The sequence below is a fragment of the Zalophus californianus genome, chromosome 13 (assembly GCF_009762305.2).
Source record: "Zalophus californianus isolate mZalCal1 chromosome 13, mZalCal1.pri.v2, whole genome shotgun sequence".
NCBI classification, from domain to species: Eukaryota; Metazoa; Chordata; class Mammalia; order Carnivora; family Otariidae; genus Zalophus; species Zalophus californianus.
The window spans coordinates 58,077,899-58,149,987 of NC_045607.1; the positions used below are offsets into that span (position 1 = coordinate 58,077,899).

At 36.1% G+C, this 72,089-nt stretch overlaps 1 non-coding gene across 1 annotated transcript; it reads right to left on the reverse strand.

The window, feature by feature from the left end:
• Positions 1 to 25,230: 25,230 nt before the first annotated feature.
• LOC113935248 lies at positions 25,231 to 25,333 on the reverse strand. Its single transcript, XR_003523987.1, has one exon. It is a non-coding gene; the product is annotated as a U6 spliceosomal RNA (small nuclear RNA).
• Between the last annotated feature and the right edge of the window lie 46,756 nt (positions 25,334 to 72,089).

The window sequence follows — 72,089 nt, forward strand, 5'->3', positions numbered from 1 at the left end:
CCTATTATACCCCAGTCAGCTACATGGCTGCCTGTTCTATATTATGAAGAGTTTAGAAGTCTGTAATAGAATATGCCATTTTTACTCTAGTTTCTTCTACATAATACCTTTTTTAAGAATAGCCTGCAAAGTTTTCCCATAATTAAGACCCTATAATTATCATTAATTGTATCCTAATTTGATGCTGACATTTGTCCTGCATATGGATTAAAATCAGAATGTAAAACAGACATTTTGAAAAACGGAAAGGCACAAACTGAAAATCTCTTTGATACAGTGAGTTTGAATAGGTATCAATGCAATATATAATGTCCAGCAACTACTTTTTTCATTTAAATCTTAAAAAATATTTTTAAGGCATTACAGCTCTATTTTTGCAAGTACTGTGCCTATTTTTTTCTAAACTGCATTTTCTGTAAGTAGTCACAGTAGAAAAACTGAGTATATGTAATTATTTCCATGTCGTCACACAACACATTTTGATTGCCATCAAAGAATTATACTATCCTGAACTTAATGCTAATAGGCAGATATTTTGATATAAACTACAGTCATATCCTCAAATATGTACAATCTTTCATTGTACCACCTGGAAATCCTTAAGTGTACGCTGGTTTTTAATGATGATGATAAACTTAACTCTCTAAGGAATTTTCTGAAATATAAGAAGAAAATACAATATAGTCATTATAGCTTGGTAATTTTCTTTTTTTTTAAAGATTTTATTTATTTGAGAGAGAGAGAGCACATGAGAGGGAGGAGGGTTAGAGGGAGAAGCAGACTCCCTGCTGAGCAGGGAGCCCGAAGCGGGACTCGATCCAGGGACTCCAGGATCATGACCTGAGCCAAAGGCAGTTGCTTAACCAATGAGCCACCCAGGCACCTTATAGCATGGTAATTTTCAATTAGAATGTTTATTTCCAAAAACTGGGCATCCAGCTGTAAAATACAGCATAATTCTATAATGACAAAAATCCACAAGAAATAAATATCTGCCTTATCAAAGTAATTAAGTTTTTATTTATTTATAGAAATACCCAACATTATTTTAACCAACTTTAAGATTTGAAATTCCCATAAAGACATACACATTAAAACAGTCCTACCCATTTTTATCCTGAAAAGACTTATATTTTAACTTCAATCTTAAAACTATAAGAAACATGTTTTTCTCATGTTTCAATTTATTATACTGACACCTTGTTTCTTTTTTGGTGTTTTTCAGATCTGGGGCACTTCCTAATACTACGTCAAACATGCATAGATATGTATGAGCTTCCAATCACCCAAGCAGCTCTTGAATTCTTATCTTTTCAATAAACCTTAAAGAAAATCCTTCAGCAAATGCTTTTGACAGTTTCCTAAAGAGGATATGTTTCTCTTTTGGCATGGTCATCAGTTTTGGAATTACTGGGTTAAGTCTATATTTCTGCTGGACTGCAAGCTCCAAAAGGACAGAGACTATACCTTTGTTATTCACAGATATGTCCACAATACCTAGATTATACCATAACATGATAGAGGCACGATAAGTTAAATAAGTTTTAAGTATAACTCATCTGCATAGAGTTTGCCAAGTGTGGAATTGACAGTAAATTGAGGATTTTATGATTTTGTGAATGTATTGTCTTTAGATAATTAATCATTACTTTAGATCACTAATGCAAACAAGAATATAAGACATATTCTCTCTAGTTATTCAAATATTTCTTCTTGCCAAATGACTGACTTCAATTCTAGTCTTTTACAGTGACAAACCCAATAAAAGTTGAGGAAAATAGTGCACAGAGAAGAATGAGCCTCCTTGGATCTTACCACTGTCTGTCCCCTGTTAGGATTCCTCCATCAGTGTTTGCATTCTGAGCAGCTGATTTCTTTTGAAAGTCTTTGTTGTGATGATCAGCTATTATTTATGCTTACTTCTGTTGTTCATTGAGATGTTTAAGCTACACAATATGAGTACAAGAATTATTCTGCATAATTTTTTAAACCTTTATATAATCTACTTTGCAAGTCTGGAAATCAAGAAATAAATGAGCATAAATGTAGTCTATAAATAGCTTATGAAATGCTTGTTTTAGCAGGTCCTTTTAAATTTATTTAAATTGAGGTACTATGCATTCATAATTCCTTAATGAATTCTAATGACATTGGAAAATCATAGTGATAGTCATACACTGAAATGGATATTGTCTCTAGTGAGTTAGTTTACCCAGGAGTGCATATGTATGTGCCCTAGTTACTATCCCTTCACAACCTAGTATTTATTAAAAATCAACAAATTAGCAGGTTATACTTTGCCCTTGTTGTCTCCAATACAGTAATTCAATTTATTTACTTAACTAATGTATCCAATCTGTTACAAGGGCTTATAACATATAAAAAGGTATTTAAAACAATTAGCTCTGGGAAAACATAGCATGCACATCATTTATCTTGACTTAACAAGAAGGTTTTGATATATCAAGGGGTCCTAGTAATATAGGGTAACAAAGTGTTAGTGTGGGATCACTAACATATTAGTTAACAGCATCCTGTTATCTACATTAAATTCCTGTCACTCATAGATAGAAAAACTAGTGCTTATAGGAAATAAACAAGTAAGTACATAAACAAAATAAAATCTATCACTACATGATCAGACTCAACCACTAAGAGAAGGTACATATTTAACTCTTTGGCTGATGTTACTTATCATTTGTTTGATATCTAGTACTCCTAGCAAGTTACATGGCTTATTAAATTTAAGGTGAAAGGTTTTGGGAAAATCAAAAAGATGAATAGTTACAGATGGTTTTGAATCCATTTTTGTACCTAATACAAATAAGATTCTATGCCCAAAAAAGGTATTTGAATAAATGACTGCTTCATTAAGTACACAAAGTCACTACATTACTGTGAATATTTAAGTCATTACATTTTTAAAAGTGCCTTGATATATTTTTATATATGAGCTCTAAATATCCACATTCCATTTACTATCTACAGGCCATCAGTTATGTCTCCAACTCTATCCACTGTTACTTTCTGGAAATGGAAAGTCTAAAATTCATTGCTCTATGGTAAATTTGAAAGAAAGGTGATATCCTATTCAAGAAAATTATTGATATTTGCTTTTATGTTGCTTTTTAAGATTTTTACTCTAGTTGTCTACAATATTTATATTAAGGTGACCAGATTATAGAAGCATGAAGAGCTACAAATATCCTAGAACATCCCCATATAACTGAAAAGGATAATCTTACAAAATAAGAACCCTGGTCTCTAAGCCCTAAGAAATGTTGTGCAAAAAAAGTATTATCAAAAGCAATGACAAATAGCTACATAAAGCCAAGCCTTGCATAAAAATAGGCATCATCCATCATTACAGTGAGCTACTGAACACCTATTGAGTTCCTGATAAGGAGTACTATAACAATTAAGTAATCTTACTTCCACCAGGGCTCCATTACATAGAAGCTAATTGCTAAAATTCTGGATTAACTGGGGAATGGGGAAGATTAATTCATTAAAATATATTGAACACCTACTATGCAGCCTTCAGTGTGCTACAGAAACCAAGACAAGAGATCAGGCTATAATCTATAATCAAAATATGTACTCATGGTCTAAAACACACATGTGATCTCTTTTATACACTTCTGGGAACAGTAAGAGTGCCTAAAACTTCTCTAGAAATCTATGGTCATACACTAGAGATGTGCCCTAAATGATGTGCTCTCTGTGGAATCTGTTTCCAACTCAGGATTCTCCAAAGAAGAAAAATCAGTTGGCCCTCAAAAATAGAGAGACTGTGGGAGACTTTACATATTTAAGAAACATCCAAGCTTCCTAGAAAACAAGAGGGTTGAGGGGAAATTAGAGATCATCTGGTTTATTCCTCCAGAATTATTTGACCAAAAAAAGGTGTCTAATAAATTTATAAATCTAGCTAGTTAATGGTAGACCAGAACAAGTGTAGACCTTCAGATTCCCAATTCAGAGCTCCTTCTACCACAATATAACCTTCAATTGTTTACCAAGAATCTTATATGTAAAATTGGCCAATGTTAAATATAAGGTCAGGAAAATCATAAGATGGCATTGTGGGTTTGGTAATTAACAAATATGAACAATTTTTAGAACTAGTTCTTAAGCCCTGGAGAGATCTTCCCCAACAATACAGTTAACAAGCATTTTCGACATTCTTTGAATCCCTTAATGACCCCAGAAATGTTACTTCTAAAAGACCATATTATGAAAGCTTATAATGATGACTATAAAGATTAAAAAGTACAGAATAAATAGGAATATAGTTTTTATACGACAGACTTTTAACTGAAGTTATCTTAATTTGTTTTCTGATGCTTCTGACAATGACTTAAAATCAACCTACAAATATGCTACAATGAAGTATCAGTAAGAGTTCTATCTTCATTTGCCACATTGTTCTTCTCACAATACTTACAGGGTAGGCATGTCTGTTTTATTACTCTGTCACTTTTCTTTGATCCAAGAACAGTGATATTGTGAATGATTTGGCTGGTAGTTGCTATATATGCTAATAGAACTTATGTTTTCATAGTTATTCTCTAGATTACTATAGATCTTATTAACTGCTCTGAAGAACATTTCAAAAAAGTATGGTTTGCAACTTATATTTTCTCTATGCCTAAAAAAAAATCATTAATTATGAGAAGGCATTCTTTATGTAATATTCAACCATGAAGAGAGAGAAAAAAATCTTTTAGTTTATCTCCTCCTTTGATTTAAAAAAATAAAAATCTCAATATTTGCAAATCATACAGATTTAATTTCATGGAGAAGAGGGAAAAATAGGATTGACTTAATTCAGATTCTCTATTTCCTAATGAGAAACTATAATGAAGGTAACCCATTAGCAGTTTTGGAGGTTTAGATACAACTCATTAATCTAGATGCATAGAAATGTAAACCCCAAAGAAGCAAATTTATAGTGTAAGTCTTAGGGAATTTGTAATGCCATCTCCATCATCTAGATCACAAAATATAACAGCAATAATTAAGTAAGTATGGCACAGGGAGATGGTGGACTAGGAGGACCTTGAGCTTCCCCTGTCCCACATTTTCAACTAGATATCATCCATATCCAAGTCAATAAACCAGAGAGTTATCTGATGACTGCTAGAACAAACTCCACAACTAAATATAATAGAGAAGAAACTGCATCTGAAATGTTGGCAAGGTAAGAAAGGCGGAGGGAGGCTGCCAGGAAACAGGGAACTGCATGCACAGAGAGGGGAGAGAAACAGGTTACATCACCACGGAGCTCACATAAGGAAGACTAATCCCCATAATGTTTGGCTTTAAAAACCATAGAGGCTGACTTCCATGAGTTTGTATAGCCTGTGGGACTTAAAACCTGGAGCTTTAAAAGTCAGCTGACTCATTCCTGGGGAAACCTGGAGGGGGGGAATGATAGCTGTGTCACCACCCTTAAAGAGACAGCAGCCTGCATGGAAAGGAAACATAAACCACAGTTTACATGCTGGGGGCAAACACGAGAAAGATCTGTTCATGCTGATTTTGGAGCATGTTGGAGGACTTCTATGAAAATGCGGGAACTGGCAGGTGCCATTTCCCTCCCCTGCCCCTCAGCATAAACACAGACACCTGTGGGGGCCAGGGCTGCACAGACACTACCTAACCTGCTAACAGTGCATCATACCCACAAGTTCTCCTAAGGACTCACCCACTCCAAGCCTGCTGGCCTAGGTCTTGGGCTCAGGGCAAATACTATTAAGGCTGCATGGCACTTTGCCAAGTGCACAGTTGCTACAGGGTCCACAAACATCTCCTAAACCATGCTCAGCCTTGTGGTCCCAGCCACCATCACACACCCAGCCAGTTCCCACAGGAACCAGAGCTGCCCCCAGGTCTCACTTCCCTAGCTAGGCTCCCACAGGTGCCTTTGCATGCACACTCAATTGCATGCCCCCACTTGCCTTCACATGCTGCACCCAGCCTCGTGCCCCTGGCCACCTAGGCATGCAGCCCCCGGCTACCACAGTGCTTCAAGGGATCCTGCATGGCACTAGTAGTCCAGTGAAAATTTTGCTAATATCACCACCTTGCTCCCAACTACCCCAGCAGCCACGTTCTTACTTAAAGTTGGCCTGCCTGGGTCCCACTAATACCACAGAGAGCAAGCACAGCCCATAACAGGCAGAGGATCAGTGCAGATGACTGCACTGAAAGAAAAGTGATTCGGACACAATAGCAGAGTGTAAGCAACACACAAGATACTCACCTGAAGGTCCAGGTTCTGGTGAATAGGAAACACTGCAGGGAACTCCAGAATCTCTTTGTAAAATCACTACTGTCAAGAGCAGAAGACACAACATGTTCTTTTTCTTTTTATTTTTTAAGATTTATCTATTCATTTCAGAGAGAGAGAGAGAGCACTAGCTAATGGAGCAGAGGAAGAGAGGGAATCCCAAACAGACTCCACACTTAGCACAGAGCCCAACACAGAGCTTAACCCCATGACCCCAATATCATGACCTGAGCCAAATCCAAGTCAGACACCCGACCAACTGTGCCACCCAAGTGCCCGACAACAGATTTTCTTAACACAGAGAAACAGACACAGAGAGGTAGACAAAATGAGGAGACAGAGAACTTTATCCCAAATGAAAGAACAGCACAGCTAGAGACCTAAATGAGACAGATATATGTAATATGCCTGATAAAGAATTTAAAGCAATGATCATAAGGATACTCACTGGACTTAAGAAAAAAAAAAGTGGAAGGCATGAGTGAAACCCTTAACACAGAGATAAAGAATAACATAGCAGAGATAAAGGGCTCAATAAGTGAAATGCAAAACACACCTGATGGAAAGAACACCAGGCTGGAAGAAGCAGAGGAACAAGTTAGTGACCTAGAAGAGAGAGTAATGAAAAGTAATTAAGCTGAACAAAAGAGAGAAAAGAATTCTGAAAACTGAAAAGAGACTTAAGTAACTCAGTGATTCCATCAAATATAATAATATTTGTATTATAGGAGTTCCAGAAGAAAAGAAAAGAGAGTGGGGAGGAAAGGAGAAAAGAATGGACTCAAACTTACACAAGTATCAACTTAATGTGGACTGCTACATGCAGGACAGTTTGTATACAAACCTAATAGTAACCATATATCAAATACCAGTAATAAATATGCAAAGTATAAAGAAAAAGAAATCCAAATATGTCATTAAAGAACAATGAACAAAACATGAAGGAGATAAAGACAAGATCAGAAAAAAATCTTCAGGAAAAACCGCAAAACAAGTGATAAAATGGCAATAAATATATATCTATCAATAATTACTTTAAATGTAAATAGAGTAAATGCTCCAATCAAAAGACATAGAGTGACAAAATGGATTTAAAAAACAAGATCCTGGGGAGCCGTGTTGGCTCAGATGGTTAAGCATATGCCTTCAGCTCAGGTCATGATCCCAGGGTCTTGAGATCAAGCCCCGTGTCGGGCTCCCAGCTCAGCAGGGAGTCTGCTTCTCCCTCTACCTCTCCCCTTGCTTGTGCTCTCTCTGTCTCTCACTCAAATGAATAAATAAAATCTTAAAAAAAAAAACACTATCCATCTATGTGCTGCCTACAAGAGGATCAATTTAGACCTAAAGAAACCTGCAGGTTGAAAGTGAGGGGACAGAGAAACACTTACCATACAAATGGATATGTAAAGAAAGCCAGAGTAATAACAGTTATATTGGACAAAATAGTCTTTAAAACAAAGACTGTAACAAGAGACAAAGAAGGACCCTATATAATAATAAGGGATGGGGGCAGACCAACTAGAATGGTAAGTATTTATGCACTCAACATGGAAGAGCCCAAATACATAAAACAGTTAATTAAAAAAACATAAAGGAATCAATCAATAATAATAAATTACAGAGAGGACTTTAAAACTCAACTTACATTGATGGATAGATCATCTAAACAGAATATCGAAAAGGAAACAATGGCTTTGAATGACACACTGGAACACATGGATTTAACAGATATATTCAGAATATTCCATCCTGAAACAACAGTATACATATTCTTTTCAAGGGCACATGGAATATTCTCCAGAACAGATCACATAATAGAACACAAAACAAACCTCAACAAATTCAAGAATATTGAAATCATACCATGCATATTTTCTGACTACAATGCTATAAAACTAGAAGTCAACCACAAGAAAAAATATGGAAAAACCAAATACATGGAGGTTAAATAACATGTTACTAAAAAAAATGAATGGATTAAAAAGAAAACCAAAGGAGCAATAAAAAAGTACATGGAAGCAAATGAAAATGAAAGCACATCCAAAACCTCTGGAATGCAGCAAAAGTAGTTCTAAGAAGGAAGCTTAGAGACCTACCTCAAGAAGCAAGAAAAATCTTAATCTAATTTTATGTCTAAAGAAGCTAGAAAAAGAACAATGAACAAAAACTAAATCCATCCATCAGAAGGAAGTTAATAATAAAGACCAGAACAAAAATAAAAGACATAGAAACTAGAAAAAACAATAGAACTGATCAATGAAACCAGGAGCTGGTTCTTTGAAAAATAATCAATAAAACTGATAAACCTCTCTCCACTCTTATCAAGAAAAAAAAGAGAAAGGACTCAAATAAATAAAATCACAAATGAGGGGAGAAATAACAACCAACACCACAAAAATACAAACAATCATAAAAGAATATTATGAAAAACTATATGCCAACAAATTGAACAACATAAAAGAAATGAATAAAGTCCTAGAATTATGTAAACTGATAAAACTGAAACAGGAGGAAATAGAAAATTTGAACGGGCCAATAACCAGCAAACAAATTGAGTCAGTAACCAAAAAACTCCCAAAAAGTTAAAGTCCAGGACCAGATGGCCTCACAAGTGAATTCTAGCAAATATTTAGGATAGAGTTAATACCTTTTCTTTTCTCAGACTATTCCAAAATATAGGAAAGGAAGGAAAACTTCTAAATTCATTCTATGAAACTGGCGTCATCCTGATACCAAAACCAGATAAAGACAACACAAAAAGAAGAACTACAGGCCAATATCCCTGATGAACATAGATGCAAAAATTCTCAATAAAATCCTAGCAAACCCAATTCAACAGAAGGAGAAATGAAGAAAACAATCTCACTTAGCATAATACCCTCCAATTCTATGTTGTTGCAAATGGTGGGTATTCATCATTTCTGATGGCTGAGTAATAATCACTCATATGTGGAACATAAGGAATAGAGCAGAGTATCACAGGGGAAGGGAGGGAAAACTGAATGGGAAGAAATCAGAGAGGAAGACAAACCATGAGAGTCTCTGGACTACGGGAAACAAACTGAGGGTTACAGAAGGGAGGGGGTGGGGTGATGGGGTAACTAGATAATGGATATTAAGGAGGGCACATTTTGGGATGAGCACTGGGTGTAATAGGCAACTAATGAATCATTGAACACTACATCAAAAACTTATCATGTACTATATTCTGGCTAACTGAACATATAAAAAAAAGAAGAAAACAATCTCATTTAAAATTGCACCAAAAATAATAAGATACCCAGGGAAAAAAACCTAACCAAAGAGATGAAAGATGTGTACTCTGCCAACTATAAAATACTGATGAAAGAAATTGAAGACAACAGAGAGAAATGGAAAGACATCCCATGCTTATCAATTGGAAGAACAAATATTGTTACAATGTCTATAATACCCAAAGAAATCAAACATTTAATGCTATACCTATTAAAATACCAACAACACTTTTCACAGAATTAGAACAAATAATCCTAAAATTTGTATGGAACTACAAAGGACCCTGAGAGCCAAAGGATCTCGAAAAAGTAAAGCAAAGCTAGAGCATCACAATTCCCAGCTCCAAGATATCTTTCAAAGCTGTAATAATGAAAACAGTATGGTACTGGCACAAAATTAGACACATAGATCAATATAACAGGATAGAAAACACGTAAATAAATTCACAATTATATAGTCAATTTTCCATGAAGCAGGAAAGAATATCCAAATGCAAAAAAAGACACTCTCTTCAACAAATAGTGTTGGGAAAACTGGACAGTAACATGCAAAAGAAAGAAACTGGACCACTTTCTTACACCATACACAAAAATAAATTCAAAATGAATGAAAGACCTAAATATAAGACCTAAAATCATAAAAATCCTAGAAGAGAACAGAGGAAGTAACATATATATATATATATATATATATATATATATATATATATAGTATATGAATATTATTCAACCATAAAGAATAATGAAATGCTAAGTGAAATAAGCCAGTCAGTGAAAGACAAATACTAAATGATCTCACGCATATGTGGAATTTAAGAAACAAAACAGGAGCAAGATGGTGGAAGAGTAAGAACCCTAAATTTTGTCTGGTCCCAGGAATTCAGCTAGATAGGGATGAAATCATTCTGAACACCTACGAACTCAACAGGAGATTGAAGAAAAGAATAGCAGCAACTCTCTGAACAGAAAAGCAACCACTTTCTGGAAGGTAGGACGTGCTGAGAAGTGAATCCGAGGCAATATTTGGGAAGATAGATGGTGGGGAAGGGGGCCTCCATCAGCTGGTACTGGCAAATGATAGAGCAGCAGAACACAAAATTGAAAAATTTAGAAGTCTGCTCCACCGAGGGATGTCATGCCAGTGGCTATGCAGGGGGTGGAACATTCGCAGGGACAGTGTGTTCTCAGGACCCTTGGGGTCACAGAAACTCTGGGGGTGCCTGATGTGGCAGAGCTCCCAGGTATCAGAGCAGGGAAGCCCGCTGCAGAGACAGAGCCGAGGAGTGGGCTCTCAGCTTGGGCTTGCCATAAACCGTGATCCACAGCACAGTCGGGACACTGCTCCTCCAGCAAGGACCCAACAAGTGGCAGAGCCAGGGAGACTCCCCTTCCTCTCCCAGGAGGAGAAGCACGGGAGTACACCCCAGGGATCTGCTGGGTTTGGAGACTCCAGACGGGGTCCTGTGCCAGAGATAGAAATGCTCAGTCACAGGCCGGGTGAGCACGGAGTGTGGCCAGAGACCGGCGAGATGGGAGTGAATGACTGCTTTTCTCTGGGGGCTCACTGAGGAGTGGGGCCTGAGTTCTTGGCTCCTCCAGGGCTGGAGACTGGGAGGACGCCATTTTCACTCTCGTCCTCCAAAGCTGTACCAAAAGCTTGGAGGGAACAAAATCTCCTGAGAGCAAACCCGAGCAGATTATTTAGACCAGACCCAGCAAGGGAGGGGCAATTCCACCTCTGGCAACGACATCTGGGGACCACAGCAACAGGCCCCTCTCCCAGAAGATCAGCAAGAACAGCCAGCCAAGACCAAGTTTACCTATCAATGAGAACAGCAGAACTACAGTGCTAGAGGAATACGGCACATCAAATTCATGTTTTTTTTCCCATGATTCTTTAGTCTTTCAAAGTTAATTTTTTAAATTTTCTTTTATTCATTTTCTTTTTTTTGAAATTTTCTTTTTCCTTTTTCAACCAACATCTTATCAACACTTTTTTTTAAAAAATCTCTTTTATTTTTCATTTTTAGAGTAATATTCTATCCCTTCACTGTATTTAACCTTATTTTTGCTGTATATATATATAATATATATATAATTGTTCTTTTTTTAAAATTTTGGGATACAGGGGCGCCTGGGTGGCTCAGTTGTTAAGTGCCTTTGGCTCAGATCATGATCCCAGGGTCCTGGGATAGAGCCCTGCATTGGGTTCCCTGTTCCACAGGAAGCCTGCTTCTCCCTCTCCAACTCCGTCTGCTTGTGTTCCCTCTCTCGCTGTCTCTTTCAGTCAAATAAATAAATAAAATCTTTTTAAAAAATTTTAAAAAGTAATAAAATTTGGGATACTGTTTCTTCTAACAGACCAAAATATAACCAAAATCTCTAGTGTATGGCTTTTTTCTAGTTTCCTGCTGATCACATTCTCTCCCTTTTTTTTTTTAAATCCTCTTTTTTCTTTTTTCAACCAACTTATTATCTTATCAATTCCTTTTATAAAATCTTTTAAAATTTCATCTTTACAGTCATATTCCATCCCTTCATCGTATTTACCCTTATTTTTGTACATATATAAGTTTTTCTTCTTTAAAATGTTGGGAGGCACTTTCTTCTAACAGACCAAAATACACCCAAAATCCAATGTGTGGTCCTGATCTATGCACCAGCCTGATCATATTTGATCATATTCTGTTTTTGTTTGTTTGTTTGTTTGTTTTTATATCTTTTTCTTTTTCCTTTTCTTTTTTCTTTCTTTCCCTTTCTTCCCCCAGTTTCAGGTCTCTTCTGATTTGTTTAGTATATATTACTCTGGGGTCATTGTTACCCTGCTAGCATTTTGTTCTCTCATTCATCTATTCTTCTCTGGACAAAATGACAAGATAGAAAACAATCACCTCAAAAAAAAAAAAAAAAGTACAATAGGTACTACCGATTGCCAGAGACCTAATCAATATGGACATTAGTAAGATGTCGGAATAGAGTTCAGAATGAACAATTTAAAGATACTAGCTGGGTTTGAAAAAAAGCATGGAAGATACTGGAGAAACCCATTCTGGAGAAATAAAAGAATTAAAATCTAAACATGTTGAAATCAAAGAGGTTATTAATGAGATGCAATAAAAAATGGAGGCTCTAACTGCTAGGATAAATGAGGCAGAAGAAAGAATTAGTGATGTAGAAGACCAAATGATGGAAAATAATGAAGTTGAGAAAAAGAGAGATAAACTACTGGATCACGAGGGCAGAATTCGAGAGATAAGTGATACAATAAGATGAAACAACATTAGAATAATTGGGATCCCAGAAGAAGAAGAAAGGGGGGGGGCAGACGGTATCTTGGAGCAAATTATAGCAGAGATCTTTCCTATGTGGGGGAAGGAAACAGGCATCAAAATCCCAGAGGCACAGAGAAACCCACTCAAAATCAATAAAAATAGATCAACACCCCAACATCTAATAGTAAAACTATGAGTCTCAGAGACAAAGTGAAAATCCTGAAAGCAGCTTGGGAAAAGAGGTCTGTAAACTACAATGGTAGAAATATTAGATTGGCAACAGACCTATCCACAGAGACCTGGCAGGCCAGAAAGGACTGGCATGATATATTCAGAGCACTAAATGAGAAAAACATGCAGCCAAGAATACTATATCCAGCTAGGCTGTCATTGAAAATAGAAGGAGAGATAAAAGCTTCCAGGACATACAAAACTAAAGGAATTTGTAAACATGAGAGCAACCCTACAAGAAATATTGAAAGGATTCCTCTAAGCAAAGAGAAAGCCTAAAAGCAACACAGAGCAAAAAGGAACACAGACAATATACAGTAACAGTCAACTTATAGGCAATAGATTGGCCCTAAATTCATATTATTCAATAGTTACCCTGAATGTAAATGGACTAAATGCCCCAATCAAAAGACACAGGCTATCATATTGGATAAAAAAACAAGACCCATTGATACGCTGTCTGCAAGAGACTCATTTTAGAACCAACACACCCCCAGATTGAAAGTGAGGGGGTGGAAAACCATTTACCATGTTAATGGACACCAAAAGAAAGCTGGGGTGGCAATCCTTATAACAGACAAATTAGATTTTAAACCAAAAACTGTAATAGGAGATGAGGAAGGACACTCTATTCTACTTAAAGGATCTATCCAACAAGAAGATCTAACAATTGTAAATATCTATGCCCCTAAATGGGAGCAGCCAATTATATAAGCCAATCAATAACAAAAGCATAGAAACACATCGACAATACAATAATACTGGGAGACGTTAACAACCCTTCACTGAAATGGACAGATCATCTAAGCAAAAGATCAACAAGGAAATAAAGACTATAAATGACACACTGGACCAAATGGACTTCACAGATATATTCAGAACATTCCATCTCAAAGCAACGGAATACACATTCTTCTCTAGTGCCCATGGAACATTCTCCAGAATAGATCACATCCTAGGTCAAAAATCAGGTCTCAACTGGTACCAAATGATTGGGATCATTCCCTGCATATTTTCAGACCGCAGTGCTTTGAACCTAGAACTCAATCACAAGAGGAAAGTCGGAAAGAACTCAAATTCATGGAGGCTAAAGAGCATCCTACTAAAGAATGAATGGGTCAGCCAGAAATTAAAGAAGAATTAAAAAAATACATGGAAAGCAATGAAAATGAAAAAAAACTGTACAAAATCTTTGGGATGCAGCAAAGGCAGTCCTAAGAGGAAAGTATATGGCAATACAAGCCTTTCTCAAGAAACAAGAAAGGTCTCAAACACACGACCTAAACCTACACCTAAAGGAGCTGGAGAAAGAACAGCAAATAAAGCCTAAACCCAGCAAAGGAAGTGGAATAATAAAGATCAGGCAGATATCAATGAAATAGAAACCGAAAGAACAGTAGAACAGATCAACAAAACTAGGAGGTGGTTCTCTGAAAGAATTAACAAGATTGATAAACCCCTGGCCAGACTTATCAAAAAGAAAAGAGATAGGACCCAAATCAATAAAATCATGAATGAAAGAGGAGAGATAATAACCAACACCAAAGAAATACAAACAATTATAAGAACATATTATGAGCAACTCTATGCTAGCAAATTAGATAACCTGGAAGAAATGGATGCATTCCTAGAGATGTATAAATTACCAAAACTGAACCAGGTAGAAATAGAAACCTGAACACTCCTATACACACTAAGGAAATTGAAGCAGTTATCAAAAATCTCCCAACAAAGAAGAGCTCAGGGCCAAATGGTTTCACAGGGGAATTCTACCAAACATTTAAAGAAGAATTAATACCTATTCTTCTGAAATTGTTCTAAAATATAGAAATGGGGCGCCTGGGTGGCTCAGTTGGTTAAGCGACTGCCTTCGACTCAGGTCATGATCCTGGAGTCCCGGGATCGAGTCCCGCATCGGGATCCCTGCTCAGCGGGGAGTCTGCTTCTCCCTCTGCCCCTCCCCCCCATGTGCGCTCTCTCTCTCTCTCTCTCTCTCTCATTCTCTCTCTCAAATAAATAAAATCTTTAAAAAAAAATAATAAAAATAAAATAAAATATAGAAATGGAAGGAAAACTTCCAAACTTGTTTTTTGATGCCACCATTACCTTGATCTCAAAACCAGACAAAGACCCCATTAAAAAGTAGAATTACAGACCAACATCCTTGATAAACACGGATGCAAAAATTCTCACCAAAATATTAGCCAATAGGATCCAACAGTACATTAAAAGGATTATTCAGCAAAACAATTGGGATTTATCCCTGGGCTGCAAGGTTGGTTCAACATCAGCAAATCAATCACCGTGACACAATACATTAATAAAAGAAAGAGCAAGAACCATATGCTCGTCTCAATAGATGCAGAAAAAGCATGTCTCAAAGTACAGCATCCTTTCTTAATCAAAACTCTTCAGAGTGTGGGGATAGAGTGTACATACCTCAATATCATAAAAGCTGTCTATGAAAAAGCCACAGCAAATAACATTCTCAATGTGGAAAAACTGAGAACTTTCCCCCTAAGTTCAAGAACACGGCAGGGATGGCCACTGTCACCACTGCTATTCAACATAGTATTAGAAGCCCTAGCCAAAGCCATCAGACAACAAAAAGAAAGAAAATGCATCGAAATCGGCAAAGAAGAAGTCAAACTCTCACTCTTTGCAGATTATATGATACTTTATGTGGAAAACCCAAAAGACTCCACCCCAAAACTGCTAGAACTCATACAGCAATTCAGCAATGTTGCAGGATAGAAAATCAATGCACAGAAATCATTGGCATTCCTAAATACCAACAAGGCAAAAGGAAGAGAAATTAAGGAGTTGATCCCATTTACAACTGTGCCCAAAACCATAATATATCTAGGAATAAATCTAACCAAGGAGACAATAATCTATACTCAGAAAACTATAAAATCCTCATGAAAGAAATTGAGGAAGACACAAAGAAATGGAAAAACGTTCCATGTTCATGGATTGGAAGTATAAATATTGTGAAGATGTCAATGCTACCTAGAGCATCCTACACATTTAATGCAATCCCTACCAAAATACCATCCACTTTTTTCAAAGAAATGGAACAAATAAATCCTAAAATTTGTATGGAACAAGAAAAGACCCTGAATAGCCAGAGGAATGTTGAAAATAAAAGCAAAGCTGGTAGCATCATAATTCCAGACTTCAAGCTCTATTACAAGCTGTAATCATCCAGACAGTATGGTACTGGCACAAAAACGGACACATCGATCAATGGAACAGAATAGAGAGCCCAAAAAATGGACCCTCAACTCTATGGTCAACTAATCTCCAATAAATCAGGAATGAATATCCAGTTGAAAAAAGACAGTCCCTTAAACAAATGGTGCTGGGAAAATTGGACAGCTACATGCAGAAGAATGAACCTGGACCATATCCTTACACCACACACAAAAATAGACTCCAAATGGTTGAAAGACCTAAATGTGAAATAGGATCCCATCAAAATCCCAAAGAACACAGGCAATAACCTCTTCGACCTCAGCCACAGCAATTTCTTCCTAGAAACATCACCAAAGGCAAGGGAAGCAAGGATAAAAATGAACTATTGGGACCTCATCAAGATAAAAAGCTTTTGCATAGCAAAAGAAACAGTCAACAAAACCAAAAGACAGCTGACAGCATAGGAGAAGATATTTGCAAATGACATATCAGATAAAGGGCTAGTATCCAAAATCTAAAAACTTCTTAAACTCAACACCCAAAGAACAAATGATCCAATCAAGAAATGGGCAGAACACATGAACAGACATTTTACCAAAGAAGATATCCAAATGACCAACAGACACATGAAAAAGTGCTCCACATAGCTGAGCATCAGGGAAATCGAAATCAAAACCTCAATGATATACCACCTCACACCAGTCAGAATGGCTTAAATTAACAATTCAGGAAATGACGGATGTTGGTGGGGATGCCTAGAAAGGGGAACCCTCCTACACTGTTGGTGGGAATGCAAGCTGGTGCAACCACTCTGGAAAACAGTATGGAGGTTCCTCAAACAGTTGAAAATAGAGCTATCATATGACCTGGCAATTGCAGTACTGGGTATTTACCCCAGAGGTACAAATGTAATGATCCGAAGGGGTATGTGCACCCCGATGTTTATAGCAGCAATATCCACAATAGCCAAACTATGGAAAGAGCCCAGATGTTCATTGACAGATGAATGGATAAAGAAGATGTGGTATGTATATACAATGGAATAGTATGCAGCCATCAAAATAAATGAAATCTTGCCTTTTGCATCTATTTGGATGGAAGTGGAGGGTGTTATGCTGAGCGCAATAAGTCAATGAGAGAAAGACATGTATCATATGACCTCACTGATACAAGGAATACTTAATCTCAGGAAACAAACTGAGGGTTCCTAGAATGGTGGGGGGTGGGAGGAAGGGGGTGGCTGGGTGATAGACATTGGGGATGGGTGTGCTATGGTGAGCACTGTGAATTGTGTAAAATTTTTGAATAACAGACCTTTACCTTTGAAATCAATAATTCATTATATGTTAATAAAAGAAGATAGTAGGAAGGGAAAAATGAAGGGGGATAAATCGGAGGAGGAGACGAACCATGAGAAAATGGACTCAGAGAAACAAACTGAGGGTTCTAGAGGGGAGGGGTTTGTCGCATGGGTTAGTCTGGTGATGGGTATTAAAGAGGGCATGTCCTGAAGGGAGCACTGGGTGTTATATACAAACAATGAATCATGGAACACCATATCAAAAACTAATGATGTAATGTATGGTGATTAATGTAACATAATAAAATAAAAAAAGAGAAAATGAAAAGAAAAGAGAAAAAACAAACGAGGAATGGGAAAAAAGTGAAAGAGAGAGACAACGCAAGAAACAGACTTAACTACAGAGAACAAAGTAATTGTTAATAGATGGGAGGCGTGTGGGGGTGTGAATTAAATAGGTGATGGAGATTAAGGAGGGTATTTGTCTTGATGAGCACTGGGTAATGTATGGAATTTTAGAACACTATATTGTACACTGAAACTAATATAACACTGTGTGATAACTAACTAGAATTAAAAGAAAAACTTTTAAAAAAAGAAAATAATTGTTGTGGCAGGAAATTATTTATGTATTTATTTACTTTTTAATTCTACTTTTTTTGGAGAAGGAATTGCATGTATTACAGCATTTTATTAAAGAACAAAGGGCATATGTTTCATGAGCTAAAGTAACACTTTTTTTTCAAAGGTCCTTTCCTCTAATCCTCTCAGTTTTCCAGATGTTCTTTTATGCCAATTCCCTCCTGCTAACCACCATCTGGAGCTGAATTTTCTCTTGCTCCTTCCTTTGTCTTGTCTAGATCTTTATTAAATGGGTTGAAGTTGATTGTAAAAGTTGTATCCAAGTGAACCAGTATTGAGCTGAAACATATAGGGGGATAGAAAAAAAAGCGTCCTTACACATGGTTTATAAGATTACTTAAATATTTAAAACAAAACATAATTATCTCTGTGGGGGTATGTCTCTGCCTATATATTTTACATAGCATAAATTATAAAGTATTTTACAAATATCAAAATGAATGTTGGTGTCTGCTATTTTTAAAAAGACATATATATCTATATTTCACATGATCACATCATGATTTGGGACAATATTTTCTACTCTGAAACAAATTAGGCCAAACAAATTTTTAGGACTGTTTCGTTGATTGTTTATCCATACCCTGAAGTCCATATTTATAATATTTACATTTTTCTGAATTGAGAGAAATGCCTGCTAATTTTTTTAAAACTTAGGATATACAGAAAGAGAAAAGAGATTCTACTCCCAAATTTTTTAATGCTTAATTGTATCCAATCCTTAGCTGCACAATTTCCTATGCTTTGGCATTTCAACAGTATGTTGTGGGAAGCAATTATTAAACTTTCCTTGAAAAGATGATTTTTAAATATTGGCATAATATTCCATTAAAAATGGGTACCATTATTTAGAATAGCCAATATTTGCTATTTTGAAGGCTATCATATATATTTTTTGTATATTAATTACATGAATCAATGATCACTTCCCTAACTTAGTTTCCAAGTAGGAAATTAGTGATTCGATGGGTCTTACCATTGATGGCTTACCATAACTATTGAAGGAATGATTAAATGGTGCATAAACTGATTCCTTGTCATTACCCACAAATTTTCAACAAGCACTCAATGCCCCCTAAATGTCTGTCATGAGAAAATACATGTATTTGGCTCTGGGCTTCATATAAGCAGGCAAGCATAAAGGGCACACATGTGATGTTCTCAGCTGATATCTGGGGGAAGGAGTAGAAATTATAGTTACATATGCACTTTTTTTATTGACTCCCCAAAGTGGGCCACACCTATATGCAGGGTACTTCACACACATTTTCTCAAACCATTGTCTGAACTCTTGTCAACTCAAAGAGCTGCGGCCCTGCTTTGGAAAGTTTGTAATCCCAGTCTCTGGCCTATGTGGTAGAAATTGAGGGGGAACATAAGGATTTTCTGTCACTTTCTCACGAATGGGATTCTTCTATTTTGTGAAATAAAGTGTTATTAGACCACTAGGGTTCCCCCACCTCAGTTTAGTTTCATTGCACTACTATTCCATGGAATTTCTCTTACACTCTGATAAAAGACTCTACATCTTTGCTTTCAGAACACAGTTTTTCAGTCTTTCCATGTCTTTTAAAAACATTATGGTTGAAAACTGGTAAGTCTCTAACAATAAAAAAAATGAAAAAAAAAAAGAAAACTAGTAAGTCTGTATTAGAATCTGCTGGACAAATGCTATTTCAATTTAGAGAGCCAAATATGTCCTTTAACTTTTACCACTTGTGTAAAAGCAGCTAGAATTGTTGTGAATTAGCCATTCCTATTAGGGGAAGTGTTTAAAAAATGCACTCTGCTTTGGCAAGCACACCACCTTATTGTAGGGAGGTCAAGATACTATTAAAGTCAATACTATTTTAATGATTAATTTGATGTAGCTATGCAACAACAGAGGTTAAAGGAAGAAACACTATTCAAAAATACTTCCAGGTTTTATTATTTTCCCAGAAACTGACACCAATTCTAATGATTATTTCAATGGATCTTTTTTCTTTAAAAACTTAGTTTGTATACTTGAGGTTTTTTTATCTAACTCAGCATTATTACAAGGAAGGAAATATCAGAAAATTGAATAAGAAATGTATTTACAATGATCTAAGAGATGAGCAAAAGCCTTCTAGAAATAATATGTTCTTTTCAATATTAAATTTCTTGTTATAGGTGATATAATTGTCTACACAAAAGTGTCCCAGCTTCTGAACAAATTGTCTTGAGTATTATTAATATCTTAAAACTGAGTGTTCTTATAAAGTATTTTTGTTCCTCTTTGTGACTACTAAATATTCAAAGAAGGAAATACATCCTAGTTACCTAATATCCATTCAAATAATATATCATTATAAAATAAAAATACCAGTTCATTATGCTAAGTCAGAATTTCCTCTTCTTTTTGCTTTGCTAAAAATTACAGATCTAATGCCCTATATTGAGGTTTCTCCAAATAAAACAGGCAATTCTTAACTGCTTTCCCTGAGATGCTTATGTCATCTGGGGGTTTTAAACACATCATATAGGACAAGTAGAACTAATTATTTTTTTCTCTTTTACCTAATCATGCTTAAAAATTCTGTGAATTAGGTAAGTACTCTAACAGTAAATGCAGTTAATTTTAAAGGGAAAATGTTTAGTGTTCACAATTAAAATAACTAAGAACATAATATCTCAAATATTTTAAGAAAATACTAAAAAAGTCACTGTATATGACAAAAATTACTTTCCATTGAGCTATATTTATATTTTTAAGTATAAAGTCACTTGGTTAAATCCACTTAGATACTTATTTTCTGACATGGATTTTCTTTTTTTCTTTGTTTAAGTAAATAGTACAAGTTGCCTGATCCCTAGAAAATTCTGTAGGTAAACAAACACTGTGAGATGAAATATGCCAGAACACTGAGGGTAACTTGCATTCATTGACCCTGTAGAGGTGCTGGACAAAGGCTCATTTTTAAAATGGAGCATAATTCAAAATTATGGATTTGGCAAATCAATAATTCTTTATACATGTCAGATGAAGTAATTTTTTTTAGTTAGCTAATTGGCTTTAAGGAAAATATCTCACTGAACTAAAGACATTAGAGGTACAAATGAAAAATTTTTTTAAAAGATTTTATTTATTTATTTGAAAGAGAGAGAATGAGAGAGAGCACGAGAGGGAAGAGGGTCAGAGGGAGAAGCAGACTCCCTGCTGAGCAGGGAGCCCGATGTTGGACTCAATCCCAGGACTCCAGGGTCATGACCTGAGCCGAAGGCAGTCGCTTAACCAACTGAGCCACCCAGGGGCCCCCAAAAATATTTTTTTTATTTCCCCCTAACTGTGATACCAAAGTCTGAATATCTTAATTTGGATTTTCAATGACGTATTTATTTTTCAAATTAAATTTTCTCATTGTTTTCTAAATTCTTTTTGTAAACTTCTGAACTTAGAACACAGTTGAACTCTGAAAACAAATAAACCTATTACGCTTTGCAAAGATTTCTAGGAGTACTCTCGTGTGAATGTGAGTGTGCGTTTGGAAGAATTGATTCATAAAAGCCAGAGACACTGACTACTTCTTTAAACTTCTGAGTAAGTAAACTTTACCTAAATAGGTTGTATTACCTGTAAGAACTCTTCATGTGATATGCTGAAATATCTACTCTTCAATGCTTAATGTAAATTGTAAAATACATAAATGTATTTTGTATTTTGACCTCACCTTTGGGTGAGGTCAAAGAAAGTATTTCTTTAGGAACTTCTACAAATAGTCCCCTTCTTTAGTAATAGATGATTGAAACTATTCCTGCCAACCCTCCAAGTGGTATCATACCACCAACTGAACTATGGAAGAGTATATTTTGTTACTTAGTAATTTCAAACTAAAATTATGCCAGTTGTAATTGTTTTAGAGCATCTAAACTAATTATTTGCTTCTATGTGGCCATGTATGGAACATGTCACAATTGGATGGACACTGGCAAGCTGAGTCCCTTTAAATTGCTTGACTGAATACAAAGAGATAAATCATTTGATTTCAGCTTCTCCTTGACTGATGTAAATGACAAACCTGGTAACTGTTTATATTGCAAAGGTTACCAATTTAATAGTATCAATTTTTTTTCTAGCCCTGTGGACTTCCTTTCCAACTAATCAGCTTATGGCACCCATTGACTGACACAGTGAATTTACTTTCAAAGGAAAGTAAGTTTTATCACTTATTTCTGTATGTGTTTTTCTTTTATTAGGGCTTACATTTGAAGTGCCCTGGGAGTCTTTGATATATTATCTTCTCTTTCCCTGGATTGCCTACAATTCAGTTGCAAAACACTTATTCTCTCCCAACATTTTATTTATTTATTTATTTATTTATTTATTTATTTATTTATTTATTTATTATTTTAACTTCTCACACCCAAACTGAACTACATCAATGTCTTTCCCTGGCATTTTTATGGAGGAGATGAATGAAGTAGACTGTCTCTGAGAGAAATAGCCTGTCTTCCCTGTTTCTTTTAGTGTTCCTTTTAATTTTGGTCATGCGGTTAAGGATTTCAGACAAGCAAGTTTTTTTTGTTTGTTTGTTTTGTTTTGTTTTGTTTTTATGAGTGACGGATGCATAGTTAACTTGGGAAACTTGGGATGGAAACTTGGCAGGGGCCCCATGGTTCAGAATATTAATATTTCTCTATTAGTTTAAAGATGAAAAAGCAGTATGACCTTCTTCAAACAGCCAAGCTAAAATTTCAGCTGCTCCTAAGGATTTGTGTGTGCTGTTTTTTTTTTTCCCTCCATATTTCCTCACATCTAGAGAATCAGCAACAATGTTCCTATAATAAACCTCCCTGGCTTAGAGCCAATAAATATTTATAGATAGGCAGAACCTTAACCACCATTCAGTTAGGAATTTTTCCTTCTGGGTTCTGGAGTGCCCTTATGTTACATTAAGAATATTCTCAGATCTTTTCGGGGAAAAAATGAGAAGCCAAAAATTAAGAGTTTAAGATTAGAAAGTGTATCACACTTTTATGAGAGTAACTCCAATTTATCTGATATTAGAGTTGTACTTCAAATTTTATGAAATACCAATTTTAGTGATTAATCACTTCGAAATCCCCTATTTTCTGTTTTTCAACTTCCATTGCTCAAGCATGATAATAACAAATATTACTTCCCTAAATCTAGCTCTGTTTACTACTAGAGGACATCAGAATACAATTCTATCCATTCTATATTTGTCTCAAACTCAAAGAAAGGCCCTACCCTTTTCCAAACCTGTATATAGGGGCTTGCACAGTGGAATTCAAAACACCACAAATTCCATGTCTGTGTCATCCCTGCAAAGCCATCCCTGGTAACTGCCAAAGTCACACTGAGTCAGTGCCACACTGTGCCTTATTGGATGGAAATTATGCTGATGTGTCAATACCTCAGAACTATTGGAGCCTGCAAAGAAAGTTGAGATCTCTGAGCTCTTAATACAAAAAGAATTATGGTGTGCTCTCCTCATAAGTGGGGAAAGAATCTTACTTCCTAACTATGCTAATCCATGAATCCCTAGACAATGCTTTGATTTTCAGACAGGTCTTTGTGGAATTACTGTATCTATACTTTCTACCAAATCCTTCTCCTCAGAGTTAGGTACACATTGGTGAATATTAGGCTAGGAATAATGTGATACTTAACACTGGGTTGTTCAACTTCCCTCTTCCCTACCTTCCCCGTTAGACCCTGAGATAGTATTTTAGGCCTTGTGTGCCTGATCTTCCATTCTCCTTGTGATGAGGTATTGCTTGGAGGTTCTACAATTTCTTATATAAATTGTTCATGGCTGGACATGGCCCTCAGACCCTCCAGTGGAGCTCCTATATGCATGCATCCTTTGATAAGCAAAGATAAGGTTCAAGGTGACATGGGAAATTGAGGTCCACGCAGGTGAGAATGACTTCCCTAGAGTCTCACAGCCAGTGACAGGACAAAAACACGATTTACTGTTATGAGTTCACTGCAGCACACAGCTTCTCAGGGACTCTTGGTCAACATCTCCTTAAAACACAACCAGTATCATTCGACACCAAATTATGTAAAGGTCACTTTGAAAATAGAATCAGTAAGAAAGAGATATTAGAAGAAAAGTTAATTCCTATTTCCTTAATTTTTACCTAATGATCTTTTTCTTTTCTTTTTTTTTAAATTTTGTTTATTTATTTGACAGAGAGAGACACAGCGAGAGAGGGAACACTAGCAGGGGGAGTGGGAGAGGGAGAAGCAGGCTTCCTGGGCTCGATCCCGGGACCCTGAGATCATGACCTGAGCCGAAGGCAGACGCTTAACGAATGAGCCACCCAGGTGCCCCCTAATGATCTTTTTCAAGATCCCACTGTCCTAAATGGGATCTTGAAAAAGATCTATGCATTTAGTTGTCATCTCTGTTTAGACTCCTTTTGGCTATGACAGTTTCTCAAACTTACTTTTTCATGATGTCGGAGTTCTTGAGAAGCACTGGTCAAGTATTATAGGATGCTCCTCTGCTGGGACTTGTCTACATGTTTTTCTCCTAAGGAGACTTGGGTTTTAGAGAGGAAAATCACAGATGATCACATATCATTTTCATTATATCATATCAAGAGTACACAGCATCAACATGATTTATGACTGCTAATGTTAACCATGACTACTCACTCCCTAAATGAATGTTTGCGATTTTCCCCACTGTGAAGTTACTCTTTCCCCCCATTTCTATACTTTACTTTTGGAACAAAGTTTCTGTGGCACAGTCTATATGTCATGGGTGGAGAGTTACACTTCCCCTTCTTTAGGGCAGGAAATCTAAATCAATTATTTGTAATTCTGTATGGAAGATTTATCTCTTCTTCCTCCATTCATTAATTCATTAAATCATTTATTTATACTCATGGAATCATGGACATTTATTTTATACTTTGCATTATAATCCAATACTACTTTATTTTGTTGTTCTAATTATTCCTTTCAGTTTTGGCCACTGGAAACTCTTTCCATTAGCTCATGGGCTCTTTGACAAGAATGTGTTGTTGCTGTGTTGTTCTTTTAATATGGAACACTTCATGAATTTGCATGTCATCCTTGCTCAGGGGCCATGCTAATCTTCTCTGTGTCATTCTAATTTAAGTTTGTGCTGCCAAAGCTAGCATTAATGTGTTTTTGCTTTTGTTTTCTTTCACCACTTCCTTACTTTTTGGCACAGCAAGATTCTCCAGTCTCATCTTACACATTTCCTTCCCTAGTCCTAGAATCAGCGATTCTCCAAGGAATATTATTTAAAACCAAGATTTGGTCCTTAGGGTGTGCACATTGTTGCTGGGGTGTTATTTCTTTTAGGCTTTCTCATCTGACAGAGCAAAGAAATATATGTTTGTATACTAACCCCCATATATAAACATATCTACATATATATGTATATATAGATGGATACATAATATGTAACCATCTGTAACAATATTAACCTAAATATGAGTTCTTACTGAGAGTAGTTACTTTGAAATTTCTCTTGCCTCCCAATTTTTATTCTTTTCACATTTCCTGGTTTTATTCTGTGTTCCAATTATCTCCTTTAAATCAGGCTTGCTCATTTAAATAACAGCATGCTGGAAGCTTCTAAAGAGCCACCATCAACATACTAGTAGCTGCTAATTAGAACTCTGAAATAAATGAGGTAACTTAATAAAACCTAATTGAGAGGTAGGAGTCTGATGGGCAGCCCCAATGTTTTTGTTTTTGGTTTTAAGATTTATTTATTTATTTTGGAGAGAGAGAGAGCAGAAGCAGGGGGAGGGGCAGAGGGAGAGAAAGAAAACCCTCAAGCAGACTCCCCATTGAGTGCAGAGCCCAACTCGGGCTCAGTCCCAGGACCTTGAGATCATGATCTGAGCCGAAATCAAGAGTCAGTCACTCAACCAACTGAGCCACCCAAGCACCCCACAGCCCCAATATTTAAGACACAAACCCAGAAGAGGTACAACCATTATTGAGTGTTGTTATTGAAGATATCAGAATGTTTGTTCATAGCCAATTAATCTTAATTCTCCCAACAAGTTTTATTTTTTTCAAGCCTCCATGTTTTTTCATGTGTTGTTTGCTCTGTCTAGAATTCTCTACACAAATTATTCCAGTTGGTAAATTTCTTTTTACCATTCTTTTTTTTTTAAAGATTTTATTTATTTGAAAAAGAGAGAGCGAGAGAAAGCATGAGTGGAGAGAGGCACCTAGGGAGAGGGAGAAGCAGACTCCCCATTGAGCAGGGAGCCTGACACAGGACTGGATCCCAGGACCCTAAGATCATGACCTGACCCGAAGGTAGACACTTAACTGACTGAGCTGCCCAAGCACTCCTTTTTCTTTTTTTTTATAGATTTTTTTTATTTATTTGACAGAAAGAGACAGCGAGAGAGGGAACACATGCAGGGAGCATGGGGGAGGAAGAAGCAGGCTTCAAGCTGAGCAGGGAGCCCAAAGCGGGGCTCGATTCCAGGACCCTGGGATCATGACTTGAGCTGAAAGCAGATGCTTAACAACTGAGCCACCCAGGCGCCCCACCCCTCTTTTTACCATTCTATACTTCTTCTCCCACCACCTAACTCCCGTTTAAATGTAACTGTTCCAGTGAATTTCTTTTTGATGTCTTAACCCAAATGGTTATATGTATCTTTCATTCCAATTTTGTAGTAACTGCCTTTCTTATGATGTTTACCTTATTGTAGTATAATTGTGTGTTTAAATGTTTTTGTCTTTCGTAAGTTGCCAATTTTCTGAAATCATTTACTACTACTAATTCTAAAACTGTATCTGGCACATAGTAGACATTCAAAAAACCTTTATGAATAGAGTAATTGAATTAATTAAAGAAGATAATATTTTATAGGGATTAGAAGGACAAGCAGATAGATGAATTTGACAATGAAACTTAGAACAAAGTTATATTAGGGTTGTTAACTCTGGAAAAGTCTTCAGTCCCAAATTATCTACTCCATTTACCTGTCACAGGGTCTGAAATTCACCATTAGAATTTCTTTCATTCAGTTCAATTTATTTTTGTTCAAAGTATCATTTTTCAAAGTGAAAATATATCCATCCAGGTTAACCTCTTAACTGATAGTTAATATACTGTCAATCCTTAATGCCTTAGTGTGTGAAATCATCAGATCTCGTGATAGCTTTAATACTGAACACTGACTGCATAGGCAGAAGAGAGTTTGTTTCTTAAGAGCATTAATGTTGATATTAAACTGGTGCAAAATCTGTTTTGCCCTTTATAATTTTTGACTTGATAATGAATAATTAACCTCCCCCAAATCTCAATTTTCTCATTTGTGAAGGCTTCTAGAATCTGTATAGTTGAAAATTTTTATGAAGATTAAACAAGATTGCACAAATGTTATCCCAGTGCCTCATACTCAGTAAGACTAAGCACTCAATAAATATCCTACTATTTTCATATTCCTCAGGAATGAGAATTTTGATAAGAGTTTGGTAGAGAGAGATTTTTTTGCTTTATAATGAATTGCCTACATTGGAAAACCTCAGGTAGGATATTAAAGGGATTTGTAGAACTTTCCCAAAACCCAAGGCATCTATTAGAGAGTTGGAACCTGGAGGAAGCAGATTAAAGAAAAAGGAAAAATTAGATTTACTGTTAGCATGGGTTAGAGTATATCCATGATGGATGTTGAAAAGAAATAATTTGTCTATTTTAAAGTATTATGGAGGGTTTTGTTGGCTTGGAGAAACTGAAAGTTGACCAGTGATTCATTCTTTCAACAAGCGGTTACTGACAACACACTATGAATGGTCCAGGCAATAATCTAAGCACTGAGGATATAGCAGTAAACAATAGAGAAAAAAGTCTGTACTCACATTTAAATGTTAGTGGAGGAGAAATATTTCTCTATGCTGGAAATATGGCTCCAATGGCAAATGGATTTTCATGTTACAATGATTAAAAGTAGGTTATGCTTTACTCTTTTGAAATATATCAAGATAGCTTCTAGAATACGATAACATATCTATTATACACTTAACATGTGTAAGGGACTATATTAAACCCTCTATCAAATAACTAAACTCTCACAACAAATTTATGATGTAGGTTATCATTATTAGCTTGATTTTTCCAATGAAAGAACTGAATCCCAGAGAAAGTAATTAATTAACTTTTCTGAGGTCACATAACTACTGAATGTTACAGTCAGTATTCACAGCCAGAAGTCTGACACGAGAGCTCTTAACCACTACCTTATATAGTAAAGTTTAAGACAAATAAGAATGTCCTCTACCAGCCTGCTGCTGTCATCATTTTTCCCTAAGACTCCACAGAGAATAGTCTATTGGCACATCTCCAATACTCTCTCCCTGCATAGTCATTCTCTTCCAAATCCATAGGACATGAGTCATTCAGGAAAGAAATCTGAACCAAAGTGGGCTGCATTTTTGCAGCTTAGGTCACACATGATTTTTATTTTTAATTGAATACACAAAAATCAATACACTAGTCGATCTGGGAACACTTTTATTTTTTCTTTACTAAAAGGAGATATATATATATATATATATATATATATATATATATATATACACACACACACACACACACACACACATATGTAATAGAATAGAATATACCTTTAATCATAGTTTTTAAATACACCAATTCCATACCTACTACCAAAAAATACATCGGATTTAATACTTTGTACAAATAACATAGCCAGGTAACATTAATAGACTGCTCTAATAGCAGTTGGCAATAAAAGCATTCCGTAAGAAAGGGGAAAAGAGCAAGAAAAATGATTCAAGAAATAGCCAATAACTATAAGGCAAAATTGTTAAAATACATGAATTCTTGATTTCTTTAATGGATTGCCAGTTTTTAGGCAAGGAAATAGTACTAATCTCAAGGCATTTACACAGGATCTAAGATCCATATTTTAAAATATCTAAATCACTCACCTTATTCCTGTTTAGTTAACTGTCACAAAATGAAAATTCTGTGGGTTAATGGAATCATTGAAGCACACACTGAATAAGAATTTGTTGAAAATAATAAGGATACTCTCTCTAAAACCCAAGGAATATCATTAATTTGTTTCACAGAAATCCTGAAATCTGTGATTTAGACCACATGATCAGCATTGAGGGTTTTTTTTTTATTTATTTATTATCTACTGATATTCCTTATGCTTACACATAATCTTCAACTAGGACTAAAAAACATGCCAGTATACAAGGATTTATAATGTTTACTTCTTAGTTCATGTTTGCTTTAAATTTGAATTCAATCATAATTAGTCTCTGACAGCCGTCCTTTACTGTACCAGATCCTCTCTCATGTGTCTATTTTTCTTTAATTTACCTAGAACTTTTTTTTTTAAAAGTAAAGAGTCTTTTTCTTAATCATTGTAGATATTTTAAAATATCCTATTATAATTCTAGTTTCATGTATAGGATATAGAATTAAGTGATAGTTTCAAGCAGGGAACAGACATGAGAAGTTATAGAACCATTTATAAGAATTAAGTATAACATAATTTCTCATTTAGTATTTTTATTGCTATTTCACATTTATAATTACAATACAAAAGTGATTTTAAATCTTTCTTATGCTACCCTTCTTTGCAGTACCATGATTTAACATAAGTACTTGTATTTTCAGTTTTAACTTAAGTATAGAAAAATGCTAACTTTTTTATTCTCTTAAACTAAAATGGGCAGTATGTCATAATTAAATACTAGAATAGAAAATCTCAGCAGAAGAGGGATCAAATTCCACCTTCATTACTTACACATTGTGTGATTTAGAGCAAGGCACTTAACCCCTTTAAAATACAGGGCACTCATCTGTAAAAGTGAGGTCAATTATATTTGCTTCATATAGTGGTTGTGAGGATGAATGGTAATGCAAACAATAGATGGCTTGACATAAAGTAGGTTGCTCTCTATGCCTGTGAACTTTGGATTATATTGTTAGTCTTCTCTTTTTCAAAGAGTATCCTGTTAATTTCTGAAACAAATTGGTAATTAAATAAATATCTGTACTGTAAATTAAAATTCTTTAACAAGAGAAGGTAACAGAAATCCTTTTCTATATTCACAGAACACCAGGTCATGCACCTCTGGGACTCAGAGAAATTTTAAGTCATTTTAGTATGTAGGTAAAGCAGGTTTCAGCCCAGCTGTGTTTGTGTATATATATCACACGTGTGAGCATCTCTGCCTCTGTAGATCTTAATTGGGAGAGGAATGTGATTCACTTTGTCAGTTTCAGTTTCAAGGTGTTTTTCACATCTTGAAAGTGTTGGATGAGTTTAAATGTTGAATACAGGCTTTGGGGGTTTGAAGAAGTGAAGAACTGAAAATCTGGGTTAAGGTATTTTAGAAGAAACATACTACATTCCAAGTCATTTCAACAACAGCATGGAAGAGGGGCCAGGATATTGATATCCAAATTCAGATTGATTGCAATTGATTAGAGGCATGATTTAGAAATAATACTTAGTATGGAAAATATGCATGAAAATGATATTTAAAAAAAACCACTAACTAACAACTTGTAGAACGGTCAGATCTAAAAGGCAAAGGGCATGAGTCAGTAACACAGTGATATACTTGTCTTTTTCCTTGAGAAGCCCCGATGGTATGTTAAAATTAACAGATACATTTTTTTAAATGGAAGTGCAAGCAATGTCCTAATATTTCCTCTGTATTCAAAACCCCGTTAACTAAACATGAATTAAATCAAAGTGAAAAGAGATAGCAATGTTTCTAATCAACTTTGTTTTATTTATGACTGGCTAATTTTGTTTTTTGTTTTGTTTTGTTTTGCTTTTTTAATGTGACTATTTTCTGGAAATAAAAATACTAAATGAGAAATTTTCATTAAGACTACAAGCATATGAAACTACCTTATTAGAATATAATAAAAACAGGAACAATAATGGCAGCTTATATTTGCTGATTGTTTTAAATACCAGTGTGATATGTTTCATTGAATTATTCCCTATGCTTTATCAGTTTATTCTTTATCAGACAAGAAGACTGAAATTTGGAAAGGGAAAGTTTCTCATGGTCATATAGAATATGCACACATTGATTTCAATTTTCCTTGAGAATGTAAACAGAAGAAATGGGTTTAAGTTGCAACTATAAAGGAATGTCATTAATATTAGAGATTTTTAAATGGAGAAGCAATAGCCAAGGTGATGCCACCTGATCCATTGAGAAGGCAACAAATAACCTCTCTTCCTCTTGAGTTCAGTTAAGTGTTGTTCTTAGAGGTAGGTTTCTTAACATGGGCTTCAGGAATTTTGGCTATGCCTGAAAATTGTATGCAAAATCATATGTGTATGTGAGTGTGAGAATGTCTACGAATCTTTGTGTGTTTGTATTTGGATGTGTAGGTGAATATGGATGTGTTTCGGTTTATTTTTTTTAAAGATTTTATTTATTTATTTATTTGAGAGAAAGTAAGATAGAGAGAGAGAGCATGAGAGGGGGGAGGGTCAGAAGGAGAAGCAGACTCCCTGCTGAGCAGGGAGCCTGGTGCGGGACTCAATCCCAGGACTCCAGGATCATGACCTGAGCCGAAGGCGGTAGCTTAACCAACTGAGCCACCCAGGTTCCCCTCAGTTTATTTTTTTAAGGGACAAAAGGACCAATAGTTATCATCCAATTTTCAGAAGTTCCTATGATACAAAAAAAAGTTTATAAGCAAGTCATTGTTTCATAGGTAGCAATGTTTTAAAATGGCTAATGGATAATCTGAGGTATATTAAACATTTTAAGAGTTTATTTGCACAAAAATGGCTTGGAAGTTTGATTGGCTACAACCTTATATTGATTGGTGTTTGCCTTATTTGGAAAAGGTTGGTAGGTTGTGTGTGATTAGTTGTTGTTAGGTTTCAATTTGTTAACTTTGAGGCATTTACAGGCTTAGGTTTTGGTTTGCTTATGTGGGCTGCTAACGTATTTGAACCACCAACCTAATGGCCTCTTTGTTTAATTAATTTAACAACATCAGTGGTTCGAATATTACAACCCTGAGATCAAGACCTGAGCTGAGAACTAGAGTCCGACCCTCAACTAACTGAGGCACCCAGGGCCCCCAACAATTGTATTTTAAAGATAAGGAGACTGGTCCTTAAGGAATTTATTGATAGAAATTCACAGAGGTAATGTAAAATGACACTGGGAAAAACATCCAGTATTTTCTGACTGCAGAGACAGTAATCTTAACCCCTATATTTTCTCTCTATTCTTATATTCCTGGCTTATATTCTTTGGTCAGCTTCCCTAACTTTGTAATGGTCAGGATAAGGAGGGATCATTTCTCAAAGCAACTGGATTCACATGGGTCTCAAATTGAGGGCTGTTGGCCCACTGAACTATTTAGAGCAGCATTTCTAGGGAGGGTGATAAGCAATGATTCCAGAAGCAGGAGACCTTGATTTTAGCCCCAAATAAGTGCTAAGAATTCCCAGAATAAAGAAATCCTTATCTCTTGTCCATATATCTCCTATCATATTTCAAAACAAATATTTTTGTTTTTTTATTCTCCCTAGAGAGCTAGGTTTTAATATTATATCAAATACAAGTCACGTAAGTGTCAATGTAGGATTTATATTTTGTATTATCACCAAGCTTAGGAGACACATGAGACTTTCTTTTTTATGATATTTATTTTATCTGTACAGAAAGAGGCTGGTGGACAACCCACTGAAGCTAGTATTCATTGGGATACTGCTAATAGAACAAATACTCCATCAGATAAAGAGGCCTCTCTCTTTCATAAATATATCTCATATATATGAGATGTATTTATATATATATAGATATAGATATAGATTATATCACCATTTTAGCCTTAATTTAATATTCCAGATCTCTTTACATTTCCACTATGTTAATTATGATTCACAACCTCTGACTTCCCTTACACCCCTCCAGTAAACCATTACATTTTCAGGAAAAGCCTGTTGAGTATTTTCTGTGAGTAAAAGAAAATACAAATCTTTTATGCCAACATAGTAACACATGAGAATAAGTCATAATGATGTGAACTTACATGTTACCTTCACGAGGTTCTCTTATGTTTAGTCTAAGAACATCCATATTCACAAGAAAAGATTATAACAGTTGAAACAACACAAATATGGGTGAGTTGGAGATACAACTGAAACAACAAATGTGTTCAAAAATGCATATTTGGATTTGAATGTTTAAACATTTATACAAAACCTCAAAACTCTTCTTTGTCTTTAGCTGTAACTAGGTTTCTTTATAATACGACGCACCTCAGACACCAGTCTCCATGTTTAAATCAGACTTGTATATGCAACTCCCATGCCATTACAATGGGCAAAGTTGTATTTTTTTAGCCTCCTTGGTTGGGACCCATACAAGTCTTTCTCAGTAATAACCAGAACATGAGAAGTCTTTCTTTCAGATGTGTAAGGACTGCAATCCAAAGGGGAAAACAAACAAAAACAAACATTCATTTATTGTGCCATTTGGAAGATAGTTTTTACACATTTATATGTGTATATATTTATAAGTGTTGTTTGGTGTTAGATTGGCTCTTTTTCACATTCTTTATATGTCAATTATTTTTATAAATTCGCCTTTTTCTTTCTGGTCAAGTATTTGTTTATTTTAACATATTCTCTTGAATATACTAGTATCATTTTAGTTTTATCTCTCATCATTCTACCCTGTGGTGAAATACACAGAATTCTCATTATCTTGGTGTAAGTTTATTTTATTTTATTTTTATTATTTATTTATTTTTATTATTTTCCTTATGCTGTGCATTTGTTTTCTGTGACTTATTCATTTCACTGGTATAAATATAAATGTCTTTCAAGTAATTTTTTCATCTTTTGCCATTGATTTTTAATGATCTTGAATCTAGACATAATTTAGGATCTTCTAAAATATTTCTGTTTCAACTACATAATGTGTATGCATATAAATATAGACATGGCATATATATGTATATGTATGCATAATAATATATACTTGTAAATAGGTGGATTTTTTCCATTTTTCATTTGATATCAATTGATATATGGCATAAATATATAATTTTATGTATCATAAATGTACAAATAATATTTTATTCCTTTATAAAATATAGGTATCTCATGTGAAAATAAATTGTATTTTAGTTAATTTAATCAGTTTTCGGGCACCTGGGTGGCTCAGTCATTTAAGCGTCTGCCTTCTGTTCAGGTGTTGATCTCAGGGTCCTTGGATTGAGCCCCATGTGGGGCTTTCTGCTCAGTGGAGATTCTGCTTTTCCCTCTCCCTCTACCCCCACCCCTGCTCACTCTCTCTCTCAAATAAATAAATAAAGTCTTCAAAAAATTTAATCAGTTTTCATTTCAGTATACCATGATGAATATAATAATTGGATAAAAAATGTTAGCCCTACCAGATTTTCATGATCTGAGCCTGGAGTTAAATAAAAGTAATCCAAGAATTGTTAGCATCTATAAAGACAAATATTCATAGCATCAAGTCTAATAGCAGTATTGATCCTCCCATAGATAATTCCTGCTGCTGTTATTCACCAATTTAATGCTGCTTATTGGCTTATTGTATCACCTCTCACTAATTCATGGGCCCAAAGACATTTTGATTCATACCCTTAGTCTTTCCACATAAACATACTGTGATAAAAGCTGTCTGAGTCTGAAATGTAAATTAGTGAAGAATTAATCAGTTTGGCAAAGGTGTTAAACAACACTCTAGCATGGTGACAACTTCAAGACATTTATCCAGCAGGTAGTTTGAAGATTAAACTTACTATTGATTTAGGGTTGGGTCAGTAATTCACTTGTTAATAGGAACTCAACTGTGTAATTTAACATTTTGACAATAAGTGAATTGGATCTTAACATAGGACTTAAAATCTTATAAAAATGTATGTTTTTGGCCAGCCATATAACTTGACTTTCTCCAACATAGACCTTTCCTTCCTTTCCCTAGGTTTCTGTCTATCTTTGTGCATATAAACAGCCTGATGCTTTTACTCTGAAGATTCCTGTTTTGAAAAATTTTTTAAAAGTTTAGCTACACTCTTCAATGTGAATTTCAGCCATAACAGCAAGCAGCTTGATGCTGTTTGTTGGAATACCTTTCTCATTCTATAAAATGTCAAACCACTAGATAAAATGTTCAGAAATATAGGACACAGAAATGTTTTGACCAGTGTTGTTCTCACCACTTGGAAAATAATTGGGATATGTTTCACAAGACAGAACTGCTAGAATGGGGTTATGATCAGAAAGGAAATTCATCTAAACTCAAAGCTCAAAATTGTCCTTGATTTTAGGTGATGGTCCCGAGATTTGAGAACATACCCACCAAAGTATAAACATAATCCAACCATTGTTATTATATTTTGAATATGAAATTTGGGTATCAAATTTTTACTTAACAGTTACTTAAATTATACATTCCTCGGTTTTAACTATGAGGCCATTATATCTCACTCTCTAAAATTTTCTTGATACCAGTGAAACAGAATTCCTAAGAAGGCAAGAATCACTGGTGATAGTCAAGCTCACAACAATTGTTCTCAAAACCTCTTTTGAAGTTATCTCAGGTCAGCAATGACAAGTTCTTTGTTTCTATTGTCTTGGGTACAGTTTCTGCTTTAAGTTATATTTCTTAGACTTATCTCAAAAAAAAAAAAAGAGCTTACCAGCATAGAGAATTAAAGACCATAACTTAATTGACTACAGTCTTAAAAGATACCAGGTCATTATTAATAACTGAAGAATGTTAACATTCTCCACCTTCCTAAATTACAAACTATGTGTTCATACAAAATACATATATATCACATACAAACATAGGAATGCCATAATGGGTACTAAATTTCCCCCAAACAATCCATGAAAGTCCATTTAATCTGCAATGAGATTCAAACGTAGAACTATAACTAGCCTATTTCTGGTATCTAGGAGCAACAGGTCACATGATACAGGAAGGAAAAGAAAGATACCTCCCCATTCCTTCCCCACACACTTTTGATTCAGGAAAAAAATAAGAAAATTTTCTATAATTGTTCTGTTACTTTCCTATTTTTCCCCTCTATTTTTCTTCAGTTCTATTACCATTTTTTCATTGTCTTCCTTTACTAATAATCTTTCTAAATCATTTGCCTCCACATAATCAAAACTTCTACACTTCAACTAATTATTAATTTATACGGATTCCCATGATGCCCATTAATTATTTTTTACTCATATTAAGTGGGAATAATATCCAGTTCCTCATGCTGGTCAATTAAATTTTTGTTTTGGAAACCGGTAGTCTTTTTAGCTAAGTAAGATAAACACTCAGGTATTGTGGAAAGATGCGTATTTGGGCAGAGATCCCAAAAGATGAGAGAGGCCTTCTCTGGAATGTACACTTCAGCATAAGTTTCCATAGGTGCTCTTTCTGCTTTTCATGTTTTCCCCTCCTTTCTCCATTTCAGAATCTAAAAATTCTTTAAGAATTCTTAGGTATTTTAATAATTGGCCCAATCGCTGCAATACTAGGGAGGTTCCCCAGAGAAGGGCTAAGTATAACTGCTTTCGCATTCAGGTTATTTGTAATTTGTGATTTGCTGGTAGAAACACAAGGATTTAAATCTCTTTGGATAAAGAAAAGTGCACATTAATACTCTTCTAGGTCCTTGCTTTTTCATTTCTCATTAAGCTAAAAGCTAAATGAGTCCCTGAGCTCTGTGATCATGGCCCCTAGAGTTTTTCCAGTTTACTCTTAACACCCTCCTGCTTAGCTCAGTCTGCTACTTTATTCTCATTTTTATTCTTGCTGTCTGTGAATAAATAATATCTTCTCATAATCCTTCTTTATGTCTTTCAATCCTCACTTTTTACCCCAGTCAGGTGTCTATACTTGCCCTTTCTCTAAGTGGATTAAGTCTTGGGCTGGACACATCAGATATTTATTTCTCAGGCAGAAGTATGTGGATCTATTCTGAAGTAGGTTTTTTCCCTTTCAAGATTTCTATGTTCCCAGCAACTTCTCTTTTGAACTCAGGCCTTGTTTCTGACATTGTCTCTTGTCTTAATCAACAGACATTTAGTATTCCTAGACACCTAATATTTATTTTCAGCATGTGTGTAGTATGTGGCTTGAAGTCACTTGTTCCATTTCTGACTTGCTCCTTGGATTCAATATATAGCTTTTGTAATTCAAATGCACTCCTCTATTTGGTTTAACATTGGGAAGTGATGGTCAGCTAACTTGTTTTGTCAAAAGTGATTTTAGAACAGTAGTGACTTATAAGATCCAAGATTTTGACTCTCAATCACCCATCCATCTAGGTACCTATCTAGTCTGTGTCTGTCTTTATCAATCTAATTGAGGTATGTATCTTTGTCTCTTAGATAAATACCTTGGATCAAATGGTAGGTGAAAGTTTAACATTTTAAGGACCTTACTGGTCCTTAAATTTTTACAGTGTATTGTTCTGTTTTATATTCACATTAGCAGTATAAGAGAGTTATATGAGAATTCAAGTTGTTCCATATAATTAATAATACTAAATATTGCCAGCTTTTTAATTTTAACCATTCTCATGGGTGTGTAATAGTATCTTGTTGTGATTTTAATTTGCATTTACCTGATGAGAAACTGTCACATATGCACTGCATGCACTTAGCTATTTGCATAGGTTCTTTTGTGAAATATCGGTTCAAATATGCTCATTTCTTATTGGGGAATGTATCTTCTTTATGACTAAGTTATAAGACTTCTTTATATATTGTGCATATAAATCTTTTGTCAGCTATGTGTATTATGAATATTTTCTCTCAGGGTGTAACTTGATTTTCTGTTCTTAATGGGGTCTTTCCAGAGGAAAAAAAAATTAATTTTGATAATACTCAATTTATTTTTTTCTTTTATGGCTTATGCTTTTATGCCCTAATTAGGAAATCTTTGCCTACACCAAAGTCACACAGAGTTTCTACTACATTTTCTTCTAAAAGTACTATATTTTTGTTTTCACTTTTAGACTCATGATCCATTTTGTGTTAATTTTTATGTCTGATGTGAGGGAAGGGTAGATGCTCATTTTATTTTCCCTTTTGGATATCCAATTGTTGAAGCACCATTTCTGAAAAAGCTTTCCTCTCCCCATTGATGGCCTTGGCACTTTAAAAAATGTCAATTGACCAAACTATATTTCTGAACTCTACTATTTCCCATTCATCTATATGTCTATCCTTCTGCAAGTATAACACTCTGGATAAAAACAGATGTAAAATAAATCTTGAATTCACATAGGATAAGTGCTGTGGTTTTCTTTTTCTCTGGTTATTTCTTTGTTTATTCTAGGTAGTTGACTTTCCATATACATATTAGAACCAACTTGTCAAATTTTTAACATAAGTTTACTAAAATCCTCTTAAAGAATACAAGCTATATCACCAAAAAAAAGTATACTTTTGCTCACAGTGTTAATGCTAGATTCTAGAAAAGGTAATTATATTGGCATATATTAAATATTTGTATGGCCTATAAATTGACAAAGAAATGACTTTTGCTTGTGTAGTTTAGAAAAAAAAGCAATAGAGTTAGAATCAGAACTGAGAGATTTTAGTATTAGAACTGTTACTATAAAGAATTTAGAGAATGTGAAAAATAACATTTTTCTCATGCATAAACAAGCATATTTAATTATATCTTCTATAAGTTCTCTTTTATTCATAGGTTACAGATATACTTTTTACAAAGACTCCTCTAAGCCAATTTACCATGTCCCTAATATTTTATTTTTACTTCTACTATAGCAATTATTACACTATATTTTAATATTTTCTTTATCTGTTTCCCTCCTTTTTTTTGAGCACAATGGGGGCAGGGACAGTATCTTATTTTTATCTTTATATCCTGATCACTAGGCACAGTCTGCCCCAAGCACATTTCATGAAGGATACGTGATTGAAAGGCCAAGCAAATTTTTGGTGATTTTTCTTTAGAGTGCGACATCAGGTAATGCTGATAAAACTACTCAAGTTGATGAATATGGCATTCTTGGCAGTTATATTTCCTGTGACCATATAGATTAGACACAAATACTACTCCAGAGACTTGCAGCTTTGCATAGTTACTATATCATGACTGTCAACTTCTCAAAAGACATACTGACCTTTCTTAATCAGTGCATCATTTGGAATTTGTGGCAGTGGAGCTTCCTGACAACTTTTAAGCTTGAAAACTCTAGTCTGCATGTAAAGATTCCCTTGTGAAGGAAGGCCATGATTTTCATCTTCTTCATGCTTGTCATTAGTAGCTCTTTGCTGACCCTGCACATCTTTAACATGCAAGAATGCAGTCACTAGCAGTTTCTGGATCACTGTTGTAAGGATTTATGATGATCTTCATAGCCTGTTGCGTTAAAAAAAAAAAGTTTCCCAGAAGACCAGAAGCACACTATGACACCAGTTTCCATTTTTAGCATATGTACCAGGGTAAATTTAATGTACTGATGACGGCTTTAAAATAGACCTTTCTTTCACCTAAGAAATATATATTTCTTTTAACTAAAAGTATTCTGTCTACTTTAATGAAAATAGAAAATCAAATGGTAAACCAAGAAGGGAAAAAAAAAAAGAAACTTGACATGAGTAACAAGTAGGTAATTTTTTCTTTATATATTTAATTCAACTATCAAGTTAACTTTATGTGCTAAAAATGATGATGTGTTAGGTTGATAATTATCTATGATTCAGGTTTGTTCTTGCAAGAGTTAAAAATCTGAACCATGTAGACAAATCACTCACTGTTTTTCATCTCCCTCCTACTCACCTCATTATTTAGTTTTAAAGTTTCAGAATGTTATATCTGACCACATGTTATTAAAATATTTCAGCCATTTGATAACTTGTTCAATAATATACAAATACATTTGAGCCATTTTATGGTCATATATAGTCTTTGTTGACAAAACTCATAGTGGATAGTTACAAATGAAAAAAATCATCCAATACATGGGAACTGATTTTTAGGGAAATCCTATCTGGTATTTTGGGCTGGTTTTATTCCTGTCATGCTTATAGAACCAAGCTCCAAATGTCCCAAATAAAAATGGAAATGATAAGGTCATAGTATGGATAAAAAATGTTATTTTGAGGACAAAAGAGTCATAATAAATACTGAAATATAAGAAGGTATAAAAACAAGTACAGTAGCTTGCCTGGTCTTTCTACCACTATGCATGATCTCCTACCTGCTGTTCTCTATCCAGCAGGGTTTTAAAATATAAATTAGGTCACACTACTCCCTTGCTCCAAATCCTCTAGCAGACTCTCATGGGGAATCACTCATAGAATAATATCCAAAGCTGAACTGCCCCACATGACATAGCAACCTCTTACTACTTTGTCTATCCAGCTCCACCCCAGCTCATCATCTTCTTCAAACATCCTGCCTTCATTGCTGTTGTTGAATGAACCAAACATGTTCCCTTCTCAAAGACTTATTGCTACACTTGTTGCCTAGAACATTTTTCATCCATGTATTAATTTGGCTCTGCATTTCATTCAGAGAATGAATTGCATTCAGAGAAGATTGTTTGGCACCTTAATAAAAGTATCCTTCTAATTATCATGTCTCTTTACCCTGCTTTCCTTTTCTATTTAACATTTATCACAATTTATTTTAAACCTACTTATTGTTTCTCTTTTATTTTTTTTATTTTTTTATGTTTCTTTTTTCTTTTTATTTTTTATTGTGTTCAATTAGCCAGCATATAGTACATAATTAGTTTTTGATATAGTGTTCAGTGATTCATTAGTTGCATATAACACCCAATGCTCATCACCACATGTGCCCTCCTTAATACCCATCCCCTGGTTACCCCATACCCCCACCCTCCTCCCTTCTGTAACCCTCAGTTTGGTTCCCAGAGTCCAGAGTCTCTCATGATTCGTCTCCCTATCTGATTTCTTCCCATTCAATTTTCCTTCCCTTCCCCTGTGGTCCTCCATGTTATTCTTTATGTTCCACATATGAGTGAAACCATGCGATAATTGCCTTTCTCTGCTTGACTTATTTCACTTAGCATAATCCCTTCCAGTTACATCCATGTCAATGCAAATTGTGGGTATTCATCCCTTCTGATGGCCGAGTAATATTTCATTGTATAGATGTATCACATCTTCTTTATCCATTCATCTGTTGAAGGGCATCTCCTTCCACAGTTTGGCTATTGTGGACATTGCTGCTATAAACATTGGGGTGCATGTGCCCCTTCTTTTCATTACATCTGTGTCTTTGGGGTAAATATCTAGTAGTGCAGTTGCTGGGTGGTAGGGCAGCTCTATTTTTAATGTCTTGAAGAACCTCCATACTGTTTTCCAGAGTGGCTGTACCAGCTTGCAGTCCCACCAACCGTGTAAGAGGGTTCTCCTTTCTCCACATCCTCGACAATACTTATTGTTTCCTGCCTTGTTAATTTTGGTCATTCTAACTGGTGTAAGGTGGTATCTCATTGTGGTTTGATTTGTATATCCCTGATAGCTAGTGATGTTGAACATTTTTTCATGTGTATGTCTTCTTTGGAGAAGTGTCTGTTCATGTCTTCTGCCCATGTATTGACTGGATTATTTGTTTTTTTGGGTGTTGAGTTTGAGTTGTTCTTTATAGATTTTGGATACCAGCTCTTTATCCATAATGTCATTTGCAAATATCTTCTCCCATTCTGTGGGCTGCCTCTTAGCTTTGTTGACTGTTTCCTTTGCTGTGCATTTTATCTTGAAGTCCCAAAAGTTCATTTTTGCTTTTGTTTCACTTACTTTAGAAACATGTCTTGAAAGAAGTTGCTTTGGCCAATGTCAAAGAGCCTACTGCCTACAAATGTGCAAGCTAACCTTACACCTAAAGGATCTGAATAAATAACATCAAATAAAGCCCAAACCAAGAAGAAGAGAAACAATAAAGATTAGAGCAGAAATCAATGAAATAGAAACTAAAAGAACAGTAGAACAGATCAACGAATCTAGAAGTTGGTTCTTTAAAGAATTAATAAGATTGCTAAACCTCTGGCCAGACTTATCTTAAAGAAAAGATAAAGGACCCAAATTAATAAAAGCATGAATGAAAGGGAAGAAATAATGACCAATACCAAGGAAATAGAGACAATTACTGAACTTATTACCAGCAATGATATGCCAATAAACTAGGCAATTTGGAAGAAATGGATGCATTTCTAGACACTTATAAACTACCAACACTGAAGCAGGAAGAAATAGACAATCTGAACAGACCAATAATCAGCAAGGAAATTGAAAGAGTAATCAAAAACCTCCCAAAAAATAAGAGTCCAGGGTCAGATGGCTTCCCAAGGGAATTCTACCAAACATTTAAAGAAGAAATCATACCTATTCTACTGAAGCTGTTCCAAAAAATAGAAAAGGAAGGAAAATTTCCAAACTCGTTCTATGAGGCCAGCATTATTCTGACCCCAAAACCAGACAAAGACCCCATCAAAAAGGAGAATTGCAAACCAATATCCCTGATGAACGTGGATGCAAAAATTCTCACCAAAACACTAGCCAATAGGATCCAACAGTATATTAAAAGGATTATTCACCGGGGGGGCGGAGCAAGATGGCGGAGGAGTAGGAGACCTAGATTTTGTCTGGTCTCAGGAATTCAGCTGAATAGGGATCAAACCATTCTGAACACCTACGAACTCAACAGGAGATCGAACAGGAGAGTAGCAACAACTCTCTGAACAGAGAAGCGACCACTTACTGGAAGGTAGGACGTGCGGAGAAGTGAATCCGAGGCGATATTCGGGAGGATAAACGGCGGGGGAGGGGCCTCCGCCGGCCGCTTCTGGCAAGTGCTAGAGCCGCGGAGCACAAAATCGGACCTTTTAAAAGTTGGCTCGGCGGAGGGACGTCGCTGCAGTGGCTAAGCGGGGGGTGGAATCCTCCCGGGACAGTGTGGTCTCAGGACCCTTGGGGTCACAGAGAGACCGGGGGTGCCTGAGTGCGGCAGAGCTCCCAGGTGTCGGGGCGGGGAAGCCGGCTGCAGATACGGAGCAGAGTCGCGGGCTCTCAGCTCGGGGTTGCCATAAACTGTGATCTGCGGCCCAGTCGGGGCACGGCTCCCCCAGCAAGGACCCAACAAGCAGCAGATCCGGGGAGACTCCCCTTCCTTCCCGGGGAGGAGCGGTGCGGGAACGCACTGCAGGGATCTGCTGGATTTGGAGACTCCGAGCGGGGTCGGGTGCCAGAGATAGCAACGCTCGATCACAGGCCGGGTGAGCATGGAGAGCGGCCGGAGACCGGGGACACGGGAGTGACTGCTTTTCTCTGGGGGCGCACTGAGGAGTGGGGCCCTGAGTTCTCGGCTCCTCCGGGCGGAGACTGGGAGGCCGCCATTTTCGCCCTGGTCCTCCAAAGCTGTGCCGAGAGCTTGCAGGGAACAAAAGCTCCTGAGAGCAAACTGGAGCAGCTTCCTTAGCCCGGACCGACAAGGGCGGGGCAATTCCGCCTCCGGCAAAGACATTTGGAAACCACAGCAACAGGCCCCTCCCCCAGAAGATCAACACAAACAGCCAGCAAGCCAAGACCAAGTTGATCGATCAAGGAGAATAGGAGAACTCCAGCGCTAGGGGAATACTGCACATAGATTCATGGCTTCTTTTTTTTTTTTTTTTTTTTTTTTTTTTTTTTTTTTTTACCATGATTCATTATTTCATCAAAGTTAATTTTTGTTGACTTTTTTTTATTTTTCTTTTTCCCTTTTTCAACCAACATCTTATAAATCCCTTTTTTTTAAAAAAAAAAATTTTTTTTTTTCATTTTTAGAGTCATATTTTATCCCTTCATAGTAGTTATCCTTGTTTTTGGCATATATATATAAGTTGTTCTCTCTTTAAAATTTTGAGGTACAGTCTCTTCTAACAGATCAAAATATACCCTAAATCACTAGTGTATGGCTTTGTTCTAGTCTCCTGCCTGATCACATTCTCTCCCTTTTTCCTTTTTTTTTTTTTTTCCTTAAATCTTCTTTCTTTTTTCAAACAACTTATCTTACCAAGTCCTTTTATAAAATCTTTTATAATTTTCATCTTTACAGTCATCTTCCATCCCTTCATTGTATCAACCCTTATTTTGTACATATATGTCTTTCTTCCTTTAAAATTTTAGGAGGCACTTTTTTCTAACAGACCAAAATACGCCCAAAATCTAGTGTGTGGCACTGATCTATGCACTAGCCTGATCATATTTGATCATATTCTGCCTTTTTTGAATTGTTTTGTTTTTGTTTTTATCTTTTTTTTCTTTTTTTTTTCTTTTTCTCTTTCTTTTTTCTTTCTTTCCCTTTCTTTTCCCCTGGTTTCAGGTCTTTTCTGATTTGTATACAGTATATTTGCTGGGGACGTAGTAAACCTGTTAGCCTTTTGTTCTCTCATTCATCTATTCTCCTCTGGACAAAATGACAAGACGAAAGAAATCACCTCAGCAAAAAGAACAAGAGGTAGTACCGTCAGCCAGGGACCTACTCAATACGGACATTAGTACGATGTCGGACCTAGAGTTCAGAATCATGACTTTAAAGATACTAGCTGGGCTTGAAAAAAGCGTGGAAGTTATTAGAGAAACCCTTTCTGGAGAAATAAAAGAACTAAAATCTAACCAAATCGAAATCAAAAAGGCTATTGATGAGGTGCAATCAAAAATGGGGGCACTAAATGCTAGGATAAATGAGGCAGAAGAGAGAATCAGCGATATAGAAGACCAAATGATAGAAAATAAAGAGGCTGAGAAAAAGAGAGAGAAACAACTACAGGATCACGAGGGCAGAATTCGAGAGATAAGTGATGCGATAAGACGAAACAACATTAGAATAATTGGGATCCCAGAAGAAGAAGAGAGAGAGAGAGGGGCAGAAGGTATATTGGAGCAAATTATAGCAGAGAACTTCCCTAATGTGAGGAAGGAAACAGGCATTAAAATCCAGGAGGCACAGAGAACCCCTCTCAAAATCAATAAAAATAGGTCAACACCCCGACATCTAATAGTAAAACTTACGAGTCTCAGAGACAAAGAGAAAATCCTGAAAGCAGCTCGGGAGAAGAGATATGTAACCTACAATGGTAGAAACATTAGATTGGCAACAGACCTATCCACAGAGACCTGGCAGGCCAGAAAGGACTGGCAAGATATCTTCAGAGCACTAAACGAGAAAAATATGCAGCCAAGAATACTATATCCAGCTAGGCTATCATTGAAAATAGAAGGAGAGATCAAAAGCTTCCAGAACAAACAAAAACTAAAAGAATTTGCAAACACGAAACCAGCCCTCCAAGAAATATTGAGAGGGGTCCTCTAAGCAAAGAGAGAACCTAAAAGCAGCAAAGAGCAGAAACGAACACAGACAACAGACAGTTAACAGTCACCTTACAGGTAATACAATGGCAGTAAATTCATACCTTTCAATAGTTACCCTGAATGTAAATGGGCTAAATGCCCCAATCAAAAGACACAGGCTATCAGATTGGATTAAAAAACAAGACCCATCAATATGCTGTCTGCAAGAGACTCATTTTACACCCAAAGACACCCCCAGATTGAAAGTGAGGGGGTGGAAAACCATTTACCATGCTAATGGACACCAAAAGAAAGCTGGGGTGGCAATCCTTATATCAGACAAACTAGATTTTAAAACAAAGACTGTAATAAGAGATGAGGAAGGACACTATATCCTACTTAAAGGGTCTATCCAACAAGAAGATCTAACAATTGTAAATATCTATGCCCCGAACATGGGAGCAGCCAATTATATAAGCCAATTAATAACAAAAGCAAAGAAACACATTGACAACAATACAATAATAGTGGGGGATTTTAACACCCCCCTGACTGAAATGGACAGATCATCTAAGCAAAAGATCAACAAGGAAATAAAGATGTTAAATGACACACTGGACCAAATGGACTTCACAGACATATTCAGAACATTCCATCCCAAAGCAACGGAATACACATTCTTCTCTAGTGCCCATGGAACATTCTCCAGAATTGATCACATCCTAGGTCACAAATCAGGTCTCAATCGGTACCAAAAGATTGGGATCATTCCCTGCATATTTTCAGACCACAATGCTTTGAAACTAGAACTCAACCACAAGAGGAAAGTCGGAAAGAACTCAAATACATGGAGGCTAAAGAGCATCCTACTAAAGAATGAATGGGTCAACCAAGAAATTAAAGAAGAATTAAAAAAATTCATGGAAACCAATGAAAATGAAAACACAACTGTTCAAAATCTTTGGGATACAGCAAAGGCAGTCCTGAGAGGAAAGTATATAGCAATACAAGCCTTTCTCAAGAAACAAGAAAGGTCTCAAATACACAACCTAACCCTACATCTAAAGGAGCTGGAGAAAGAACAGCAAAGAAAGCCTAAACCCAGCAGGAGAAGAGAAATCATAAAGATCAGAGCAGAAATCAATGAACTAGAAACCAAAAGAACAGTAGAACAGATCAACGAAACTAGGAGCTGGTTCTTTGAAAGAATTAACAAGATTGATAAACCCCTGGCCAGACTGATCAAAAAGAAAAGAGAAATGACCCAAATCAACAAAATCATGAATGAAAGAGGAGAGATCACAAGCAACACCAAAGAAATACAAACAATTATAAGAACATATTATGAGCAACTCTATGCCAGCAAATTAGATAACCTGGAAGAAATGGGTGCATTCCTAGAGATGTATCAACTACCAAAATTGAACCAGGAAGAAATAGAAAACCTGAACAGACCTATAACCACTACGGAAATTGAAACAGTCATCAAAAATCTCCCAAGAAACAAAAGCCCAGGGCCAGATGGCTTCCCAGGGGAATTCTATCAGACATTTCAAGAAGAATTAATACCTATTCTCCTGAAACTGTTCCAAAAAATAGAAATGGAAGGGAAACTTCCAAACTCATTTTATGAGGCCAGCATTACCTTGATCCCAAAACCAGACAAAGACCCCATCAAAAAAGAGAATTACAGACCAATATCCTTGATGAACATGGATGCAAAAATTCTCACCAAAATACTAGCCAATAGGATCCAACAGTACATTAAAAGGATTATTCACCACGACCAAGTGGGATTTATTCCTGGGCTGCAAGGCTGGTTCAACATCCGCAAATCAATCAACGTGATACAATACATTAACAAAAGAAAGAACAAGAATCATATGATCCTCTCAATAGATGCAGAAAAAGCATTTGACAAAGTACAACATCCTTTCTTGATCAAAACTCTTCAGAGTATAGGGATAGAGGGTACATACCTCAATATCATAAAAGCCATCTACGAAAAACCTACAGCGAATATCATTCTCAATGGGGAAAGGCTGAGAGCTTTTCCCCTAAGGTCAGGAACGCGGCAGGGATGTCCACTCTCACCACTGCTATTCAACATAGTATTAGAAGTCCTAGCCACAGCAATCAGACAACAAAAAGAAATCAAAGGCATCCAAATCGGCAAAGAGGAAGTCAAACTCTCACTCTTTGCAGATGATATGATACTGTATGTGGAAAACCCAAAAGACTCCACCCCAAAACTGCTAGAACTCATACAGGAATTCAGTAAAGTAGCAGGATATAAAATCAATGCACAGAAATCAGTGGCATTCCTATACACCAACAACAAGACAGAAGAGAGACAAATCAAGGAGTCTATCCCATTTACAATTGCACCCAAAACCATTAGATACCTAGGAATAAATCTAACCAAAGAGGCAAAGGATCTGTACTCAGAAAACTATAAAATACTCAGGAAAGAAATTGAAGAAGACACAAAGAAATGGAAAAACGTTCCATGCTCATGGATTGGGAGAATCAACATTGTGAAGATGTCAATGCTACCTAGAGCAATCTACACATTCAATGCAATCCCCATCAAAATACCATCCACTTTTTTCAAAGAAATGGAACAAATAATCCTAAAATTTGTATGGAACCAGAAGAGACCCAGAATAGCCAGAGGAATACTGAAAAAGAAAAGCAAAGCTGGTGGCATCACAATTCCGGACTTCCAGCTCTATTACAAAGCTGTCATCATCAAGACAGTATGGTACTGGCACAAAAACAGACACATAGATCAATGGAACAGAATCGAGAGCCCAGAAATGGACCCTCAACTCTATGGTCAACTTATTTTTGACAAAGCAGGAAAGAATGTCCAATGGCAAAAAGACAGTCTCTTCAACAAATGGTGTTGGGAAAATTGGACAGCCACATGCAGAAGAATGAAACTGGACCATTTCCTTACACCACACACAAAAATAGACTCCAAATGGTTGAAAGACTTAAACGTGAGACAGGAGTCCATCCAAATCCTAAAGGAGAACACAGGTAGCAACCTTTTCGACCTTAGCCGCAGCAACTTCTTCCTAGAAACATCGCCAAAGGCACGGGAAGCCAGGGCAAAAATGAACTATTGGGATTTCATCAAGATAAAAAGCTTCTGCACAGCAAAAGAAACAGTCCACAAAACCAAAAGACAACCGACAGAATGGGAGAAAATATTTGCAAATGACGTATCAGATAAAGGGCTAGTATCCAAAATCTATAAAGAACTTATCAAACTCAACACTCAAAGAACAAATAATCCAATCAAGAAATGGGCAGAAGACATGAACAGACATTTCTCCAAAGAAGACATCCAAATGGCCAACAGGCACATGAAAAAGTGCTCAACATCGCTTGGCATCAGGGAAATCCAAATCAAAACCTCAATGAGATACCACCTCACACCCGTCAGAATGGCTAAAATTAACAAGTCAGGGAACGACAGATGTTGGCGGGGATGTGGAGAAAGGGGAACCCTCCTACACTGTTGGTGGGAATGCAAGCTGGTGCAACCCCTCTGGAAAACAGTATGGAGGTTCCTCAAACAGTTGAAATTAGAGCTACCGTTCGATCCAGCAATTGCACTACTGGGTATTTACCACAAAGATACAAATGTAGGGACCCGAAGGGGTACATGTACCCCAATGTTTATAGCAGCAATGTCCACCATAGCCAAACTGTGGAAAGAGCCAAGATGCCCATCGACAGATGAATGGATAAAGAAGATGTGGTATATATACACAATGGAATATTATGCAGCCATCAAAAGGAATGAGATCTTGCCATTTGCAACGACGTGGATGGAACTGGAGGGTGTTATGCTGAGTGAAATAAGTCAATCAGAGAAAGACATGTATCACATGACCTCACTGATATGAGGAATTCTTAATCTCAGGAAAGAAACTGAGTGTTACTGGAGTGGTTGGGGGTGGGAGGGATGGGGTGGCTGGATGATAGATATTGGGGAGGGTATGTGCTACGGTGAGCGCTGTGAATTGTGCAAGACTGTTGAATCACAGATCTGTACTTCTGAAACAAATAATGCAACATATTTTAAGAAAAAAGAAAAAGAAGAAGATAACAGGAGAGGAAGAAAAGGGGAGTATGTCAGAGGGGGAGACGAACCATGAGAGATGATGGACTCTGAAAAACAAACTGAGGGTTCTAGAGGGGAGGGGGGTAGGGGGATGGGTTAGCCTGGTGATGGGTATTGAGGAGGGCACGTTCTGCATGGAGCACTGGGTGTTATGAACAAACAATGAATCATGGAACACTGCACCAAAAACAAATGGTGTAATATATGGTGATTAACATAACAATAAAAAATTAAAAAAAAAAAAAAAAAAAAAAAAAAGGATTATTCACCAAGACCAGGTGAGTTTATTCCTGGTATACAAGGGTGGTTCAACATTTGCACATCAATCAACTTGATAGATAACATTAGCAAAAGAAGAGAAAAAAACCTTATGATCCTCTCAATTGATGCAGAAAAAGCATTTGACAAAATACAGCATCCTTTCCTGATTAAAACTCTTCAAAATATAGGGATAGAGGGAACATACCTCAATATCATAAAAGCCATCTATGAAAAACCCACAGTGAATATCATTCTCAATGGGGAAAAACTGAGAACATTTCCCTTAAGGTCAGGAACATGGCAGGGATGCCCACTCTCACCACTTTTATTCAACAGAGTACTAGAAATCCTAGCCTCAGCAATCAGACAACAAAAAGAAATAAAAGGCATTCAAATTGGCAAAGAAGAAGTCAAACTCTCTCTCTTCACAGATGACATGATACTTTATGTGGAAAACCCAAAAGACTCCACCCCTAAATTACTAAAACTCATACAGCAATTCAGCAATGTGGCAGGATACAAAATCAATGCACAGAAACCAGTTGCATTTCTGTACACTAACAGTGTGACTGAAGAAAGAGAAATTAAGGAATTGATTCCATTTATAATAGCACAAAAACTATAAGATACCTACAAATAAAACAAAACAAAGAGGTAAAGGGTCTATACTCTAGAAACTACAGAACACTTATGAAAGAAATTGAGGAAGACACAAAGAGATGGAAAAACATTCTGTGTTCATGGATTAGAAGAATAAACATTGTAAAATGTCTATGCTGCCCAGAGCAATCTACACTTTCAATGCAATCCTTATCAAAAGACCATCGATATTTTTCACAAAGCTGGAACAAACAATCCTAGAATTTGTATGGAACCAGAAAAGGCCCTGAATTGCCAGGGGATTGTTGAAAAAGAAAACCAAAGCTGGGGGCATCACAATACCTGACTTCAAGCTATATTACAAGGCTGTGATCATCAAGACAGCATGGTATTGGCACAAAAATAGATAGATCAATGGAACAGAATAGAGACCCCAGAAATGGATCCTCAACTCTATGGTCAACTAATCTTTGACAAATCATGAAAGAATATCCAGTGGAAAAAAAACAAAAAACAGTCTCTTCAATAATTGGACAGTCACATGAAGAAAAATGAAATTGGACCATTCTCTTACACCATACATGAAGATAAACTCAAAATGGATGAAAGACCTACATAATGCTTCTCTTTTAATAGAATATAAACTCAATGAGTGCAAAGACTTTGCTGCTTAACTGTACCCATAATTTTTCCATTTTTAATTTACCCCTTGTTTTGCTAAAGTCAATTTTCCAGGAGATTTCTAAAAAGTGGCTATAAGAGGTAATTATTTGAAGGCTTGAGTGTTGGAACATTTCTTGAATCTTCCCACCCATCCTAGAAATAATAACAAAGGCACTGTTTTATAAGATCCAGTATGTTGTTATGAAATGATATCCTTTTTTCCCTTTTATGTTTGTGTGAATTTTTTTTCATGTCCTTATTTCTGGATACTCTTAAATCTTTTTTTCCTATTTTCGTTGGTCCCATCATTCTAGAGACTGGAATACTTGGTTTCAAAGGAACTATTTTCTACTACTTTGTAACCAATTTCTTCTACCTTTTATCTCTGTCTTTTTTTTTTTAATTTGAAATGTTGAAGATTTTGGATTGATAGTCCAAATTGTTAATTATATCTGTATTTTCCAACTGATTGTTTTTACCTTTTCCTACATTTGGAGAGATTTTCTTTATCTTCTCAACATTCTGGAGGGATAAAAATATGGAAAAATTATCTTTATAATTTGTAAGGGCTTCCTTGCTTTCTGAATTTCTTATTTATAGCATATCATTCTTTGTGTTTATATGCAACATTTTGCTTATCTTCCAAATGAATTCATTTTTGAAGTTTTCTTTTGGTCTCTGTTTTTTAGGTGTGCTTTTTTGGTCTCTTTCATTTTTGGTGGAGCTTTTTCCTACATTGCTGGGGATCCCTAACTGCCCTTCCCTAATCAAGTGTGAGTTGACTGCATTGACAGAGCTGGTCACCTGGGGGTGTTTAAATGTCAATTTTACATCCTCAATGGGAGACTTACAACTCTTAGTATCTGAAATCCCTTTCCTTAGAATTACTTATTTTGTCAAGATAGTTTTCTAAACTTTGGTGGGGGTATACAATTGGGGAGAAGATATATACCTGGCTTCTACTTTTCTAGGAACCAGATAGGGAAAGAAAGATGAGGGTCCCATAATTTTATATGCAGTGATTCATGTAATCCCTCCTCTTCCTACTTTCTACAGTTCTTGGTATCTCCAAATCCAGTCTGTTTTCCTAAAGGGGACAAGTACATGAAGATGTGAGAGACGAAAGTCAAAGTGCTTAGTGCTTTATAAACAGATTTTCAACCAATCTCATTTTTTTTAAAGCTCACTGCATTAACCTTGTTTCTCAGCATTTCTCCATAAATACTGAAATTTTCAGGGGTTCTGCAGGATTGTCTTCCCTTTTTATTATCATGGATGATGGATCATCATCAATGGGTCTTTCTGCACAAACCTAGGTGGTGACTTTATTGACTGGACTAAATCAGTTACCACTATATTTGGGTTGGTTTTCCAAAGCAGATCCTGAGGTGAGGAATTTTTTGAAGTGGTTTATTAAGCAGTGTTCCCAAGGAAAACCAGTAGACAGTTGAGGCAGTGGAATGGGAAGGGAAGGAAGGGAAACAAGGATGTTGAATCAAGCAAAATCCCCAGAGAACTTTTTAGTTTAATCCCACCTTAGAGCTCAGGAGACCCAGTGTCGCTACAATAAGGGGGCAAGGAAGTTGATGTATCTAGACTCTCACACCTACCAATCATTGGATAAGGGCTACCTGCTGCTCTCTGGTGTACACATGGAGTAGGTTCTCACAGCCTAGGAAACAGATCTCTGACAGAAATGCTAGTATTGTTAAAAGGGCATGAAGTGTCAGACAGAGCCACTGTGCATGAAAAGCAGATCAGAGGGACTATTAATGTAGTATTAATAGCAACTAGTATGCCATTTTTCTACCCATAATCTTACTTTTAAAAATGTGTTGAAATTTTGAGGCTTTTTCTCTCAGTAATTTTTTGTTATTACATTTTGTTTTGCTTTATTTTAGCCATGATGTCAATCTAATACATTCTAGAATTTGCTAGGAGAAGTCTTAAGTTTCCTTTACTAATATATTCTACTTTTTTAGGAAAGAAAATACTATGCAATGGAAAGAAACAGAAAATAATATGGACAATTTTAAGAGGAAAGAATAAATATTATTTGTTGATTACTAAATACATGTATCGGGGCTCTGGGTCGCTCAGTCGGTTAAGCATCTGACTCTTGATTTCAGCTCAGGTCATAAGCTCAGGGTCATGAGATCAAGCCCTGAGTGGGGCTCTGCACTGGGTTTTGAGCCTACTTGTGCACTCTCTCTCTCTAAAATATAAATAAATAAGTACATATATCATATTAGTCAAAATACAGTTGTAATTTTTTGTCTTAGATCGGTCAAGCTGATCAAAAGTAATTGGGAAAAAAAAACACAAAACAGATGAAGGACAAAAGATGGCAGAACAAATTGAATTAACAGAATTGGAAATGTATCAGATTATGTTTTTCAAAGATTTATAAAGCTAGATATCAAATAATTTTAATGAAAAGACAATTACAGTTGAATTGCAGAAATTTGGTCTGTATATGTTATTGGAATTAGAAATGCCATCACTTATTAGCTAACCATTGATTTGAGAATTTTTTAAATAGTTAAAAATAGGGCTGCCTGAGTGGCTCAGTTGTTAAACATCTGCCTTTGGCTCAAGTCATGATCCCAGGGTCCTGGGATCGAGCCCCGCATCAGGCTCCTGGCTTCCCAGGAGGCCTGCTTCTCCCTCTCCCACTCCCCCCACTTGTGTTCTCTCTCTCGCTGTGTCTCTCTCTGTCAAATAAATAAATAAAAACTTTAAAAATAAATAAATAAACAAATAACTAAATAGTTAAAATACCCTTGGTATTTCTTTCCATCTAGTTTTCTGAAAATTTGTGGAAGAAAACAAATTATTATGATTTATTTAAGAGGAACTCTAATTTATTCCCGTTGAATATAATGAACTGCATAATTGATTTTTCTGAGGGAGTGGCAAGTTCTATGAACATCTCCAATTTCATCCTCCCCTACCTCAAGTAAAGTGCCCCAAGAAGTTTAAATGTCTGTGGTTTTAAGGTAAGCAAATGGGAAGAGGCCCATTTCTTTATATTGCCGGTTGCTAACCATTCACAGAGAAAATGTATTTTAAGTTTTTATAGATACAGGTATAGATGCAGGTATAGATATATCTATATATTTGGTTCTAGTCTGAGGTTTAAAATATTTTGGGGAGACAATAACAAAACTTGATAATATAATAAACCTTGAATATTACATAGCCTCTTAACTGCTTAATTATGTTCTGTTTATCTGATGGATCTACCTGCTACTACGTGTTCTCCACAAATTCTTCCTAGACAATCTTGTTGCGTTGTCTTGAAAATTGCCTACAGTTTTTAGGAAGGTGCTGAACATGTAATAGATAATCAGTAAATAGGTGTTATCTGGCAATTAAAGAAACACGGCAATGTTTAAAATTTGAAAGTCAAAAATGCTTGGGAGCAGAAAAATATCAAGGAGTTTTATAATTTTACACCACAAGATATATGAAACAAGAAATATCTAAAAAATTAGTATAGGAACTAATCATTCAATTTATTCCAGACTCATTTTTCTAAGTAATATAATTCTGAAGAAAATGAAACTATATTCAGTTGATCTGCATCTGTTGTGGTTTTCTAGCACTTTAGGCAAGTTGCTGATTCCTTAAAAAAAATGAAGAGGAAAATTTAAAACTACACAGTGGGCATTGTTTTCTCATTTATACCACTTAAAAATGCTACCATAATATATTTCCAAAACACATACCTAAGGAAACTTTAAAATTGTGTAGTCCACAAAACTGAAGTTAGTTATTTATGTGTATTGAATTGGCTTTTTTTTAATTGGCTTTTGATGAAAGATACATTACCAGGGGTCTTCCTAATCAATCAGATATTACCCGAGAACTGGAAATAATTCAATGGATATGTCTCTGAGTAATGCCTTAATAATGCTTCTGTTTCTTTGCAAATTAAATACAAGCACTTCTATAGCATTTACTTTGAGCCAGCTATTGTTTAAACACTGTACTTGTCCTAATATTATAAATAGGGAAACTGAGGTACATAACAAAATTGTCAAGATCATAAGATAGCAACTGGTCAAACCAAGTGAATCAAACTATCTGGCTCCAGTATCTATGCTCTCATCTGGCTTTCAATTACTTCTTCTTGAAGAGCATCTCCAATGGCAATGAAAGGGATGAGCAAACATTAATCACCAGGAATATCTTAGTGTGATTTCAGTTAGCAATAGCATTTCTTTTTTTATAGTAACATAATTTTTCTCCAATTAAGAAGATAAATATGAGAATATACAAGGAACTGGAGACAGTAGTTAGGTGTCTCATGGAGGCAATGGCTAGGGGTAAGTGGTCAGTGTGGTCTATTGGGGTTTAAATTTGGAATGAAAGAATAGAAAAGACTGGGAATATATAAGATAGGACAACTGATGGATAAATTTTTAAGTATTCAGAATGTTTTTGAGAGAGCAACCCTTAAGAATGAGGAAGCAAAGGAGAAAAGAAGGCAGAATAATTTGAATTAAGAGAACTGGAAATTCATCAATTTTTTCTTTTCAAAGAGTCGTGAGTCTATATGACTTTTCACAAATAAACCACTACATAAATTTATGAAGTTCTAGTTCATCCAGCACTGTCTATGGGATTTTTGCCATGGAAGAGTCAAAATTTCTCATGGAATCCAATTTAGATTTTTAGATAGTTTCTGATATGACTATGATGGCAAGATCAAGAGGCTTCACTTTGCAAAGATCTTTTAGACTGAGAAATTTGGCAGATCAAAACCATGGTCCAACCACCTCGCTAACCAAGGCTATGTTTGCCAGCTATCAAAGGCCAATCAATGTGTTTAGACTAAAGGAGAAGTGAACACCATTCAAGTGTGTTATTTGATGAATCACTTATGAAAATATTCTTTGAAATTCTAAGCTTAGGAAGGGCGCCTGGGTGGCTCAGTTGGTTAAGCGACTGCCTTTGGCTCAGGTCATGATCCTGGAGTCCCGGGATTGAGTCCCACATCGGGCTCCCTGCTCAGCAGGGAGTCTGCTTCTCGCTCTGACCCTCTTCCCTCCCGTGCTCTCTATCTCTCATTCTCTCTCTCTCAAATAAATAAATAAAATCTTTAAATATATATATATATATATATATATATATATATATTTTTAGGGAGTACTTTTATCCTTATATTCAGATTTTTTCTGTTTTGGTGATCATATTTCTTATAATTTACAGTAGTGATTAACTAACAATATTGCCATCCGAGTTAGTGATACTTAAGTCAATCACAGTGTATTTTTTATAGCCCAAAGGAATACACAAGCATTCAGTGTGAAAAATGAGTATGGGGATCAACATGGCAAAAGACTGGAAAAAACATGCATGTATTGTTATCTTAGCTTAAGTGGAAAAAAGTATGCTTGCAGAGAATAAATAGTCATTCTTCCTTTGACAGAAAGTATCTGAATGGATGTTTCTTTTTTTTCTAAGATGAAACACTGGCTTATGAATTACTTGATCCTTTAATCCAGATCAAAATCCTTTAATCCTGCTGAGTATAGCCCAAAATGGGAGTTAAGAATAGTATTTCAAATGCATTCATAATTATGCCAATGAAAGTGTAGTCCTTGTTCAGGCTGATCCTGTTCTTCATTGCTTTTTAGACTTTCATCGGTTCCAGGTAAACAAATAAACATAAACAGATTAGCAGAGAGGAACTGAAAGAACTAAGAAAGTAAATTTTTGTTTTCATCAATATTGAAAGTATAATCTAAACTATTCTTTTATTCTTTTTATTTAGATATATGTTTAGGATTTTAACAGTGTATTGTTGAATAAACTGTTTATTACAATTACTGACAATACTGATAATGATAATAATAATAAAAATAATAATTTAAAGTTGGGATATAGAGTTTGAATGGTTCCAAAATATTGACTAGAAAATATCTTACTAGACAATAGAATTAACTCTAACCATAATAACTGGTCTGAAAAGTGCTTCATAATTTTTTAGTGCTTTTGGTTTTCTCTTTGACAAATGGGTATCCAGAAATGCACAGTCTTCTGCTTGACTGAGAAAGTAAAATACATGATTTTGTATGTGAGTAGAAGAAAATGTGTTATTAAATGGTGGTTACCTAAAAGGAGTTTCACAAATATCTGTTGAGTGACTAACTATTTCATCCTGATCACACTAAATCATTGGGCTGGTAGAGTTCTTCCTATGATTCGATATGATATATTTTTTGCAGTCATCATATAGAGTTCACTTCCAGTTGGAATTTTCAAATCATTTCATAGTGGTATTAACCATTGCACAGCATTTTCCCCCTCACCAACTGTGAGGAGTATAGGAAAGATATCTGAAAATATAACATATAAAATTGCCTTCATATTTACCTCAATTAAAATCAAGGCTTTTTTTTTAAAGATTTTTATTTATTTATTTATTTGAGAGAGAGAGATTGAGAGATAGAGAGCACAAGAGGGAAGAGGGTCAGAGAGAGAAGCAGACTCCCTGCTGAGCAGGGAGCCTGATGTGGGACTCGATCCTGGGACTCCAGGATCATGACCTGAGCCGAAGGCAGTTGCTTAACCAACTGAGCCACCCAGGCGCCCCCTAAAATCAAGGCTTTTGAGCAGGGGGGATGGAGCAAGATATTGGAGGAGGAGGAGACCTGGATTTTGTCCGGTCCCAGGAATTCAGCTGGATAGGGATCAAACCATTCTGAACACCTACAAACTCAACAGGAGATTGAAGAAAAGAATAGCAACAACTCTCTGAACAGAAAAGCAACAACTTTCTGGAAGGTAGGACATGCAGAGAAGTGAATCCAAGGCAACATTGGGGAGGATAGACAGCAGGGGAGGGGGCCTCCATCAGCCACTTCTGGCAAGTGATAGAGCCCCAGAGCACAAAATCGGAACAAAGTCTGCTCCGCTGAGGGACGTCACTGCAGTGGTTCAGCGAGGGGTGGACCCCTTGCGGGACAGTGTGATCTCAGGACCCTCAGGGTCACAGAAAGACCAGGGGTGCCTGAGTGCATCAGAGCTCCCAGGCATTGAAGTGGGGAAACCGGCTGCAGAGAGGAGCCAAGGAGCGGGCTCTCAGCTCCGGGTTGCCATAAACTGTGATCTGCAGCACAGTCAGGCCACTGCTCTTCCAGCAGGGACCCAACAAGTGGAAGATCTGGGAAGACTCCCCTTCCTCCCCCGGGAGGAGCGGCACAAGAGTGCACTGCAGGAATCTGCTGGGTTTGGAGACTCCACATCAGGTCAGGTGCCAGAGATAAAAATACTTGGTCACAGGCCAGGTGAGCATGGAGTGCAGGCAGAGACCAAGGAGATGGGAATGATTGACTGCTTTTCTCTGGGGAGCACAGAGGAGTGGGGCCCCGAGTTCTTGACTCCTCCAGGGTAGATTGGGAGGCCGCCATTTTCACTTTCATCCTCCAAAGCTGTACAGAAAGCTTGCAGGGAACAAAAGCTCCAGAGAGCAAACCTGAGTAGATTACTTAGCCCGGACCCAGCAAGGGCTGGGCAATTCTGCCTCTGGCAAAGACATTTGGGAACCACAGCAACAGGTCTCTCCCCCAAAAGATCAGCAAGAACAGCCTGCCAAGACCAAGTTTACTGATCAATGAGAACGGCAGAACTCTAGCACTAGGGGAATACTGCACATAGAATTCATGGCTTTTTTACCATAATTCTTTAGTTTTTCAAAGTTAATTTTTTTCTTCCCTTTTTTTTAATTTTTCTTTTTCACTTTTTCAACCAACATCTTATCAATCACTTTTTTAAAAAAAATTTTTATTTTTCATTTTAAGAGGCATATTCTACCCCTTCATAGTAGTTACCCTTATTTTTGGCATATACATATAACTTCTTCTCTCTTTAAAATTATGAGATAGAGTTTCTTCTAACAGATCAAAATATACCCCAAATCTCTAGTGTATAGCTTTGTTCTAGTTTCCTGCCTGATCATTATCTCACCCTTTTTAATTTTTTTTATATCCTTTCTTTTTTCAAACAACTTCTTATCAATTCCTTCTATAAAATTTTTACAATTTTCATCTTTACAGCCATATTCTATCTCTTCATCATATTAACCCTTATTTTTATAATTATATAAGTTTTTCTTTCTTTAAAATTTTGGGAGACACTTTCTTTTAACAGACCAAAATACACACAAAATCTAGTGTGTGGCACTAATCTATGCACCAGCATGATGATATTTGACCATATTCTGTTTTTTTGTTTTGTTCTGTTTTTGTTTGTTTTTATCTTTTTCTTTTTATCTTTTATCTTTTTCTTTTTTCTTTCTTGCCCTTTATTTTCCCCTGGTTTCAGGTCTTTTCTGATTTATTTAGAGCATATTTTCTGGGACGTTGTTACCCTGCTAGGATTTTGTTCTCTCATTCATCTATTCTCCTCTGGACAAAATGACAAGAGAGAAAAAGATCACCTCAACAAAAAGAACAAGAGGAAGTAATGACTGCCAGGGACCTACTCAATATGGACATTAGTACAATGTTGGAACTAGAGTTCAGAATGATGATTTTATTTTATTTTAAAGATTTTCTTTATTTATTTGACAGAGAGAGACACAGTGAGAGAAGGAACATAAGCAGGGGGAGTGGGAAAGGGAAAAGCAGCCTTCCTGCTGAGCAGGGAGCCTGATGGGGGCTCGATCCCAGGACTCTGGGATCATTACCTGAGCCGAAGGCAGATGCTTAACAACTGAAACACCCAGGCACCCACAGAATTATTTAAAACATACTAGCTGGGCTTGAGAAAAGCATGGAAGTTATTAGAGAAACCCTTTTTGGAGAAATAAAAAAAACTAAAATCAACCAAGTCAAAAACAAAAAGGTTAATAAGGAGGTGCAATAAAAAATGGGGGTGCTAACTGCTAGGATAAATGAGGCAAAAGAGAGATTAGATAGAGAAGACCAAATGATGGGAAATAAAGAAACTGAAAAAAACAGAGATAAACAACTACTGGATCATGAAGGCAGAATTCAAGAGATAAGCGATACCATAAAACAAAACCACATTAGAATAATTGGGATCTCAGAAGATGAAGAAAGAGAGAGGGGGGCAGAAGGTATATTGGAGCAAATTATAGCAGAGAATTTCCCTAATTTGGGGTGAGAAACAGGCATCAAAATCCAGGGGGCACAGAGAACTCCTCTCAAAATCAATAAAAATAGGTCAACACCCCGACATCTAATAGTAAAACTATGAGTCTCAGAGACAAAGAGAAAATCCTGAAAGCAGCTCGGGAGAAGGGATATGTAACCTACAATGGTAGAAATATTAGACTGGCAACAGACCTATACACAGAGACCTGGCAGGCCAGAAAGGACTGGCATGATATCTTCAGAGCACTAAATGAGAAAAATATGCAGCCAAGAATACTATATCCAGCTAGGCCATCATTGAAAATAGAAGGAGAAATAAAAAGCTTCCAGGACAAACAAAAACTAAAGGAATTTGCAGACATGAAACCAGCCCTCCAAGAAATATTGAAAGGGGTCCTCTAAGCAAAGAGAGAGCCTAAAAGCAACATAGACCAGAAAGGAACACAGAAAACATACAGTCACAGTCACCTTACAGGCAATACAATGGCACTAAATTCATACCTTTCAATAGTTACCCTGAATGTAAATGGGCTACATGCCCCAATCAAAAGACACAGGCTATCAGATTGGATAAAAAAAAAAAAAAAGACCCATCTATATGCTGTCTGCAACAGACTCATTTAGACGCAAGGACACCCCCAGATTGAAAGTGAAGGGGTGGAAAACAATTTACCACGCTAATGGACAACAAAAGAAAGCTGTGGTGGCAATCCTTATATCAGACAAATTACATTTTAAACCAAAGACTGTAATAAGAGATGAGGAAGGACACTATATCCTACTTAAAGCATCTATCCAACAAGATCTAACAATTGTAAAATTCTGTGCCCTTAACATGGGAGCAGCCAAGTATAAAGGCAATTAATAACAAAAGCAAAGAAACACATCGACAGCAATACAATAATATTGGGGTACTTTAACACCCCCCTCACTGAAATAGACAGATCATCTAAGCAAAAGATCAACAAGGAAATAAAGATTTTAAATGACACACTGGACCAAATGGACTTCCAAAGAGCATCCTACTAAAGAATGAATGGTTCAACCAGAAAATTAAAGAAGAATTTAAAAAATTCATGGAAACCAATGGAAATGAAAACACAACTGTTCAAAATCTTTGGGATACAGCAAAGGTGGTCCTAAGAGGAAAGTATATAACAATACAGGCCTTTCTCAAGAAATAAGAAAGGTCTCAAATACACAACCTAATCCTATACCTAAAGGAGCTAGAGAAAAACCAGTAAATAAAGCCTAAATCCAGCAGGAGAAGAGAAATAATAAAGATAAGAGCAGAAATCAATGAAATAGAAACCAAAAAAAAAAAAAAAAAAAAACAGTAGTACTGCTCAACGAAACTAGGAGCTGATTCTTTGAGAGAATTAATAAGATTGATAAAACCCTGGCCTGACTTATCAAAAGGAAAAGAGAAATGACCCAAATCAACAAAATCATGAATGAAAGAGGGGAGATCACAACCAACACCAAAGAAATACAAACAATTATAAGAACATATTATGAGTAACTGTATGCCAGTAAATTAGATAACCTGGAAGAAATGGATGCATTCCTAGAGATGTATCAACTACCAAAACTGAACCAGGAAGAAATAGAAAACCTGAACAGACCTATAACCACTAAGGAAATTGAAGGAGTCATCAAAAATCCCCCAATAAACAAGATCGCGGGGCCAGATGGCTTCCCAGGGGACTTCTACCAAACATTTAAAGAAGAAGTAATACCTATTCTTCTGAAACTACTTTAAAAAAATAGAAATGGAAGGAAAACTTCTAAACTCGTTTTATGAAGCCACCATTACCTTGATCCCAAAATTAGAGAAAGACCCCATCAAAAAGGAGAATTACGGACCAATATCCTTGATGAACATGGAAGCAAAATTCTCACCAAAATACTAGCCAGTAGGATACAACAGTACATTAAAAGGATTATTCACCACAACCAAGTGGGATTTATCCCTGGGATGCAAGGTGGGTTCAACATCTGCAAATCAATCAATATGATACAATATATTAACAAAAGAAAGAACAAGATTCATATGATCCTCTCATCAACACTGCTATTCAACTTAGTTTTAGAATTCCTAGCCAGAGTAATGAGACAACAAAAAGAAATCAAAGGCATCCAAATCAGCAAAGAAGAAGTGAAACTCTCAATGTTTGCAGATGATATGATACTTTATGTGGAAAACGCAAAAGACTCCACCCTAAAACTGCTAGATCTCATACAGGAATTCAGTAAAGTGGCAGGATATAAAAGCAATGCACCAAAATCAGTGGCATTCCTATACACCAACAAGACAGAAGAAAGAGAAATTAAGGAGTCGATCCCATTTAAATTTGCACGCAAAACCATAAGATACCTAGGAATAAATCTAACCAAAGTGGCAAAGGATCTGTACTCAGAAAACTATAAAATCCTCATGAAAGAAATTGAGGAAGACACAAAGAAATGGAAAACATCCCATGCTCATGGATTGGAAGAACAAATATTGTGAAGATGTCAATGCTGCTTAGGGCAATCTACACAGTCAGTGCAATCCCCATCAAAATACCATCCACTTTTTTCAAAGAAATGGAACAAATAATCCTAAAATTTGTATGGAACCAGGAAAGAACCTGAATAACCAGAGGAATGTTGAAAAAGAAAAGGAAAGCTGGCGGCATCACAATTCCATACTTCCAGCTCTATTACAAAGCTGTCATCATCAAGAAAATGTGGTACTGGCACAAAAACAAACACATAAATCAATGGAACAGAATAGAGATCCCAGAAATGGACCTTCAACTCTATGGTCAACTAATCTTTGACAAAGCAGGAAAGAATGTCCAGTGGAAAAAAGAGTCTCTTCAACAAATGGTGTTGGGAAAATTGGACAGCCACATGCAGAAGAATGAAACTGGACAATTTTCTTACACCACACACAAAAACAGACTCAAAATGTTTGAAAGATCTAAATGTGAGACAGGAGTCCATCAAAATCCTAAAGGAGAACACAGGCAGCAACCTCTTTGACCTTAGCAGCAGCAACTTCTTCCTAGAAACATCGCCAAGGGCAAGGGAAGCAAGGGCAAAAATGAACTATTGGGACTTCATCAAGATAAAAAGCTTTTGCACAGCAAAAGAAACAGTCAACAAAACCAAAAGACAACTGACAGAATGGAAGAAGATATTTGCAAAAGACAGATCAGATAAAGGACTAGTATCCAAAATCTATACATATCTTCTTAAACTCAACACCCAAAGAACAAATGATCCAATCGCGAAATGGGCAGAAGACATGATCAGACATTTTCCCAGAAGACATCCAAATGGCCAACAGACACAGGAAAAAGTGCTCAACATCGCTCAGCATCAGGGAAATCCAAATCAAAACCTCAATGAGATACCATCTCACACCAGTCAGAATGGCTAAAATTAACAAGTCAGGAACTGACAGATGTTGGCGGGGATGCGTAGAAAGGGGAACCCTCCCACTCTGTTGGGGGGAACGCAAGCTTGTGCAACCACTCTGGAAAACAGTGTGGAGGTTCCTCAAAAAGTTAAAAATACAACTACATACGATCCAGCAATTGTGCTAGTGGGTATTTATCACAAAGATATAAATGTAGGGATCCGAAGGGGTACATGCACCCCAGTGTTTATAGCAGCAATGTCCACAATAGCCAAACTGTGGAAAAAGCCTAGATGTCCATTGACAGATGAATGGATAAAGAAGAAGTGGTATATTTACACAATGGAATATTATACAGCCATCAAAAGGAATGAAATCTTGCCATTTGCAACAACGTGGTTGGAACTGGAGGGTATAATGCTGAGCAAAATAAGTCAATCAGAGAAAGACATGTATCATCTGACCTCACTGATATGAGGAATTCTTAATCTCAGGAAACAAACTGGGATTTGCTGGAGTGGTGGGGGGTGGGAGGGATGGGGTGGCTGGGTGATAGACATTGGGGATGGTATGTGCTACAGTGAGTGCTGTGAATTGTACAAGACTGACGAATCACAGATCTGTACCTCTGAAACAAATAGTATGTGGAAAACATAAAGCTGTCTGTCTTTGTATCAACATGATTACACATGTATATTCCACATATTAAAAAAAAAAAAAAAAGAACTCATAATTGTCCCTGCTCCTAAACATCCTTGTAGGCCCAGTTCTCCTTTTTTACTTAGCGGCACCAGCACCTACCACCAGATTGGCTGAGTCAGAAAATTCCTGTTCACACTGAATAACATTATATTAATTACTCTTCAAACACAAACCTAATCACAGTATACCCTTATTTTAAAAAGTATTCCAATGCTTCCCAAAGATTTCAGAATATCCAATTAATTTAGCTTTGTCCACATTGTATTCTATCGCATGAGCCCTCAACATTTAACCCAGTCATAAACAATGACTGCAGCTTCTCCATTTGCATGATACCATTTAACACCAGCATGGCTATTAACGTTATTTGGAATTCAAGCTCTTCTCAAACCCAATGCCCAATATGTGCCCACATAACTCTAATTCATATTTAGAGACTGAACTTTTATTTGCTCAGAGAAGTTTCCCTTGATCCTCAACTCTCACCCTCAAGGTTCCTAATGTAAGTGCTTCTACCTTGTGATCCAATAATCCTCCTCATACAGATCTGTCATAACTTGGATTATAATAAATTGTTATATTTAATTTACTTTTTTTTACTCCAGACACTAGCTGTAATGTTGCTGAGGACTGAAACTGTGTTTAAGTAGTTCTTAGAATCATAATGTCAAGGATGATTCTGGAATTTCAAAGTTTCCTAATAAATGCTTGTCTGATAAAATGATAATCAAATCGTTAAAAATATCTTAAAAGTAAAACATTAATATGACATATATGGTATCAAATTTCCCTTTTTTTTTCAACTGAAATGCCAGTGTACATGTAGGATAACCCAATAATTTACTAGAGATAAATAAAAGACATGAAAATATAGTGATATATTTTATTGTTCATGTATTTTTCCAAGCATATAGTCCCAATTTATCACTCTTTAAGGAGCTTAACTACAACTTCAAAGATTTGTCAAGGACCAAGAAATAACATTGATCCCAGTGTTTACAAATGTCTGATATTTTTTCTAGTTTCCTCATCCTGCCTTTTTAAAATTAGAGTTTTTGTTGAAATTACATATAAAGAAAAACTCAGAAAGTTCCAGTTCATTAATTTCCCCTAGATTTTGATTCTTTCCCAGAAATTTAAAGACATTCCACTAGAAAGATATCCATAACTGAAAGTAGTGCACTGCAGGTGTAAATGAGAAGTATAAACGTTGGTTTCACCCCAGTGAAAAGAAATCCTTCAGGCAAGATGACTCTGAAGGAAGAGTAAGAGAAATGGTAGGAAAGGATAACAGTATAGCCTGTAGGTTTTAACATGTGATTACAGCTACAACTATTGAGGCTTATGGATATGCACATATTCACTAGAACAAAGGATTCTCAGTTTTAAGGCAAAAGAGGCATCAACACGCAATGATAGACAAAGTGCCCTAGCTCTGACAAACTGAAGCAATTCACACACCTTATACTCTTCCTTTTGAAATTGACGATAGCAGAGCATCCTTGTCCCTCAAATAGTTTGACCAGTTAAATATATGAGTAATTTACAACTCCTGGATATCTCATTACTGCATTGTAAGACTTAAAGCTGTACATTTCAATACAAAGAAGTCATAGTATTTCAGGTTTTACATTTTATTGGCACCATACTAATCCATTTTTACATAAACATTTATATTCCCTTTACTACTTTTAAAAGGAATTATGTTTTACTACTGGTTGCTGGAAAACAGATACAAGGCAAAGGCTTTTAGTTTACAAAAGACTACTAGTTTACAGTGGAGTGCAATTCCAAAGAGTAGAAGTTGAAGGCAAAGGAGATTGGGACAGGGAAGTGAAGTCAGTTCAAGGATCAATTCCTCATATCAAGTGTGATTGGTTGTTTAGTCTTGCCTGTTCATCTTCTAAAAAGCCATGGACACTACTTTTTTCTTTGGATAGACTATGGAATTTGGGGGAAAACTCACACAGAATTGAGCACAATAGCCATGTGTGGGATTTAGGAAGTGACAGAAGTCCCAAAGACAAGAGATAACATGACAGATACAGGACATTGAGGTGATCTGATGTAGCACTTAAAAGGTATCTGATACAAAATATGACTTAAAATGTCTTAGATTCAGATTCTTGTTTCTAGTATTCTGTTCCTTTCTAATTATTGCTTTCAAGTTCATAACTACTTACATACTCTATGGCTGTTTGCAAAATTGTAAAATATAGCATGGCTGATGTGATTATTTTAGCCATCTCTGTGGACAATGCAGTATGTTCCCTTGGTGTCAGGATTGCTTTAGTCACTTAGTTCAAGGATTGGGTTTCCTCATTTATAAAACTTTGGAAGAAGAGGGGAAATTGCCTATTGTTTTCCTTTGTCACTCATTGCATCAATTAAAGATGAATACAGTTCGTAAAAGATCTCCAGACTGCAGGGGGAAAAAATACCCATTTGTCCTCCAAAGAGGAATGGAACAGCCTCATTTCAACCTTGGAAAGATTACATGGAAGCCTAGAATTGGCAGTTAATATAAAATAAGGCATTTGCTACCCTGTACTTGGCCAGATGTGTGGCTATTAACTGCTTTCTAAACTTGAGAGTAAATGGATATGGCACAGAATCTGACCTATTTATCATGTGCTCAGTATAAACTGAAAAGTAGGAGGTCATTAGAAGTATAAAGAAACTCTTTTATGTACAATATATGAGAGGGATAGATATTTGGCTCCTGGGGTCTTGTCTCTGGAGATATGTAGGCATACTATTTCTTTGAAAATACCATCTCTGTTTTATCGTTTCTGGTGGTATATCCTCTACTCTACCTGCAGCTGTCTCTGTCACAGTCTACAAATTATTTTGTCAGTCTTTCTCTTGAGCTCAGCTGAATTTTAAGATCAATGAACTTACTTGCCAATTTGACAGGGCTATCAGTTGTTCTAGCAATTAATTAAGCCTTACAAATTATTTTAACCCACGACTAGCAGTCTTTACACTGCTTAATTGCCACTCAATCACACAGTTAAATTTGCCTGAAATTAACACCGTGTTCCACAAGGGAGACAATTTCAACCAGTCTGTCCAGTTACTAATTTTCCGAATATTTCCTTAGGCATAGCTTTGAAAAAAATATTAAAGCTTCAACACAGGAATCTTACTTTTCTGAAAGCATTTGAAAATCATCTTTTCTCCTTCAAAGACTAATTTGAGGTCAAGCAAAGTGTTGATATGAAAGCCTTTTTCTGTCTTTGTTATATTTAGCACCAATTTAAGGGGAATAAGGCAACTGGAGAACAGAATATAGAAGGAAAGGGTAAAGAAGGCAAACATATGCAAACATGCATATCCGCAGTTTCACTTATCTGGTTCATCGACTGTCTTGTGAAATGATAGCCAAGAAAGAGAAACTGGTAATGTGAACAAATTCACAGCTGATCTTCACACTTAAATATCATTCACCATGACTGACTTGGAAAGCTGACAATCTATCCACCTGTAAAAATATATATTTAGATCTGTTTAGTGCTAGCAAGCATTCTTCACTGGCATGGATCTAGCAGATATGCTGCCTTTGTACTTGAATGGCAAAATGGCAGTATTAAGGTTTTTAAAATCACTCTTTGTGCCTGGATTTTTAGTTCAAGCTGTATAACACATGCAATATTATGATCTGCCTTTGAGATAGCTATTTAAAAATAACATGCACATAAATATACATGTTAATCAGTGCCCAGCAGGAGAGCTACCTCTTCATTCTTTGCTCATCTGAAAGAGTGGGTTGTCATTGGATGGGGGGGTACTGGGGGGGATTATGTTACAGAGAAAAATCATCTTCCTTATAGAATTGGAGACTAACTTTCCCAAGATGAGGAGCTAGTGAAGGGAATCTACTTAATAAGTGCCTAATAGATTTGTCACTAGATACTAGCTGCTTTATATATATATTCTCTAATCTCCATAACAAATTTGAAATGTAGCCACTATTATCCTTTTTATTTTTAGATGAGTAAGCTAGGCTCAAAATAGTTATGCAATTTAATAAGGTCTTACAATTGATATGAGGAGTAATCTCTTCATCAGCTTTGCCCTTTCCAAACCATTTGTCACACTTCTAATGGAGTCATATGATCATATCACATTCTTGCCTAAAATCCTCCCATTATTCCCTAAGTTACAGAGTTCAAAGCAAGATTCAGTCTTTACCTTCCTCTCCAGCATCATCCATCAACTTTGTGTACATTGCACTAAGTTGCATCAATAGTTAATTACTTGTGGTCCCAGAAAATCTCTGATCCAGATTTACTATAAGCTTTGGCATATCCTTCACCATTGAGAGATCTGGTGCCTGCCTCCTTATCCCCCTCTTTCTGACTCAGTACACTTATATATTTCCCCTAATTCCTCATATCCTTCAAAATTGAGATCAGACTTTACTTCCTTTTTTTTTAAGATTTTATTTACTTATTTGAGAGAGAGAATGAGAGAGAGAGAGCACCTGAGAGGGGGGAGGGTCAGAGGGAGAAGCAGACTCCCTGCCGAGCAGGGAGCCTGATACAGACTGGATCCTGGGACTCCAGGATCATGACCTGAGCCGAAGGCAGTCGCTTAACCAACTGAGCCACCCAGGGGCCCTTTACTTCCTTTTTGATCCTTTGGAGAACCTGGCCTTGCTTCAGTTTCTTTCCCGAATGTTTCCTTAACCACTTGTGCTTGCATCTTCCCTTGTGATTGTATTATTGTATATTAATATATCTGTCACACAGTACATCTTGGATCTTTGAAAGAAAGCCATGAATTATATCTAGAACTAGCATATTATGTGGCACTTCATCGATACTCACTACAATTTGATGAAAGGATGAATTGAATCAGGCTAGAGTAGGTGTCAAAGTAAAGACAGCCCAAGAATGCTGGGTTTGAAAAAAAAAAAAAGTTTCCCATCCAGGAGAAACTATCCTAAAACAAAGAAATGTGTGTGTGGGGGGGAGGGTCTTGTAAAACTTGATTTTAGGAAAAGTGTTAAGGAAGGGAAGATTTCTCAGTTATACTAGATTCAGTTTTCCTTATGCAACATTGACTACATTTTAGAGTGTTAAGAATGGTAATTTTGCTCAAATCTATTATTTTTTTTGTTTTCATTTTTTTCTTGTTTTGTCCTCGGGTTAAATATGTAGACCAAATCATACCTAGCCTGGCAAACTGCTAGTAAGTATTTGTGAGTTGGTTGTAGGGTGGTGGTGGTTGAGGGGAAGGAAAAGTGGACGGAGAAGTGAAAGAAGAATGATATGAGTTTCATCAAATGAATCTCAATTAATAAGTTTATAATTTAAATTTCTTAGTAAATTATCTTTTATAGTTATGGAATTTATTGGTTACAGTTTTATAGTGTTTTGATAATCGCCCAGATCCCATTTTTTAAATAAATATTAGAGAGTTTTTCTTTTTTGTTTTTAATAAACTCCTTTATCTCAGAAGAAACAAAGTTTTTACACATATTTTACTGAGTATTGTATTTGTCCAACGCATTTTAGAATTTCAGCAGATACTATCTATTCTTGAATATTTTCTTTATTTGCTGGTTTAGAAGTTTATAAAGAGTTATAATGGCTTCTGTGTGTACTCTTCTACCCTAGAAAATTAGTTCTGATTTTTCAATGAATTGCTGATATTTCATTCCTGATTCCCCTTCTAAAAACTATGAAAAAAAGAACTAACCCCATTTTCGTAGCTAAATCTCATTGCATTGTCATTAAAGAACCCTACGTTTTCCTTCTGAAATCCAATTGATGTTTTCCAAACTTTTCATTGTAATTTACTTAAAAGATATTTATTTATAGTCCTATCTTAGTAAATAGATAATGATGTTATAAAGCATACAACTAGAGGGTGTTTTGGTTGTTGGGAGTCCAAACACATGAAGTTTAGTAAACTTGCAAGAAAGTAAACTACCCTGACCAAAGGAAATTTGATTTAAAGAAATTGGGCCCTAGTTACTGTTTCTGAGAACAGCACAGCATATGCCTTAAATTGTTCTCCAGCCCCATGAAACATCAATCAGTTTTTAGGCAGAAGGAATGTAATCGTGAGCTAGGTTATAAGTCTCTACTTAGAACCTGGAAAGCTCAATGTTAAGGGAAAATCTGATTCAGATAATTTATTATTCTTCATTATAATATTTTAACTCACTTTTCAGCCCATCTTTGCCTTAAGTAATAGAAAATATATCTATAGCAGTAATCTTTTATAAATATGGATTTGGGGAGAAAATGCATTTTTTAAAACTCCACAAAAACAGAATATTTTAATAAATAGGCATTATTTAGAAAAGCATTGCTTTCATTTACATAACAGCAAAGTTGAAAGTTAGCTCCAAATATTTAAAATACAATGTAAGTATACTTAAAATAATTTTTGGAGCTAATATTAAAATATTTTTAAACTGACCAGTAGTAAGTGGTCTTAATCAATGTTTATTATGTTGTTATTTTTTTCCCAGGGAACATAGCCTGCATATCAGAAATTATATGATAAATACAATAAGGATTGGCAGAGTTTTGAGATGCATCTCCCAACACTCACACTCACACTCTGCCTCTGTCTCTCTTACACACAGGCATGCATGTTTTTCATTAGGCAAGAACTGTTGTTCAGCCAGCATTTGGCAATATCACATAGATGTGTTACAGTTGTCCCCTTTCTTCCCTTTTTGGAAACCTATTCAATTGCTTACCATTGCCCACTAGGGATATCCTCCAATGGTTAACTTAAATCACTTTTGTAATCTAGAGCCATTTACAGTTTTGCCCTCAGTCCTCCTTAGAAGGAGATAAGCACTAAACTATCTCCCATTCTTTCTCCTTTACACAAAACTTACTAGTATATAGTTCTCACAAGTATTTGAATTCAGGCATTTGCTAAACAAAGTTAGAAATTACAGGAAAAAAAATGAAGGTCTTGACAGAGGCTTAGGAGAAACAGAATGAGATTTTTAAGTTAGATGTTGTCATTCAGGAACTAAAAATAAAAACTCAGTCTCCATAGGTTTGTAGTATTTTTTTTCATTATGTTGGAAATCCCCTGAACCAAGGTTGCCCTTTCCTATCGCTATTGAAGCCTTAAAGTTTTTAGTATATCTCTAGGTTCTATGTATTCTTCCAATTCCATTTTTTAACACCTATTTCTTTTAATGAGCATAACATTAATTTGTTTTTTTTTTAAAGATTTTATTTATTTATTTGAGAGAGAGAATGAGATAGAGAGAGAGCATGAGAGGGGAGAGGGTCAGAGGGAGAAGCAGACTCCCTGCCAAGCAGGGAGCTCGATGCGGGACCCGATCCTGGGACTCCAGGATCGTGACCTGAGCCGAAGGCAGTCACTTAACCAACTGAGCCACCCAGGCGCCCCAAGCATAACATTAATTTGTACACAACATTTGGGTCTGTCATTTTAACTTACCAAAAATAAATAATCTTTTTAGCATTCAAGGATACATGATATATTGGTTATTGTTTAATAAAGGTGATCAATTATATTTAAATTACCTTCTATCTATAAATCAACAGAATTATTTCTTAAAAGCTAATTTTTTTGTAGATTGTCTTTTAAGAGTTTAGTTTGATAAGCAGATTTTACTTATTGTGCAAACTTTCTGGAA